The sequence below is a fragment of the Neovison vison genome, chromosome 2 (assembly GCF_020171115.1).
Source record: "Neovison vison isolate M4711 chromosome 2, ASM_NN_V1, whole genome shotgun sequence".
NCBI classification, from domain to species: Eukaryota; Metazoa; Chordata; class Mammalia; order Carnivora; family Mustelidae; genus Neogale; species Neogale vison.
In genome coordinates this window covers 182,348,044-182,417,500 of record NC_058092.1, presented here as the reverse complement: position 1 = coordinate 182,417,500, position 69,457 = coordinate 182,348,044, and the positions used below count along the sequence as shown (strand labels likewise).

Sequence of the window (69,457 nt, the reverse complement as noted above, 5' to 3'; positions counted from 1 at the left end):
ATTTTTTTTTTTTAATATTTTATTTATTTATTTGACAGAGAGAGATCACAAGTAGGCAGAGCAGCCGGCAGAGAGAGGCGGAAGCAGGCTCTCTGCCGAGCAGAGAGCCCGATGTGGAGCGCGATCCCAGGGCCCTGAGATCATGGCCCGAGGTGAAGGCAGAGGCTTAACCCACTGAGCCACCCAGGCGCTCCGAGAATAAGACTCTTGATATTGATATTGATATTGATATTGAGAGATTGTGAGGTCAAGGCCAGATTGGGCATAGAGAGATTGTTTTAAAAAAAAGGAAAGACAGGGGCGCCTGGGTGGCTCAGTGGGTTAAAGCCTCTGCCTTCGGCTCAGGTTGTGATCCCAGAGTCCTGGGATTGAGCCCCGCATCAGGCTCTCTGCTCCTTGGGGAGCCTGCTTCCCTCTCTCTCTCTGCCTACCTCTCTGCCTACTTGTGATCTCTGTCTGCCAAATAAATAAATAAAATTAAAAAAAAAAAAAAAAAAGGAAAGACAATCTGGACCCCCCACTTAGTGAACTCCCCCAACTGTCCTGCCACTCCTCTGGGCCTGCTGCTCTTCCATCTCCAGAGTGCACCTTCCTTTAAACTGCTATTAAACGCTTGCTTAAGAGTTTGGCTCTGAATTCTTTCTTGGTTGAATTCAAGAACCGAGGCCAGGGAAGGGACTTGGCCTTGACCCAACTGCTTCACTTAAGCAACTGCAACCAGAATGATCTTTATTTTTATAATCAAGGTAAAATGTACATGCAGTGAAATACACAAATACTAACACTCTGGTGAGTTTTGATAAATGAATACACCCGTGCAGCCACAACCCCAGAAGTTTCTTTATGCCCCTCACAGTCCTACTACTCTCCCCATAAGGAACGGCCCTTCTGACTTTTATTATCCTAGATCAGTTTCCCCTGTTCTTGAACTTCACTGAAATGGAATCTCACATCATGTACCCTTTCACAGTGATCTTTTAAATTTTATTTGTTTTTAAATTTATTTATTTATTTATTTATTTAAGTATTCACTACAGGCAATGTGGGGCTAGAACAGATGACCCTGAGATCAAGAGCCGCATGCTCTTCTAACTGAGCCATCTAGGCACCCCTGATTTTGAAAAATTTTAAAATTGATTGATTGATGAGAGAGAGCGTGCGCGTGTGCATGTCACACACACACATACACGCAAGCAGGGGGAGGGACAGCAGGAGAGGGAGAGAGAATTCTCAAGCAGACTCCCCCTTGATTTCTGAGCTAGAGCAGAGCCTATCTCAGGACCCTGAGATCATGACCTGAATTGAAACTCGGAGTCGGCTGCTTAACTGACAGAGCCACCCAGGTGCCCCGAACTTTAAAAATTTAAAACACAGAGGCACCTGGGTGGCTCAGTGGGTTGAGACCTCTGCCTTCGGCTCAGGTCATGATCCCAGGGTCCTGGGATCGAGCCCCGAGTCGGGTTCTCTGCTCCGCAGGGAGCCTGCTTCCTCCTCTCTCTCTGCCTGCTTGTGATCTCTGTCTGTCAAATAAATAAATAAAATCTTTAAAAAAAAATTTAAAACACAAATTAGATCATGTTAATTCTCTGCTCAAAATCTTTCGTGGTTCCCTATTACTTTTGGAATAAAATCCAGACTCCTTCCTGTGGCCAGCAAGACCTTGTATCCCTCTCAGTCATCAAGCATTGTCTCTAAACTACTCTGTGCTCGTTATTATGTGATGGTATTCTCTCCACACAGGTCTTTCCCAGAGCTTCCTACTTCGGGTCTTTGTTCAGCTGTATTCCTCTTCACTCTTAGTGGCCTTTAGGCACCATCTTAAATGTTACTCCCTCTCAGAGGTATTCCCTGGTGCCCCAATTCTAAATCATGTTCTCCTTTGTTCTTTTCATTTCTGCCACTGTTACAGTTAGTAATTACCTGTATGTGTGTATTCTACTTTAAAACTGTTCATCTCCCTCACCCATGAGGGTGGCGGCCCTGCCTATTTTGTTCATCACTGTGCTTCTAGACCCTAGCCCAGACCCTAGGTGTCCAATGAATACGTGTTAAAATAAATGGATGAAATTGTTTCATTGGACTCTTGAGCCTCTTGTTTTGCAAAATGAGAAAAAAAGGGATAGAAAAGAAAGGCAGGAAAGATGTGGGCAAGTAAGGGTAGGATTCCAAGGGAGACCAGCTCCTCTTTTAACCTTGACTAGTGAGAGTGAGGAGCAACAATGGAGAGAGAACACTTGGGAAGAAGTCAGATCACCTGGCTCAGATCACCTGCCCCACCCCCTTCACGAAGTGAAACACCCCTGCCCAGTGTGATGGTATTTGGAGGTGGGGCCTTTGGGAAGTAATTAGATTTAGATGAGGTCTTTTTTTGTTTTGTTTTGTTTTTGTTTTTTAATCTTTCTTTTTTTAAATTTTTTTTTAATTTTTAATTTTTTATAAACATATAATATGTTTTTATCCCCAGGGGTACAGGTCTGTGAATCGCCAGGTTTACACACTTCACAGTAGATGAGGTCTTAAGGGCAAAGCCCACATGGTGGAAATAGCATCCTCAGAGGAAGCCTTCTAAGAGACAAGAGACCAGAGCTCCCTCTCACCACCACGTGAGGACCATGAGTAGGTGGCCATCTGCAAGGCAACGAGAAGCTTTTCACCAAGGAACCAGATTGGCCATCCCTTTGATCTGAGACTAATTTTAGCCTCCAGAACCGAGAAGTAAATTCCTGTTGTTTAAGCCACTCAGTGTATGGTAGTTTGTTAGTGTAGCCTGAGCTAAGACACAAACTAAGGCTCGAAGAAGAGAAACATTAAAATTACATAGAGAACTCTCCTGTGGCAAAGTTGCTATTTTTAGTGTTGTGTTTCCTAGAGTAGCATTTTACCCACCAGAGATGACTCTTCAGTATAGTAATTAAGGAGGCTATTTGCTAAATGTAGTCTCATCTTCACAATTCTAAGGTCCTTGACTGCTCTAAAATTCTATGTTGCTAAAAAAAAAAAAAATGTAGTGGAAACAACACAAATGTCCATCAATGACAACTGGATTAAAAAAATGTATATCCATACACGGGAATATTATTTGACCACAAAAAGAAATGAAATACTATGCATGCCACAACATGGAGGAGTCTTAAAAACATTACGCTAGGTGGAAGAAGCCAGTCACAAAAAAGCAAATATGCTATCATTTATATGCAATATCCAGAAAAGGCAAATGTATAGAGACAGAAAAGAGATTAGTGGTTTCTTAGAACTGGGGGCAATAGGAAGAAAAGGAAGGGATAGCTAAAGGGTATAGGTTTTGGGGCTGGCTTAGTCAGTGGAGCATGCGACTCTTGATCTCAGGGTCATGAATTTGAGCCCTACAGTGGGCATAGAGCTTACTTAAAAAAAAAAAAAATATATATATATATATATATATATATACATATACACACACATACACACACATATATATATAGGTTTCTAGTTGAGGTGATGCAAATGCTCTAAAATTGACTATGGTGATGGTTGTGAATATGCTAAATACATACTTTTTAAATAAGATTTTATTTATTTAAGATATAAATAGTGAGAGAAGAGAGTGCATGCACACAAATGGGGGTGGGGAGGTAAGGGCAGGGGGAGAGAGAGAAACGGCTCCCCACCGAGCAGGGAACCTAATATGAATATGCTAAATATACTTTAGATAAGTGAAGTATATGATATGTGAAATGTACATCAATAAAGCTCTTTTTAAAACATGAAAAGGTATTCAACTTCATTCATAATTAAAGAAATGAGAATCAAAACAATGGTGAGTAACCATTTTTCATTCATCAGACTGGCAAACATTTTGAAGTCAATAGGTATCATGGGCGAGAGTGGGAGGTTAGGGCTCCTGCACATTGTTGGTGGGAGTATAAATTGAGGCAATCTTCCTAGAAGGAGGTTGGATAAGATCATTCATGATTCAGTATACACACACCTTTTGATTCAGTCATCCCACTTCCAGGGATTTATTCTGCAATACATATATTGAGCATGAAAATAATTATCACAATACTGATTACAACTGAAAAAATTATTAAAAATTGAAAGTCCAGGGGCGCCTGGGTGGCTCAGTGGATTAAGCCGCTGCCTTCGGCTCAGGTCGTGATCTCAGTGTCCTGGGATCGAGCCCCGCATCGGGCTCTTTGCTTGGCGGGAGCCTGCTTCTCTCTCTCTCTCTCTCTGCCTGACTCTCCGCCTGCTTGTGATATCTCTCTCTGTCAAATAAATAAATAAAATCTTTAAAAAAAAATTGAAAGTCCATCCATAGAATACTAAGTAAATTATATTATAAATTCATATAAATTACGGGTTTATGCATGGTTAAATGAATGAAGGTATAGAATATACTATTTTATGTGAAAAGGGAAGAAAATAAGAATAAGAATATATATGTATTTGCATAAAGAAGGATACACAGTACATGAATATAAATTATTATCTGGTTAAATGGGAACTAAGTAGATGGTAGCTAGATTACCATCTACTTAGTGAGACTAAGAATACCTTTTTATATTGTTCTATTTTTGAGCCATATGAATATCTAACCTAAAAAATAATTAAAATTGGGGGCGCCTGGGTGGCTCAGTGGGTTAAGCCGCTGCCTTCGGCTCGGGTCATGATCTTGGGGTCCTGGGATCAAGTCCCGCATCCGGCTCTCTGCTCCGCAGGGAGCCTGCTTCCTCATCTCTCTCTCTCTCTCTCTCTGCCTGCCTCTCTGCCTACTTGTGATCTCTCTCTCTGTCAAATAAATAAATAAAATCTTTAAAAAAAAATAATTAAAATTGGGGCGCCTGGGTGGCTCAGTGGGTTAAGCCGCTGCCTTCGGCTCAGGTCATGATCTCAGGGTTCTGGGATCGAGCCCCGCATCAGGCTCTCTGCTCAGCAGGGAGCCTGCTTCTCTCTCTCTCTCTCTCTCTCTGCCTGCTTCTCCAACTACTTGTGATTTCTTTCTGTCAAATAAATAAATAAAATCTTAAAAAAAAATTAAAATTAATAATATAACTGAAAGAATAAAGTAAAAAATAAAAGTAAACAAACAAAAAGTAAAATACAACTTATACAAGATACACTAAGTGAAAAAACAAGTTGCAGAATAGTATGGATAACACTTTCTTATTTATTCATCTAACAAATACTTTTAAGTCCCTAATATATGTCCTAGAATCTAAGGATATAGAAATAAACAGGCAGCCAAGGCTCTGGCTATCATAAAGTTTACATTTTAGTAGGAAGTACTAAATAAACAAAATAAACAAAGGTAAAAGATACTGACATGGGTTGGGATATAGTTGTTTGTTGGATGACACAAAAAGCCCGAGGAAGTGACAAATGAGCTGACACATGAATGAGGAGGATGTGGGAAAAGAGTGGTGTAGGAAAATAATGTAGTGAGTGCAAAGGTCCTGAGGCTGGAACAATTCAATGAGTTTGAAGATCTGGAATACAGGCTGCATTACAGGGAAAGTGATAGGAGATGAAATCAGAGTAGTAGTCAGGGGACAAATAATGGGTTTAAATAAAAGAATAATACATGTGTTTACACATAAACTGCAAATATTTGAAGAACACACAAGAACCTTAACATTATTAAGTAGCTGTTTTGTAGATGGGTATTGGGGACTCTTTAAACTTTCTACCTTCAAGAGAAGTCTGGATTTCTTAAAGTATTTAAACATGCATAAAATAAGAAAATATGCTTCACACACAAAAAAGGGTTGTTGTTGTTTTTTAATGTAGAATATTGAGTAGGAATCTAGGAAAGTGAATATGGTTCCTAGAAGCTCGATGATTCCTTTGGTTCTGGTCCCTCTAGTGGCCATTATGGGGTAGTGCTGGTGGCTGTGTCCAAGAACAAGCAACCCATGGTGAGAGCTTAAAAAAAAAAAAACTTTATTTATTTTTCATTCATTTTTTAAAAAGAACTTTAAAAAAAAAAAGGTTTTATTTATTTATTTGACAGAGACACAGCTAGAGAGGGAAGACAAGCAGAGGGAGTATGAGAGGGAGAAGCAGGCTTCCCACTGAGCACGGATCCTGATGTGGGGCTCGATCCCAGGACTCTGGGACCATGACCTGAATCGAAGGCCCATCCTTAATGACTGAGCCACCCAGGTGCCCCAAGAGAGCTAAAAAATCTTTAATGGAACTCTGACACACTCAGAAGTTTAAATTCTTGAAATTGTTTAATCCTTGCCAAATGGTGGGTGAAGAAGACCCTCAAATTGCTACAGTGATTGTTACAATCACCTATTTACATCATGAAGCAGGGGGCAGCAAAATCTTCAGATTTTAAAATTAAAACATTAGGAAAATGTTGCAGTTCAGGAAGCTGCCCTGCAATTTTATGGCTTAACTACCCAGGCCCTGGTCACTATCTCTTCTGAACCTTTGCTCAGACCTATACTGTCTTGTCTTCTCTCCATCTGGATAAGTTACGTCTCTCTCCCATCTTGGACAACTCACCCCTTCTGCACAACTTCCCCAACAACTCTCTTTGTCCATTTCTTATCCCAGCCCTAAGTTCTTCCTGACCAGGATAAAAATAGCTGACATTTAGGGAGCTGTCACTGGGTACCAGACACCATGTTAAATCATGTTACCTTGTTCAGTCCTCAAATCAACCCAGTAAGGTACTTGCTATTATCGCTACTCTTATACAGATGGAGAAGGGCAACCTAAGGCATAGGCCCCTACAGTAGGATCAAGGCTGGTAAATGGTACCTTGGAATTGAATCCCTAACTAGACCACACACATTTAACCAGTTACCTGTACTTGAATATATGTCTTTTTTTTTTTGAATATATGACTTTTTAAAAATTTATTTATTTATTTATTTGTGGGTGCAAGGCAGGATTTATTAAATGCACTCTCCTGCGAAGTTTCAGGGCTCAGAAGAAGAGGAGGCAGGAAAGTTGCGCCCGGAGGAGGTGGGCACCCTCGGGCAAGGTTCCTCGACTCCGGAAAGGGGAGTGGGGGAAGTTGCACTGGGAGGGATATGGCTTCTTTTTTAAAAAATCTTTTTATTTGTTTATTTTTTTGAATATATGGCTTCTTATCTAGATAGATATTGCATATATATTTTAATCAGTGTAGATCATGGATCATAAACTCAAGTGTGTATAGGGACTAGGATGTGAGTGCAGAGAACTTGATATTACATTCTGTATTTTCTTAAAGGAATATGTCCTCTTGTTTTTCTTGAAACATAGGGCCTTTTTGCTCTGTCTTTGGATAAAACTAGGGATCAAGAAATATTTCACTTTTAACTCTATGATAAAAATGTAAGTGATAATGCCTGACAACTGATACTTGGCCTCAGTGTCAGAGAACAGCAGGGAATCAGGAGACCGTGACATGACTGTGACATGACAGCACAGACCCCACCTAAATGGTTCCACTTTGGTTCCAGGCAAATGTTGCCACTAGGAATGGCAAGTGAACCCCAACAGATATTCCAATGTTTCAAAAGGAAATAGAAGCCTGGAATATTATGTAAGTTTTCCCAACTTTAAAATGTTGGCAACTAATCCATATCTAGGAACATGGCTTGGTAGGCCTGATTTGATCTGTGCATCACAAGTTCAATCTTATCTCTTATTGCCATGCAAGTTCCTTGTGAGGAACCACTAAACAGATTCCTGTAGCTCTCTCACAGTGCTGGGTGCATACCACTTACTCAGAGAATTTTGTGCTGAGCCACGAAGCTGCTCATGAGTATTTCTCTATATTTAGATTTCAGTTCCTTTTGGCAAATGTTCATTTGGCAGCTTGGGCTTTCACAGAATCATATGGTATCTGTCAATTTACCACAAAATCAAATGGATTCTCTGAATTTGCCAAAGAGGATGGGGACCAAGACATAGAAAATATTAATGAAAATTTCTTGTTTTGGGGGGATGCCTGGGGGTTTCAGTTGGTGAAGTGTCTGTATCATCCCGCATTGGGTTCCCTGCTCAGAGTGGAGTCAGCTTCTCCCCCCGCCCCACATCACATCCTCTCTCACTTTCTCACCCTTAAGTAAATAAAATCTTAAAAATAAATAAATAAATAAATAAAATGTCTTGTTTTTGAGATACTGGTCTGGCTCAGTCAGTAGAACATGCAACTCTTAAACTTGGAAGTTGTGAGTTAGACCCCACTTTGGGTTAGAGATTACTTTAAAAAATAAATAAAAATATAAAAAACCAGTAAGTTTCTTGTTTTTATTCCATTAATTTGCCTGAATGATAATAATCAAATCAATGTCCTCAGTCTCAGTTATACCTTGATGCACATTAGAATTGCTGGGAAAAACTTTTTTACAAAATACTCATGCCACATCCATAGAGACTCTTTTTTTTTTTTTTTTTTTAAGATTTTATTTATTTGACAGAGAGACAGCTAGAGAGGGAATACAAGTAGGGGGAGTGGGAGAGGGAGAAGCAGGCTTCCTGCTAAGCAGAGAGCCCTACACAGGACTTGGTCCTAGGACCCCAGGATCATGACCTGAACCCAAGGCGGACACTTAACTGACTGAGCCACTCAGGCACCCTGAGACTCCTTTTTTTTTTTTAAAGAGTTTATTTATTTATTTGACAGACAGAGATCACAAGCAGGCAGAGAGGCAGGCAGAGAGAGAGGAGGAAGCAGGCTCCCTGCTGAGCAGAGAGTCCGATGTGGGGCTCAATCCCAGGACCCTGAGATCATGACCTGAGCCGAAGGCAGCAGTTTAACCCACTGAGCCACCCAGGTGCCCCCTGAGACTCCTTTTTAATTAGTCTACAGGATGGGCCTTGCATTGGTATGTGTGTGTGTGTGTGTGTGTGTGTGTGTATTCACCAAGTGATTTTAATATGTAGCTGCACTAGAGATCACTTGTCTAGGTTCTGGGAATCAGGACTCATAGGACCAGAGAATCACTGATCTTACTGCCAGGAGTTATCTCATGAATGATTTGGTCCAGTTTTACACCCTCAAGTCATTATTTTCTTAAAATTACCATCATATCTGATTTGATTACCGTATTACTGATATACTCCACTGCAATTCTATTTGAGAAGGGAGTAGGAAGCTGAAATGTCAGGGACTTATTTATTTAAAAGATTTTTTATTTGTTTTTTAACTTTTAAAGTTTTTTTTTGTTTTGTTTTGTATGTTTGTTTGTTTGTTTTTTTGATAGAGCACGAGCAGGGGGAGCAGCAGGCAGAGGGAGAGGGAGAAGCAGACTTCCCACTAAGCAGGGAGCCCAATGTTGGGTTCAATCCCAGGACCCTGGGATCATGACCTGAGCTAGGCCAACACTTAACCAACTATGCCACCCAGGTGCCCCAAAATATTTTTAATTTTTAAGTAATCTCTATACCCAATGCAGGGCTAAAATTCACAACCCCGAGATCGAAAGTTACATGCTCCACTGACTGAGCCGGCCAGGCACCCCCTGTCAGGAACATATTTAATATTTGCTTCCCAAACATAATCAAGTGACTATTTAAGGAATTTCATTGTTTAAAATAAATGTTATAGTAGTAGACACAAACAAGTAAGTTGGTGGCTTCTTTGTTTACCAACAAATGGCATATTAACCGCTTTTTTATGATCATTAAAATGTGTAATTTTTTAAAAATTAAAAATACACACACACTCCACACACTTAGTAAAAGTTCCAAAGGTATAAAAGTATAACGTTTACCTACCATTCCTATACTTGGGCCTTCTAGTCTCCTTCTCTGAAGGCAAGTACTCATGGGTTTTTTGTGTATCTTGCCAGAGACATTATTACTATACTTCAAATAGCTATTTTTTATTTTTTTGCCTTGAGATAGGAATTTTTAGTCACTGTTCTTTTTGACAAATCCTTTAATTAAATTGCTTGAGAGTAAAGGTGCTAAGGTATCAACAGCCTTTAAAGAATCTTTCATGGGGCATCTGGGAGGCTCAGTGGATTGGGCCTCTGCCTTCGGCTTGGGTCATGGTCTCAGGGTTCTGGGATCGAGCCCCAGGGAGCCTGCTTCCCTTCCTCTCTCTCTCTCTGCCTACTTGTGATCTCTGTCTGTCAAATAAATAAATAAAAATTCTAAAAAAAAAAAAAAAAATAAAGACTCTTTCACAAATTCTTCTCTATGTCTGACTTAGCAGCAAGACTCCTTTTTGACACCCTGTGTGGGTCTCAAAATGCTGTTCTGCTCTTGCAGCCAGGGAGGGATTTTATTAGCTTGTTTTACAAACTGATGACAGTGACACACGTGGAGACTAAGGTCCTGGCAGGCTCCGTTTTCTTTGCATGGGTCTCATGCTGGAACAGAGCAGTAGCGTCTGAGGAGCAGGCGTTGGGAGCTAGGAACTAGGTCAGAGATGGAGGCCTTTTCATCACAGCGCGCAAGTGGTGTCCGCACGATCCCAGTCAGAGCAGGGGGCGGGGGCCCGCGTTGCGGGAAATCAGGACGATCGGTTGAAGGCAGTTTCTGCAACTATTGGGTTTAGCGCCTTGAAAGCTCGGGATGCGAAAAGCTGCAAGGGAAAAGTGCCGATTTTGTCTATCACGACAGAAATTTAGCGCCAGACTGGAAGGAAAAGAGAGGGGAGGACAGCAGTCAGTCTGAGAACGACCCTGGGGGCAGCGCAGAGCCCACCTGTAGGCTGCCTAATTTCTTTTCTCGCTAGGCGCTTCTGAGGCTTGTTAGTCTTCAACGTCTACCTTGTCTCCTTTTTGTTTCCACCGACCTTGAGCTGTTTTTCTCCTTCCCACTTAAAGATTACCGCACTTGATGAGAAGGGGGGGCGGATTTTAAAAAGTGAAACCCAATAACACCTAAACCAAAAACACTTCCGGAGGGTGGTTCCTGCAGACGCGACGTAATTGGGACTTCCCTCCATGCCCCTTTCATGCTAATCTCGCGATGCCTGGTGGGAGTTGTAGTCCCGGGGTGGGAACTAGCTCCCTGGCCAGGGGCGACTGGGCCTTTTTTTTTTTTTTTTTAAAGATTTTATTTATTTATTTATTTGACAGGCTGAAATCACAAGTAGGCAGAGAGGCAGGCAGAGAGAGAGGAGGAAGCAGGTTCCCCGCTGAGCAAAGAGTCTGATGTGGGGCTCGATCCTAAGACCCTGAGATCTTGACCTGAGCCGAGGCAGAGGATTTAACCATTGACCCACCCAGGCGCCCCTGGGTCTTTTTTTCTGATCTGGATTGGCCTGGGCTTGGGTATCTGACTCCTCGACTCTTGAGGTGCAAAGAATTTTAACTCTTAAAAAGTTCTACAAGATTCCTATTCTATATATATTTTGCAGTATGTATTTTTTCAAAGGTTTTTTTTTTTTCCAACGATCATATGTGAGTAAAACGAAATGGTAGTTGCTCCTTGACTTGATACGAACAGTTCAGAAAGGCATATATTGAAACTAAAAGCCTCTCTTCTGTGCCTGCCCAGCTCCCTCCCTAAGAAGAAAAACACCAGCCTTTTAAAGAAATAATTATAGGCGCAAATGTACATATTATTTAAAAAGTACACAAAAGTGATAGTGCTAGGGCGCCTGGGTGGCTCAGTGGGTTAAGTCTCTGCCTTTGGCTTAGGTCATGACGTCAGGGTCCTGGGATTGAGCCCCACATCAGGCTCTCTGCTCAGCGAGGAGCCTGCTTCATCCATGCCCCCGCCCCGCCTCCTTGTGATGTCTGTCTGTCAAATAAATAAATAAAATCTTTTAAAAAGTGTTAGTGCGGGGCACCTGGGTGGCTCAGTGGGTTAAAGCCTCTGCCTTCGGCTCAGGTCGTGATCCCAGTGTCCTGGGATCGAGCCCCGCATCGGGCTCTCTGTTCAGCGGGGAGCCTGCTTCCCCCTCACTCTCTCTGCCTGCCTCTCTGCCTACTTGTGATCTCGGTCTGTCAAATAAATAAAGAATGTATTAAAAAAAAAAGTGGTAGTGCTATAATACTTTTTTTTTTATAGTGCTATAATACTCTTTTTTAAAGATTTTATTTATTTGTTTGACAGAGATCACATGTAGGCAGAGAGGCAGGCAGAGAAAGAGGTGGAAGCAGGTTCCCGGCTGAGCAGAGAGCCCGATTTGGGGCTCCATCCCAGGACCCAGGAATCATGACCTGAGCCAAAGGCAGAGGCTTAACCCACTGAGCCACCCAGGTGCCCCAGTGCTATAATACTCTTATCAAACTACCTTTTTCATTTGATAATCCGTCTTAGAGATCTTTTCATACTTGCAGAGAAAGAGCTATCTTACTCTCTTTTTAATGGCTGTATAGTAGTTTCTTCCACAAATATCATAATTTAGTCATCTGCTATCTTCTCTGTTGCAGTGAGGGACATTTTGGTTGTTTCTGATTTTTTTTTCTGTTGCAGAGAATGTTGAAATGATCGTTTTGAACATATTTTGGTGTAAATCCACAAGGTAAACTCACAGAGACAAAACTGCCCAGTTAAGGAGATAATAACTTTATAAAAATTAATGAATACTACCAAATTGTGCCAATTTACACTCTTATCCAAAAATGTATAAAGGTGTTTATTTCCCCACTTCTGCTCTAGTGTTGGTATTATCAAACTTAAGAAATTCCACTTCTCTGAAAGATGAACAATTTGTTTTCTTTTGATTAGCAGTTTCATAGTAAAAAATGAGGTTGCACGCCTATGTGTTTTGACTATCTATATTTCTGAAAGTAGCCATGTTGTCCGCCTAATTTTCTACAGGGTTGTTCTACTTTCTAACAAGTACTGATTTGTCTGTACTTTTTGTAAATTAAAGAAGTTAGTCTTTTGTCTATTATGGGAATTGTGAAAATGTTCTCTTTGTACATTATGCCTTCTGATTTTGATTTTTTTTTTTTTGCCACACAAATGCACTTAATATTGATATACTCATGGGGGGCCTGGGTGGCTCAGTTGGTGAAAGTCCTCAGACTCTTGATCTCAGCTTGGGTCTTGATCTCATGGTCTAAGGACAAGCCCCACATTGAACTCCATGCTGGTTGTGGAGCCTATTTAAAAAGAAAATTATATACTCATGATTATTAATTTTTTCTATGGCTTCTGAGTAATTTGGTTATATGTAATTTATTTTGGCACAAGGAGGAATGGTTCTAACTTTATCATTTCTATAAATAGTAGCCAGAGGACCCAACGTGATTTTTGTTACATTTATTGGGGAAAAAAGCCCCAATGAAGATTAAAAATATACCTTTCAAATAGATGCCACAGCAGGTTTGGAAGTTTATTTTGGGGGAAGAATAGAAATAAATAAGTGGCACACCAACTTTTCTCAAAGCATCTGTTTGTCTTGTATTATTGCCTTTTCTGAACAATACCCCTTAAAGGCTGCATCTATTTATTAAAATATGTAATGAGGGGTGCCTGGGTGGCTCAGTGGGTTAAAGCCTCTGCCTTCGGCTCAGGTCCTGATCTCCGGGTCCTGGGATCGAGCCCCGAGTAGGGCTCTCTGCTCAGCGGGGAGTCTGCTTCCCCCTCTCTCTGCCTGCATGTGATCTCCCTCTGTGAAATAAATAAAATCTTAAAAAAAAAGAATAAAAGGTAGATGCCTTATTCTTATAAACTCACAATACATTTTTCATAATGTATGATTTGAAACATGTAGGTTAAAGTAAATCTTAAAAGTTAAATATTGTGAAGTCGTTTGATCATTTTGTATATTAGCAAATAATGAAAGTGTTACATTTAGGCATTTGATTAATTTATATATAATATATATACTCTAATTGCATGTTATATATACATATATGGACCCAAACTTATTTTATCATTTTGGATTGTCATTTGGTGAAATTTAAAGTTGGTTTTTGTTCAGGTCTATGGTATATGATATATTCTATACAGTATATGGCATATTCTTGCCATTTTTCTATTTTTGATCACAACTTTAGTGTAGATAAAGCAATGCAATACTTTACCCTTAAAAGAAGTTCTGAAGTATTAAAAAAAAAAAGAAGAAGTTCTGAAGTGTAAACATCATTTAGGAACAAGGAACAGGGTTTGGCGTTGTTTACCTTGCATTATGATTCTTATAACTTACCAATCAGAAAAGATAGTAGCTGAGACACCTGTGAGAGGGGAAGCCCCGTGATGGGTGCATTCATTTTATTCTTCTTTGTCAACTGTACAGCACAATGTTAGCTTCCCAGGATGAGTAAACTGGTTAATTACACAGCCGCACTAGGATGTACAACAAACCAAACTAAACCAAACAAAGAATAAACCTTCCGAGTTATCATCTCTATTAAGGCCATAAATAGCTGTGTGCTGTTTGTCATTTTGCAGTTTTTACTGACTTGTTTTTTATTGCTCCTTTTTTATTGCAAGAATAATACATGTTTATCTTAGCAAATGTAGATGAGTAAAAAGAATAAAATGTAAACCACTTGTGACCCTATTATCTAGTGATAATTGGTCTGTTTTGGTATATATGCATTTTCATATTTTGTAAATACACATAACATATATTTATAAAACTGGCATTGTACCATATATATTTTAAAAAATTTACATGTTTTTAGGTTTTAAATTGAGATATAACTTTGACCCAGTGACATGTACAGTCTTCATGGTCAGTGAATTTTGACATAGTACATACTGGTTTCTAACCGTTTTTTCACGAAAAATTAGATGGTGAACATCACTCAGGCATTATTGATGTTTCTACATAATTTGGTTTTTTATTTTATTTTATTTTTTTAAGATCTTATATATTTATTTGACAGACAGAGATCACAAGTAGGCAAAGAGGCAGGAAGAGAGAGGACTTGCCACCCTATTTTCCATAGCAGCAACTTCCCATCATTTTAAGGCCATTTGTCAGTTCTTCTGGTCAGTATTTTGTGATACCCAAGTAGGCCTCCGAATACCCCAAGGGATGTAAATTCCCCAGAACAAAAATAACTACACTTTTTAAAAACAAATTCCACACAGAAACGTAGTAAGAGAGGATATATAACGAAGACTTTGTAAAAATGGTGCTTCGGCATTTTATTTATTTTCCAAAATAAACCTTAAAGAAGATGTATATAGGTGAGCTCAAAGAAACCATTTCTTTTTTCAAGGTGATAATGTTTAAAGGGGTAAGGTGGTTAAAATGTTGCATCTGTAACCACTCACCTTCTTCTCTAAATCCTAGAGATCTGATCTACAAATCATCCTAGGGCCAGATCGAGCTGAAACATGTTCCCTAAACCCACCTTGGGCCAGACGCATGAGCCTGGAGAGAGCTCAGGAGGAAGGCTACAGCGAAACAAACCTCGTCAGCATACAGTTCTCCTCTCCCTGTCCTGTTTTATTTCCTGCAGAGTATAAATCACTATTTTATTTTTTTTAAGATTTTATTTATTTATTTGACAGAGAGAAATCACAAGTAGATGGAGAGGCAGGCAGAGAGAGAGAGAGGGAAGCAGGCTCCCCACTGAGCAGAGAGCCCGATGCGGGTCTCGATCCCAGGACCCTGAGATTATGACCCGAGCTGAAGGCAGCGGCTTAACCCACTGAGCCACCCAGGCGCCCTAAATCACTATTTTAATTGATCTTGTTTGTCTGCATGTTTCTTGTCTGTCTCCCTCCATCAGAATGTAAGCTCCTGAAGAAGTGACTGGTGCGTCTGAGTGGCTCAGTTGGTTAAGCATCTGCCTTCAGACCCTGATGTCAGGGTCCTGGGATCGAGACTCTCAGTGAGGAGCCTGCTTCTCCCTCACCCTCTGCCCGATGCTCTCCCTGTCTGTGCTCTTTCTCTGTCAAATAAATAAAATCTTTAAATAAAGTAAAAGAACTGACTGACTGACTTACCACACCTTTTCCCATAGTCACACTGGGCACAAATCACATTCTCAATAAATCCTTGCTGAATGAATAAATTACCAAGTGATTGAAAATTTGCTCTCCTAGTCTATTTTCCTTTTACTCCCAAACTATTTAAAAGATTATGAAATATTTTAAACACTCAAAAAATGCCCCCTACTCAGATTTAACAATTCTGGGAGTTTGATTATATTGCTTCAAATTTTCTTCTATCTCTTAAAACAAAAGGAAAAAAGATAAAAATACATAGGGAATGGAGAAATGGGTAATTTGGGGAGTATGTAAAAATAGTTAGTCTTTGTCAACCCATAAAATGAATGGTTCAAGTGCATTACTTACTGTAAACTCAAACTACAGATCCCAGGCAGCTTTGCAACAGCTCGGCACGTGGCCTATTCTTTTCTCTTCCACAAACAGCCAATGAAAGGTAGAGTTTACAAAGGTCTATGGTGACATCTGGTGTACTGACTGTGACCAGCCTCAGATCTCATTATTGCCATTTGGAACGTGCGGCTGAAAACAAGATCTAAAAAGGCTTTTCCAATTAATTCACAGCTTATTCTGTCTCTTGTTTCAGAGGGAAAAGAAGCTGATTTAGTAATTGAAATGGATGCAATACTAAATTACAGTTCAGAAGACACTGAAGATTTCTACATGCTGCTGGGATGTGATGAACTGTCTTCGGTAAGACTGTGGATAATGCTCTTCTTTTTCAAGTTTTTATTTAAGGTGGTAACTTTGAACTTTTAGTCAAATTGCCTAAAAACCTAATCTTATATTCTTTTAAAGCACATTTGACTTAGAGAAAGTTGAGGATTTAAATCTTGGGTCTTTAGTGGGGTAGTGTCCTTTTGTGATTTTTAGAGGTTTCTGACTGACTGAATTTGTGTATTCTGGCACATGGCCATAGACTCTATTTCAAATACACTAAAAATATGTATTTGAAATTTTATTGTAATGCTCTTGGCAGTGTTTAACAGAATACCTAAGTTGTATCTTCATTATGGTAATTTATACTAAAATTTAGATGAAATGTAATTTTCTAGTAATTAGTGTTTTTAAAATGTTTTATTAAAATATGTACTTTTACACGAGCAGTTAAATTATATAAACCAAGAAACATCCTTTTATATTAACATTGTAAATCATGTCCAAGAAATTACTTAAAAGGGTGGCTTCTGAAACAAAATATGTGAAAAGCTCTGTAGTTATTCACTGGATCTACAATAAAATAATATTTTTAAAGGACATAAAAAATGTTTTGAAGGCAGTAAAAGTTTTTTAAATTATGGAAAACTCATTTATAATTCTACTTCCCAGGAATAATGCTATTAATATGTGATTTATTAATCTTTAGTCTTTTTCTTATGTATATTTTTTGGAGATATGTTTGGGAAGATACTATATATTTACTTGTTGATTCCTGCTTTTTACCCACTCAGGGATTTCTCCATATTATTAAACACTCTTCATACATATTTTAATGTTGCGCATTTCATTTTATTGTTGTATCACAATTGATTGTTCCCTTATTGTTAAATACTTCATTTATTCCTAGTTTTTCAATGTTTTAAATACCATTGAGATGAATAGGAAGTACCTTTCAACATATTATTAAATATATTATATTTTATATAATAATTATTAAGATTTTTTTGCTAAAATATAGCTATTAATATCAAAATATTTTAAAGCAAAATTCTTTTCTATTTATCTTTGTTTCATAAGGCTGGAGTTTAGTAATAAAATATGCTTAATTTTGTTTGGAAGATAAAATGTGATGTTGGACTAAAGGATTAAAATCTCTATCTTCATCACACTGAGGGAGTTACCTTATGTATCTTGTAGTTACACACACACACACACACACACACACTTCACACACGCATGCACACACCAGGTTATAATACTCCTTTAGCTGTATATTTCTCCTTTAGGGTAATATGTCACTCTTGTTTACTTTAGTGGTGGTTTACTTAATAGCAATTGAGAAAGCTTATTGACATTTTTACCACCTTTGTTATGAATTATGCTATTGCCAAATAGTTTTTGAAGGAGCTTTTTAAAATCAAAGGAACATAATTTAACTTGATAAGCTTCACAAATTGGATTTAAAGAAATATTGTTATTCTAAGTTATGAAGTGAAGGTGATTATATCCCCATAATAAATATCTACACCCTTTTAGTCAGTCTTTTGTAGTTATGTTATTGTTTCCTCAGTCTACAAAGAAGGAAAAGGAGGATAAGTTTTGAATAGACTGAAAAAAATAATCCTATTATTTATAATGTTGATGACAGTCTCTTTCATTATAGCTAGCAAGTTTGTTACCAGTTATAGTCAAACTTCCCTGTATGTACTGTAGCATATATTAAAAGGAGAATAAAAGCATTGTCTTGCCATTCCTTCTTTACTGATTCTGCAAATGACATACCATGATTAGATTACAATCATTTATTTAAAATGATCTGTCGGGGCGTCTGGGTGGCTCAGTGGGTTAAGCCGCTGCCTTCGGCTCAGGTCATGATCTCAGGGTCCTGGGATGGAGCCCGTGTCAGGCTCTCTGCTCAGCGGGGAGCCTGTTTCCCTTCCTCTCTCTCTCTGCCTGCCTCTCTGCCTACTTGTGATCTCTGTCTGTCAAATAAATAAATAAAATCTTTAAAGACAGTTCCTTTAAAAAAATAATAAAAATAAAATGATCTGTCACAATTTTGTCAATTCTTTTTATATGTATCTTTCCCCTTGTTTTCATATATATCTTTCCCATTTAAAAATATTTAATTTTTCTTATTTGTAAGTAATCTCCACACCCAGTGTGGGGCTTGAACTCACAACCCCAAGATCAAGACTCACATGCTCTACTGACTGAGCCAGCCAGGCACCTCTGAAAATATTTTAATTCCATTTTTTGAGTATTAAGTGTGACATTTCTTTTAGTTGATTTGTAGTGGATGGATTTCTTTTACTTTAAATATTCCTTGATATGATACTTTAAAAAGTTGACCAGAACTATTCATACTCAAAAGCAATTTACCAATTATCATTTCAAAGCAACTTATGCAACTTATATTTTGATTCTATTTATAACAACTGTGTTGACACACACACATATAATTCTTTTGCTTTAGTATATAATTCTTAAAATTTAAAGCTTCCATTGAAAATTAATGAAATGACATATATAAACCCTGGGACGATTTCCACAGTGTTGAGTGGAAAACAACATACCCTCATTTCAAAAACATTTACTGAAGGTTGATTCCAAGTTAGTCAGCTTTTTTGCCTTGAATCAGATTTTACACAAAAGACACATGTTATGAAATCTTCTAAAGTCCTTATTAATATACACACCACTAGTGTGTAAGGCATCCTCTGTGGTTTATACCTTACTTGATTTTTTGATATTTGGTTACCATTTCAGTAGTATTGATAAGAAGACATCCTGATTTCAAGATTTCACAGACTTGAAAATTGAGCATAAACTTGATAGATAAATGGAAACACCTATTTTTTTCTTACCATTTACTAGCTATGTGATCTTGGGAAATGGTTTAGCTTTTCTCTGCCTTTGTTTCCTAATCTGCAAATGGGGATAATAATAGTACCCACCTCATAGAGTTGTTGTGGAGATTAAATGAGACATGATAAATAAAGTCCTTAGAATAGTGCCTGGCACATTGTGGGCGTGGGCGTGGGTATGAGCATTGCTTTGGCCTCATAGTAATACTATACACTTGGAACTTTGTAAGTTAGACTACTCCATAATTGACATTTTTTAAAATGTTTTATTTTATTTTTTAATTTTTTTAAAATTTATTTATTTGACAGACAGAGATCACAAGTAGACAAAGAGGCAGGCAGAGAGAGAGGAAGGGAAGCAGGCTCCCTGCTGAGCAGACAGCCTGATGTGGGGCTCGATCCCAGGACCCTGGGATCATGACCCGAGTTGAAGGCAGAGGCTTTCACCCACTGAGCCACCCAGGCGCCCCTTAAATGTTTTATTTTGAAAAAGTTTTTCCTTTTTAAAAAAAATTTTTGAGTAAGTTCTATGTTTAATCTGGGACTTGAACTTAGGACCCCAAGATCAAGAGTCATATGCTCTACCAACTGAGCTAGTCAGGTGCCCCAAAATGATATCTTTTTAAAAAAATTTTTTATTTTTAAGTAATATTTACACACAATGTGGGAGAGTCCGACATTCCACTAACTGAACCAGCCAGGCACCCTCCAAAATGATTTTTTCTTTTTTAAAAAATTTTTAAAAAAGATTTTATTTATTTATTTGTCAGGGAGAGAGAGAGAGAGACCACAACCAGGGGGGAACAGCAGACAGAGGGAGAAGCAGGCTCCCTGCCGAGCAGGGAAGCAGATGTGGGCTTTAATCCCAGGGTATGGGGTTTGATCCCAGGACTGTGGGATCATGACCAGAGCCAAAAGTAGATGCTTAACTGACTGAGCCACCCAGTCATGCCCTAAAGATATTATTTCTTTATTTGAGATAGAGAGAGAGAGAAGGAGAGAACACAAGGAGGAGTAGGGGAAAGGCAGTGGAAGAGTGAAAAGCAGACTCCCCACTGAGCAGGGAGCTGGATATGGGGCTCCCTCCCAGGACCCCAAGATCACCACCTGAGCTGAAGGCACTTAACCAACTGAGACACCCAGGCACCCCCCAACCCCAAATGATTGTTAATACTTTTTTTTTTTTTAATATTTTATTTATTTATTTGACAGAGAGAGATTACAAGTAGGCAGAGAAGCAGGCAGAGAGAGAGAGAGAGGAGGAAGCAGGCTCCCTGCTGAGCAGAGAGCCCGATGCGGGACTCGATCCCAGGACCCTGAAATCATGACCTGAGCCGAAGGCAGCGGCTTAACCCACTGAGCCACCCAGGCGCCCGATTATTAATACTTTTTAAGAACAGTTTTAGATTTATAGCAAAATTGAGGGGAAGGTATAGAGCTTTCCCCTATACTTCCTTCCCTCCCTTCATGCATAGACGCCCATCTCCACTTGTTATCAATATCTCCACTAGAATAGTTCACTTGTTACAATGATGAACCTACATTGACACGTTAGTTTGAATTATGGTCCACCCTTGGGTTTGTACATTCTATAGGTTTGGACAACGTATAATACCATTTATCTTACAGAGTAGTTTCACTGCTCTAACAGTCCTCTGTGCTCCACATATTTGAATAATTTTTGATTTACAGAAAAGTTGCAAAAATAACACAGAATTTCTATATACACTGAATCTGGTTTCCCTTGGTGTAAACATTATATTTACAATTATTGTGCACAGTAAAATTATGCAAATCAGAAAATTAACATTGGTACAAAAGTATTAACTTAACCAGGGACCAACAGGCTTTTTTTTTTTTTTTTTTTAAAGAATGGATAGACAGTCAGGACTGGAGTGAAGCAAGAAGGGCACTTAGGACACAAACTTTTTTTTCAAGTTCTTTTTTTAAGTTTTTTTTTTTTCCCCAAAGATTTTATTTATTTATTTGCCGGAGAAAGAGAAAGAAAGAGGGGGTGGGCAGCAAAAGCAGGGGGAGTGGCAGGCAGAGCAGGCAGAGGGAGAAGCAGGTTACCTGCTGAGCAGGAACCTGGGATCAGGACCTGAGCTGAAGGCAGCTCTTAACCAACTGAGCCACCCAAGATACAAAATTTAAGGATGCACTCTCACGGTCATGCAAGTGCAGAAACCTAAGAGAGGGAGAGAGAGAGAGAGAGAGAACCTCCTTAAACCTAAGCATCCTGCTTGTCTCACCCTGGTGCTGTCCCTGAGATAGCAAACATTTTACTTTATTTTATTTTATTTTATTATTATTATTATTTTTTTAAAAGATTTTATTTATTTATTTGACAGAGAGAGATGACAAGCAGGCAGAGAGGCAGGCACAGAGAGAGGAGGAAGCAGGCTCCCCGCTGAGCAGAGAGCCCGATGCGGGGCTTGATCCCAGGACCCTGAGATCATGACCTGAGCTGAAGGCAGTGGCCTAACCCACTGAGCCACCCAGGCGCCCCTTATTTTATTATTTTTGAAAAGTAGGCTCCATGCCCAGTGTGGAGCCCAATGTAGGGCTTGAACTCATGACCTCGAGATCAAGACTTGAGCAGAGATCAAGAGAATGATACTCAACTGACTGAGCCACCCAGACACCTCCCTCCTCTTTTGAGCTAGCAAATATTTTAAATTTTGCAGGACTTATGGTCTCTGTCACAGCTACTCAGCTCTGCCAGTGCAAGAAAGTAGCCACGGGTAATATGTGAAATGAATGACTATGGCTATCTTCCAATAAAACTGTATTTAACAGGTGACAGGCCAGATTTGGCCTTTGGGCCAGAGTTAGTTAACTGCTAATCTAAGGATAGTTTCCATTCTAATTTCATCAGTTTTTCTACTAATGGCTTTTTTTCTTCCAAGATCCAAGCCAAAATTCTTTATTACAGTCAGTTGTCTTGTTCCCTTGGTTTCCTCCACTGTGACAGTTTCTCATCCCTTTCTTATCTTTCATGACCTCGACACTTTGAAAAGTAATGTTATTTTGTAGAATGTCTCTCAATTTTGTTTTGTTTTAGATTTTCTCTTGATTAGACTGAGGTTATGTGTTTTTGGAAAGAACACTGCTGAAGCCATGTTATACTTTTTTCAGTGTATCACATCAGGGCTACATGATGCTGTTATGTCTTATTGACCTGAACACATGGTTAAGGTGATATCTGTCAGTTTTTTTCTACCAGGATCTTGCATTGTAGAGGCACTGGTTCCCCTTTTGTAATTAACAAATATTTTTGGTGGTGATTTTTTGAGACTATAGTGTGTCTCTCAGGCTTTTAGCATTGTTTGCTGGATTTTTAAAAAAAGATTTTATTTATTTATTTGAGAAAAAGAGAACAAGAGAGCACAAGCAGGGGGAACAGCAGACAGAGAGGGAACAGGGAGCCCAATGTGGGATTCGATCCCAGAACCCCAGGATCATGACTCAAGCAGAAGGCAGACGCCCAGCTATGTGAGCCACTCAGGTGCCCCTTGTGGATCTTCCCTGTAACAATTACTTACCACTATAGTGTTTGCCCATGGTGACTTTCTATTTTCCTCATTCATTTTACATTTATTACTAAGAATTCTTCCATAAAGAAAAGTTATCCTTTTTCCCATATTTATTTATTCAGCTGTTTTTGTCCCTATGAATTAATAGTTATTGAATTTTTCTGTATTATAACACAATACTACCATTATATATTTTGTGGCTCAAATTGTTTCTCTGGCTTACGTTTTAATTATCATTTGATTAGAATGATGTAGGATCATCTCATAGGATTTATTTCAGGGATATCATTAATATTTGGAGTTTTATGGGAAAAATCCAGTGTCACATAAGTGAACTGAAATGATGGATACTAATTACCTCACTTATTAAAATGAGCCTTCTCTTTTCTATAGCATATCAATTCCCATCACTAGAATCAATTCATTCTTTTAATGACTAAATCACAATTTCCAGAAGCTCCTCTTATGCTATAATCATGTTATTTAAAGAACTTCTGTCAGTCAATAATCAAGTATTTATTGAACACTTGGCATCTTGCCAGTACTGGAAGCAATGGGGGTAAAACAAAACAGAATGAAAAGGTGAGAAATAGTGCACGTGTGTAAGACACTTGCAGTCAGCCGAGGAGGCAAAGCTAATACAAAGGAAACAATTTAAGAAAAAATAAATACTGTGCTGTGTGGTACTATTTATAAGTGCAACAGGAATTAAAGGAAGTCTACCTGAAAAAATTTCGGAGAAGAGATGAAGGTTGAAGTGATCTTCCTAGGTCAAAATTTAGACACATGGTGGGAGAGACAGAGGGCATTTGTGTGGCCAGGGAAATGTGGAGAAGATCCATCCAAGCGGGAATCAGATTAGTGCCTATTGCACAATAGAGTATTTCCTGACACAGATCCACAGATTGTGCTAATACGCTATAGAAAAGGTACATTTTTAAAGTTTCGAAACTTCATTTCTAAAACTAATCTATTTTCTTCTTTTTTAAAAATTTTTTATTTTTTTAAAGATTTTATTTATTTATTTGACAGAGAGATCACATGCAGGCAGAGAGACAGGCGGGGGGGGGGGGGAGCAAGCTCCCTGCTGAGCAGAGAGCCCGACGAGGGACTCCATCCCAGGACCCTTGGGATCATGACCTGAGCCGAAGGCAGCGGCTTAACCCACTGAGCCACCCAGGCGCCCCAAAACTAATCTATTTTCAATAAAGAAATGTGAAGTAGAAAGACACAATGGAGAAAAATGTTAACCTAATGCTTAAAATCTGGGAGTATGCCATATGCATGTGTGCACATGCGCTGTATTTATGTTTTTTAAAAAGATCTATTTATTTATTTTAGAGAGAGAGGAAGGGAGGAGGGGCAGAGGGAGAAGGAGAGAGAAAAACTCAAGCAGACTACATGCTGCACATGGACCCCGAGGTGGGGCTTGATCTCATCACCCCGAGATCATGACCTGAGCAGAAACCAAGAGTCATACACTTAACTGACTGAACCACCCAGGTGTCCCTATTTATGTGTTATGTAAGTTCACGCACATATGTGTAAATATATTTTAAAAGATTTATTTACTTGAGAGAGAGAGAGGAAGAGGGAGAGAGAGTGAGAGAACATGCACATGAGTTGGGGGAGGAGCACAGGGAGAGTGGGGGAGACGTAGACTTCTTGCTGAGCATGGGGTCAAAACAATGACCCTGAGATCCGGACCTGAGCTGAAATCAAGGGTTGGATGCTTAACTGACCCCGCCGCCTAGGTTTCCCATGTGTACATATTTGTAAGTGCATTTCCATACATATTTAGTGTCAGACTACCTTCATTCAAATACTGGCTGTGCTACTATGTGTGTGGCCTTGGGACAGTTACTTAACTTTTCTATTTCTTGGTTTTCTAATCTGTAAAATGGGAAAAATAAAATAAAATATAATAATATGGGTTAAGCCTCTGCCTTCAGCCCAAGTCATGATCTCAGGGTCCTGGGATCGAGTCCCACATTGGGCTCTCTGCTCTGCAGGGAGCCTGCTTCCTCCTCTCTCTCTCTCTCTCTCCTTGCCTCTTTGCCCACTTGTGATCTCTCTCTGTCAAATAAATAAAATCTTAAAAAAAAATAAAAATATATAATATAATAAATAAATAAAATAAAAAATAGTACTCCCTTCATTGAGTAATTGTGGGAATTAAATAAGATATTATATGCATAGTGCTTAGAGTAGTGTCTGGCATATAGTAAGTCTCAGTAAATCTTAGCTTGGGGTACTTGGGTGGCTCAGTCAGTTAAGCTTCTGCCTTCAGCTTAGGTCACAATCCCAGCCTCCTGGAATTAAGCCCTGTATTGAGCCCCTTGCTCAGCAGGGAGCTGCTTCTCCCTCTGTCTGCTGCTCCCCCTGCTTGTGCTCTCTCTCTCTTTCTCTCTCTGTCATATAAATGTATCTACACACACACACACACACACACACACACACACATAACATAATCCCTTTTAAGGTAAAACACTATGGTTTTATGCTGCATATAATGCTTTGTAGTTTACATTTCCTCATAGAAATACGTTACATAATTTTTCTCAGATTATTGAAAGTCTTCTACTACAAGATGATTTTTTAATGACTGCAACATATTTTAGCCTATAACAATATTTTAATTAATTTTAACCTTTTACTACTGGACACATAAGGTTTTGTTTGAAATTTATAATATTTTATTCATTGAACCTTCTTATAACTAAATAATTTTCCCACCTCTATCTCCTTAGACAAATTCCTAGAATTGGAATTGTTATAGCAAACAGTGAAAAAATTATAGGCTTTTCATATACAGATATACATATATATGTATATATTTTTATTATACATGTATTAAATATATATATATTTATTTATTTCTAGGAAATTTGCATCCTTACTGGGAGAGCAGGAAAGTGTTCATTTCTTTGCAGCCTGAGTGACACAGGTCATTATTATGCCCTGGATGTTTTGATTTATTTGATTTTGAGTAAAGTTGAACATTGTTTATACGTTTTTTGGCCAGCATAACCAGCAGTTTTCCAGACCATTGAGCATTGGGTCAGGAAGGCAGGACTCAGTGGACCTTGAAATGAGAGCCTCAGTGGTCCAGAGGCTGTGGTTGGCACATGGGGTGGGGATGCTAGGAGATAAATAGAACATTCTCAAGACAAACTGACACACTGTACTCATTAGTTTACTCAGAACCAGCCCTACATAGGTGGCTTTGATAAATTTTGTGACACTAAAACTATAAAGAGTAACGAAAGACAGATATAGAGTATTCTTAATTTTTTAAAATATAAAATTGGCAAAGTAAAGAAAATATAAAGAAGAAACTAATAATCACGTACATTAGCACTTTTGAGAATTAACCGTTTTTATTCATTTGCTTCCATGGACTGTTACTAGGATGTTTTCTAATGGGATAGGAAGGAAAAAATAAAACAATAACAACAACACCCCCCACCCCAATTTTCTACCTTTGATACATAGGTATAATTTATCTATTTAGCTTATTAAAATCCTCCAATATATATACATAAATATGTGTATAAGTATGTAAAAAAAAGTCTTGAAGGAGGAATGTTATCCTGGGGGGATGAAGAGTAAAGGGACTTTTACTTTTTGTTCTGTATTGATATAAATTTTTTCAAAGAGAGATTGTGAATATTCATAAGTAACCTAAAGGGTGGCTCAGTGGGTTGAGCCGCTGCCTTCGGCTCAGGTCATGATCTCAGGGTCCTGGGATCGAGTCCCACATCGGGCTCTCTGCTCAGCAGGGAGCCTGCTTCCTCCTCTCTCTCTCTGCCTGCCTCTCTGCCTACTTGTAATCTCTCTCTGTCAAATAAATAAATAAGATCTTTAAAAAAAAATGCTTACTATCTTAGAATCTTTTGAATTTTTAATATTTTAAAATTTAAAAACAAACATCATTCTCACTTTTCTTTGTTACACGAGCAGTTTATGGTAACTGCTTTATGGTTAAAGGGAGTACCCAAAGAGAGGAAACACAATTAATTAATTAAGAGATAATTTACTTTCATTGATTAGTGGATAGTAAATATGGAACTTATAATAGGTCCCTAAGTCTGAAGAATTCGACTATATAAAACAGTAGTTAAGATTATTGGATTTGAGGGGTGCCTGGGTGGCTCAGTGGGTTAAAGCCTCTGCCTTCAGCTCAGGTCATGATCCGAGGGTCCTGGAATCAAGCCCCACATGTGGCTCTCTGCCCAGCGGGGAGCCCGCTTCCCTTCCTCTCTCTGTCTGCCTCTCTGTCTACTTGTAATCTCTGTCTGTCAAATAAATACACAAAATCTTTTTTTTTTTTTAAATATTTTATTTATTTATTTGACAGAGAGCACAAGCAGGCAGGGAGGCAGGCAGAGAGAGAGAGGAGGAAGCAGGCTCCCTGCTGAGCAGAGAGCCCGATGCGGGGCTCAATCCCAGGACCCTGAGATCATGACCTGAGCTGAAGGCAGAGGCTTTAACCCACTGAGCCACCCAGGCGCCCCCACAAAATCTTTATTAAAAAAAAAAAAAGATTATTGGATTTGAATCCAATAAGTCCAACTAAGTCCAGCTGCTTAGTTAACAAAAAATTCAGCTTTTTTAGCAACTAGCTAAATGATTTCAGGCTAGTTACCTATCCACTGACCTTTGGTTTTAGGTATCATTGAGCTCTTACTATGATAAGGCTTTGTGTTAAAGGCCCTAATTTAATCCACCGTGTAATGTAAAGATGAGGAAACTGAGGCACATGGAAGTTACAAACTTGAGGCAAGTTTGTAACTTCCAATGGGCAGAAATGAGATTTAAAAGAAAGCGATCAGGGGCGCCTGGGTGGCTCAGTCAGTTAAGCTTCTGTCTTCCACTGGGGCCATGATCACAGGGTCCTGGGATGGAGCCTGCATCAAGCCCTGTATGAAAGCCCCTCATGGAGCCCTTCATCGAGCCCCTCACCTGGTCCTGTATTGGGCTCCCTGCTTAGTGGGGGGTCTGCTTCTCCCTCTCCCTCTGCCCCTCTCCACCTCTTGTGTTCTTTCTCTCATTCTTTCTCTCTCAAATAAATAAATAAAATCTTTTAAAAAAAGAATAAAACGAAGCAATCAGATTGCTGAGCCATATGACCACTGTTGTCTCCTGCCACTGTCACTGGAATTACAATGAACAAAGACAAGTCTTGCTGATTCATGATAACAAGGATTAGAGGGCTGAGTGAAAGCAAATCAAATAAAAACGCCTCTCCAGCCTCATGTTAGTTTGGGATGAAGTTTCTCTTTTCCCAAGGCTTCTAGCCACACTGTTACTTGGTAACAAAATTAACAGGTTTGAATTCTGTCCTTTTTTAAAAATTGCAAAATCCTCTCTCTCTCTCTCTCTTTTTTTTTTTTTTTGCAAAATTTTTAATAAAGAAAAAAGAGGGGCAAAGGCAGAAAGAGGGAACTTTATAATGGATAATTTATAAACTAGACAGTCATCCTTGAGTAATGAATGATGGCTAAGCGTATTCTAAAGAGCTCAGATGATGAAAAAAAAAAGAACTCAGATGAGTGAACACATCTAAATTTATGTATTCTTAGGATAGACATATCTGACCATTTTTGACATTTAAGTATATATTAGAGTCACAGGTGCCTTGGGCCATCATCTAAATGCAGTAGAAAGTTCAATTGTTATCATGGACTACTATTTGGATAGAAGTTTTCATTGGATGCTTTCTGAGTTTCATTATAGAGGAAATTACTTCTTAGAGTAAAAAGTCAGAATATAAATATTAAGATCAAAAGAAAAATTTGGGTTGAATATGGCTGTTTTGAGAAGGAATGATGCCCAGCTTCTTCCTTTATGCCATTTAAGTTGGATACCTTATTTTAAACATCGATTTTTATTTTAGGTTGAACAAATCATGGCAGAATTTAAAGTCAGAGCCTTAGAATGTCACCCTGACAAGCATCCTGAAAACTCCAAAGCTGGTAAGTATTTATTAATGCCTATTTCCCATGAAAATGAATAGCATCTAGAACTAAAAAGCTATTGAATAATAATTTAATTTCTTCTTGTATGTTATGCTCACACTTACTCTTTCATTCAATGCCCAAGAATGTTTTTGCACCATTGGATGGTAGGAGGGGAGCAACCGTGTAGGGTTTTTTTTAATTCCCCCAATAATATGGAACTTCCATCTTTCTTTAGCTATAATGTGCTGCTTCCTGGTTTAAAATTTGCCTATTTTATGCTTTATTTACTAGCTCTTGAGTGTTAACATGTCTTAAATATGTTTGTAACCAGGTGATTTCCTTGATGAGAACCTGGCTGTATTTCCTTCATTTGGGGGAACTGAATATGTCTCTATACAACATATGATAATACATTTATACTTTTGTTTTTTCTTTATCATAATTTAAATTCCATCATCATAAATTTTGACATAAATGCTTATGTGTATTTCAGCTTGAAAAAATACAAACCAATTATCTTTCCTTGACCCATCTCTCTCCTGTTCCTCTTCTGTTTCTCTCCATCCTTTTAGAGCCAAACTTCCTGAAAAAGTTCACAGTTGATACTTCTACTTTCCCTCACCAATTTTCAATTTATCCCAATCTGACTTTCCCCCCATCTTTCTTGGGAATGACTCTTGGAATAGCCGCCAAGTCCTCTGGGCTGCCAATTCAACAGTTACTTTTTAGCTCTTATCTTCCTTGTGTTTGCATCAGAAATTGACACTGTTAACCCTGTGTCCTGGGAACATTCTTTTCTCTTAGATACCAAAATACACACTCCTGCTTTTCCTCCAACCTCTTGGGCTGATCTTTCTGTCTCTGTTGTGACTCCTTCCCTCGTCCCTAAGGTTCCCTCTAAACTCTATTCTAGGCTTACTCCCAACTTTCTCTCTGCAGTCTTGTCCTGTTGGGTCCGTGATCAAAGGAGCGAGACTGATACAAAGCGAAGGTCAAGCAAAGCTTTATTTCACTCCAAGCATTGAGAATCAAACCGACCATTTGGGGCTGCTGCTGACAGAGAGGGCGACCCCTCCCTGCCTTGCCAACTAACTTTTAAAGGGCAAGGGCCATGTGGTTGAGCCTGGCCACATACAGGTGGCAAATGAGATTGCAACACACAGAGAAAGCTGCACAGTCGTGCTAGGTCACACACAAGTGACCAATTGAATCACAATTTACTGTATAGTAGATATTTGAACTAGCCTATCACCTTGGTCAGAATTGGCCCCCAAAAGGCGGGGCCCACACTCCTTGGTAGCTAGGGAGACAGTATGTACGCCCCACTGATCGGATGTCTCCACCTGGCCTGACCCACCGTTGTATTTGGGCTTTGTTACCTGGGACTGATTTCCCCGACTTGCTTTTAAGTAAGTCGCCTTGAGTGGGGCAGGGTTAGTTTAAGTTTTACTACAAAAACAACAAAATCACTGTTTAACTGGATGGAATTGCTCTGGCTAAATAGACCCTTACAGTCCAAATCTGTGATTTCAATCATCAGCTCTTTGTTGATGGCTCCCAAGTCAATCCTTAACTCGCTTCTCATTCCTGTATTTGGACTCTAGTTTTGACTGCTTCTGAGAATTCATTTGGAGACATTTCAGTCACCCTGTCAGAAACTGAACTCGTTTTCCTCTCACCCTCTCTAAAATCTTGCTCATTTTTCTGTGTTTCCCCATCTTAATAAATGGCACCACCATCCATTTAGTTGGTCAAGCAGACACCTATCACCCTCCTCTTCCCTATGTCTACCACTGGTTAATTACTCAATCCTAGTGATTTACCTTCCACATTTCTCTCCTGGAGGTCCTCTTCCCTCCACCTTCACAGACCTTAGAGTAATAAGTCACCATCATTTCATGCCTGGATCCCCATAGCACTCCTTTAATTGCTTCACACCACAGGTAGTGGATTTCTTTTATTTATTTATTTATTTATTTTTTTTTTTTTTAAAGATTTTATTTATTTATTTGAGAGAGAGAGACAGTGAGAGAGAGCATGAGCGAGGAGAAGGTCAGAGAGCAAAGCAGACTCCCCATGGAGCTGGGAGCCTGATGTGGGACTCGATCCCGGGACTCCAGGATCACGCCCTGAGCCGAAGGCAGTCGTCCAACCAACTGCGCCACCCAGGCGTCCCTGGATTTCTTTTTAATTATGAAAAAAATATATAATATGTACAAAAAGGTCTAAGAATACTATAGCAAATACTCATATATGTATACCTAGCTTAAAACTTGGCCAAAAAGCAGGGGTGCCTGGGTGGCTCAGTTGCTTAAATGTCTGACTCTTGGCTTCAGGTCATGATCCCAGGGTCATGATCTAAATGTCATGGGGCTGAACCTTGTTCTGGGCTCTGTGCTGAGTGTGGAGCCTGCTTGGGATTCTACTTCTCCCTCTGTACCTCCCCACTTGTGTGCCCTCACTTTCATTCTCTCTCTAAAAAAACAAAGAAACAAAAACTTTACTAATGCTCTTGAAGTCTTTTGCGTTTTTCTACCCTGATTTTATCCTCAGGGTAGGTAATACTATCTTAAATTAGGTGATTATATTTACTATATGTGCATACTACAGATTTGTGTGTAGTATGCATATGTATATGACTTTTCTATAAGGAAAATATTATGATTAATCCACATGCCGGTCTTAATCCACATTACACAATGATAAAACTCAAATCCCTCTCCATTAAAAACATTTTCCCTTATATTATAGCTCTTTATTAATTTTCTCTAGAAGTTGTTGACCTGTATAACCAGGTCATTTTACAATATATGAAGTCATTTCTTTGTTAGATTTAACTATTATTTTCAGTCATTTGATTTTTACCCTATTTATTAAGGCATTATTTGCTTAAGGGACTGTGAATGAATCATAAGTATAAACTTGATAAATTCATCTATGCATAACCAGTTTAACCACTGCTCAGAGGAAGATGTAGAACATTTCTGGTACCCCAGAAGTCCCTTTTCACATCCTGTTTGTTTATTTATTTATTTAAAAGATTTTATTTATTTATTTGACACAGAGAGAGAGATCACAGGTAGGCAGAGAGGCAGGCAGAGGGGGAGGGGGAAGCAGGCTCCCTGCTGTTTAAAGTCAGCATCCTCTCCCATTTTTAGCTCTCTATTATCATTGATTAGTTCTTCATGGCTTTGAATTTCACATAAAGGAATCAGAGTCCTCTTTTGTGTGCGGTTTCTTTGCTTTGCATTAAGTTTGATATTTGCCCATTTTGTATAGGTAGCAATAGTTCATTTTTTGTGATTGCCGGGCCTTTATGTACAAGCCCCTTCATGTGCGCCCCGTCTCTCCATTTTCATCTTCTCTCCACCACCATGCCCACTATTCCATGTTTCTGCCACACAGGACTACCTTGGCTCCTTAATGTGCCCTGTTTTCAGCTCTTCTTCTTTTTTTTTTTTTTTTTTTAAGAGCGAGAGGAGCAGGCAGGGGTAGGGGAGGGACAGAGAGGGAGAGCAGGACTTCATCCCACGACCTAGATCATGACCTAAGCTGAAATCAAGAGTTGGATGCTTAACCAACCAACTGTACCACCCAGTTGCCCGTCCACTTCAGACCTTTATGCCTGCTGCTTCCTCTGTCTGGCTCCCTATGATGTCTGTACACTTCTCTGCTTTGCTTTGATTGGTTAGGTCACTCCTGTGTCAGGTTTCAGTTTAGCCATCTCTCCCTCTGTTAAGTCATGTGTGCCCTACCTACTCAGAGCACTTATATATCATGCAGAAAACTGTATCACACTGTCTCCTTGTTGCCTATTTGCTTGTCAGTCATACTGAAAGCTCAGTGAGGCAGGTTTCCTGTCATCTTGTTCACAGTACTGTGTCCTATACCTCACATTGTACCTACCATGGAAGACACTTTGTGCAAATCATTTATTGAATGACTGAATGAATAAATTCATGAGCATTTCTTTAGGAGACATATTAATTACCTCTTTGAACTGGAGTTACTATTAAAATAGATGTCCTAGGACTCCTGGGTGGCTCAAATCTTGATTTTGGCTCAGGTCATGATCTCAGAGTCCTGCGATTGAGTCCTCATGGGGTTCTGAGCTCAGGTAGGGAATCTGCTTAAGGATTCTCTCTCTTCCTCGCCCTCAGCCTCCCCCACCCCCAGCTTGCACTCAATCTCCCAGTTAAATAAATAAATCTTTTTAAAAAAAGTTAGATCTCCTAACATAAAAGTATAAAAATTTAATAAACACTTAAAAACAACCACAACCCCAGGTTATTCTGTAACTGGGTTCTTTTCCAATAAAGCGTGGCTTTGAGTTCTTTCTTTGTCCCTGGCAAGCAATTTCTATTTGGGATACATGATGAATCACTGTGCAATCATTGCCATTTTTGGTTGCCATAGTGATGGGTGTTTTCACGTATGGGCTATCTCAAGGCTTCTTGTTCAGAGGAACACTGAACTGTAAATATTGTTTAAAATGAAAGGTACACAGACATCAATATCTTCCCCTGTCAGGCTTGCACTTGATAGATGAGTCAACCTGTGGTAGAAATTGTTTTCAAATCTGTTTAAGCATCTATTTACTCAATTTGGATTGATACGACTTTCTGAAAATTTAAGTGGGTCTTTATACACTTGGAGAATGATTACAGGTACTGATAAAAGTATTTTAAAATATTAAATGGGGCGTGCCTGGGTGGCTTAGTGGGTTAAGCCGCTGCCTTCAGCTCAGGGTCCTGGAATCGAGTCCCACATTGGGCTCTCTGCTCAGCAGGGAGCCTGCTTCCCTCTCTCTCTCTCTACCTGCCTCTCCGTCTACTTGTGATCTGTCTCTGTCAAATAAATAAATAAAATCTTAAAAAAATATTAAATGGGCACTTGGTTGGTTAAGTGTCCAACTCTTGGTTTTGGCTCAGGTCGTGATCTCAGGGTTAAGAGATTAAGCCCCACATTGGGCTCTGCTCAGTGGGGAGTCTGCTTGAAATTGTCTCCCTTTCCCTCTGCCCCACCCCTACTCCCATGCATGCATATACTGTCTCTTTAATAAATAAATAAATCTTAAAAAAATAAATAAAATATTGGGACACCTGGGTGGCTCAGTGTTTGAGCATCTGCCTTCAGCTCAGGTCATGATCCCAGATCTGGGATCGATCGGGCTTCCTGTTCAGCAGGGAGCCTGCTGCTCCCTCTCCCACTCTCCCTGCTTGTGTTCCCTCTCTCGCTGTGTCTCTCTGTCAAATAAATAAATAAACTCTTTAAATAAATAAATAAATAAAATACTAAAAATATTTATATATATATATATTTTTAAAAGATTTTATTTATTTATTTGACAGAGAGAAATCACAAATAGATGGAGAGGCAGGCAGAGAGAGAGAGAGGGAAGCAGGCTCCCTGCTGAGCAGAGAGCCCGATGCGGGACTCGATCCCAGGACCCTGAGATCATGACCTGAGCCGAAGGCAGCGGCTTAACCCACTGAGCCACCCAGGCGCCCAATATTTATATATTTTTTAAAGAATTCACCCAGATGTCAAATTTTAGTTTGGCAGAAATCCAGAATACATTATGTAGATTTTGAAATCATTTCATCAAGGTGAAAGCTTATAGAGCAACTGCCGTAGGAGAAATTAAACTTGTATATATACCTTTTTGGTTCATTAAGTGTAGTCTCAACCATTTCCACTGAAATTACTAATCTGTTAGCATGATGGAATAGTAGATATGGAGAACAATCTTGTCTGTCCAGATTGCTCCTCAATCCCACTGATGAGCTAGTTGACCTTGGACAATCTCTTGAGTGTCAGCATTCTCATAGGAAACCTGGGTAGACTAGTAGTATATTGCTTCATGCATCTCCTGTGAAGACTAAATGAGGTAGCTTGTATGCAGGAATAGCTCAATGAATGTTGGCAATTATGATTCAGTGGACTTTCTTTTCTTGTTTTTATGCAGCATTCCAAGATAATTTTTTTTTAATTTTAGAAAGAAAGTGTGCGTGCATTTGTGCATGAGAGTGGGTTAGGAGGTGAGGTAGAGAGAGAATCTTAAGCAGGTTCCACACCCAGTGTGCTGCAGAAATTGTGCCACAGAGCACAAGAGCTCCTGGCTGGTTCTCATACCAGTCCTGTGTATCTGCATGGCAGGAGCTATTTCAGACCAATGCTTCGTATGTTTCTCTCTGACCCTGAAGAAAGGGATTTCAGACTAAATTAAAGATCTGTGAAATGGCATTTTTGTTATTGATATGTAGGCTGCAAAAACATTTGGATATTTGAAGGAGAGCTCCTTGTCCTTGCTAACATATCTTTCCAAGTCTCCATGCTTTCTCACTTTAAAAACCCTTTATTGCTTTTCCCCCTTTGAATAAAAATAACATAGAGTAATAAATAATGTTGAAAGTGAAAGTCTGCTCTTATCACTTCCTGCCAGAGACCACTATTAACAGTGGTATATTTTCCTCCAGATTTTTTTCGAAGTAGGGTCTGACATCATATTTTTATAATTATTTTTAAAGTAAGTGTAAGTAGCCTACATTAAAAAGGTGACTATAACAATACAAATTCAGTTGTAAAATATGAATTTAAAAGAACCTCTGTATTTTCAGAGTAGATCTAGGAGTTAAAATGGAATGTCTCTCAAAGGTCCCAGCATCATTTACTCTTATAAGCCTGTAAAATGAGATCTCTCTTCCCAGAACAGGTAAATGTTTATCTTGTTGTGACTCATTTGATTAGCTGGTATATTAAAGGACAAATATAAACCCAAACTCATTTTTAATAAAAGTGGCGGAGAGGATGGAACAAGGAAAGGCCAGCTATCAGGAAAGATAAGGTATCTTTAGCTTTCTGCTTATCAGTTGTCGAGGGATTGAGAGCAGAATAGTCCCAGGCAGGCTTCTTTCATTTTGCAGACTTTGGAAACAGGCTAACAGTAATGTGCAAAGAGCAGGTGACTCATAGATAAATATGTAAATCTTTATAAACACTGCTGTAGTAGTAACTGGAATGTGCATCTGTGGTGATAATTTAATGAGCTTTTTATTCCCTTTAGAAAAAGTGACATCTTATTTGTACAGTGGGATATTTAAGTTGTCGTCAGCAGTAGGAAGGATTACTCACTACAGCGAGCTGCTATGGCAAGATGCTTTTTATTAGCTTGTTTATTCTCCTGTAATTTCCAATAGCCCCAACTTTAGGGTCTTCCCTTTAACCCACTAGTTGCTATACCTCCAGCGGCGATATTAGTTAATGGCTTATTAGGTATTGTGCTGTCCAGCTTTGGAACAGGTCTTGGAGGGACCCTGCCATGGCAGGGAGCATCTCTGATTGTTGGGGGAACACTTAAAGTGGTGGTGTTTGGAGGAGGGGGGGCTCAGGAATAGCAATTCTTTACCACCTGGGTACAGAAGCGTTTCAGTATTTTCAATACTGTCAGTATAATTTTTTTAAGATTTTATTTATTTATTTGACAGAGAGAGAGATCACAAGTAGCCAGAGAGGCAGGCATAGAGGGGGGAAGCAGGCTCCCCGCCAATCAGAGAGCCTGATGCGGGGCTGGATCCCAGGACCCTGAGACCATGACCTGAGCCAAAGGCGGAGGCTTAACCCACTGAGCCACCCAGGCACCCCAATACTGTCAGTATTGATTGTACATTTGCCTCAACGCCTGTTTGAGAGACTCTTGATTACGTCCCATGTTTTCTTTTTTTTTTTAATATTTTACTTATCTATTTATTTTTAGAGAGAGAGAGAGAGAGTGCATGTGAGTAGGGGGAGGAACTAAGGGAGAGGGAGAGAGAGAATCACAAGCAGATTTGCACTGAGAATGTAGTGCAGTGTAGGGCTAGACCCCATGACCATGCAATCATGACCTGAGTGGAAATCAAGAGTCAAAAGTTTAACCGACTGAGTCACCCAGGCAACCCCCCACCATGAGGTATTTTTAAACACTATCAGGGCAATTTAGTTTCCCCACTGACAGTATTAAAATATTCCTAATTCACAAAATGTTTTATGATATTTGTCATTTTTTTGGTGGTTGGAGCTCAGGGAATAGCACTATATATTATCTTTCTCACACTCAAAATAGGAAGCATTCACTCATTGGTTCATTGAACAGACACCTCTTGAGCACCTGCTATGCTGTTTCAGTGCAAAGGATATAGCAGAGACCAAAAATGATAAAGTCTCTGTTTTCACAGAGTTTATACTGTGGTAGAGGAGACAGATCATAAACAAAAAACTACATAATGGCTGATAAAGGCGTGGTGCTGGTGGGCAGTCATTTTATACAGCATAGTCAGGGAACACCCCCTCTACAAGACAGGATCTGATATGACATATGAATGCCTGGTGTAAAAGTATTCTTTGTAGAAAGGATAGTAAGTGCCAAGGTCCTGGGGCTGGAGTGTGCTTGGTGTACTCAAGATGCATCAGGGAAGCTCCTATGGCTGTAGCAAGGGGAGATGGGGAGAATAGAAGAAAATGAGGTCAGAGAAGGAAGAGAGGGTAAAAGGCAGGCAGAACATATCAGACCTACTAGCCATGCCACTGGTGGTAAGAAGTTGCAGTTTTACTGTAAGACAACTGGGAAGTCATTAAAAGTCATTTTGAGCAGAGGAGTGATACTATGTCACTTATTTTTTAAAAGATCTCTCTAACTGTTTTGTAGAAAACGGACTGAGACAAAGGCAGGGAGACCAGCTGAGAAGCTAGTATAATACTCCAACCAAGAGAAGACCGTGGCTTGAACCAGAGTGGGGGTAGTGGAAGTGGCAACAAGGAGTCAGATCTTAGATATATTTTAAAAGTAGAGCCAGTAGGGTTTGCTAAGGGATTAGAAGTGAGACGTAAGAGAAAAAGTCGAGGATGATCGAAGTATAGAGAAAACTAATGAAATATTTTCTGACTCCCCAAGTGGAGAAGTCTTGCTTCTATATTTCTATCCCATTAAATTTGAAATAATCTGCTTATATGTCTGCTTCCTTACTAGACTCTGAGGTTCTCAAGGGCACAATTAGGATCTTACTGGTGAATGATGACATTTTATGTTCTCTGGAGGTGGAGGAGAAGCTGTGGATTGGAGGGTAACATCCATTGCAAGAAAATGGAAGAAGCAGAAAGGCAGTCAGTGGAGTGCGGCAGCTGGGAAGCCTAGCAGGCTTGGGTTTGATTTGTAGCTCCATCACTTGAAGTTTTGGGACTTTGGATAAGTTACAATGACTCCTTTAGGCTTAGGTTCTGTAAAATGGGAATAATAATAATTATAATGATAATAATATCCACATCATAAGTTTGTTGTGAAGAAGAAAGAAACCCTGTACTCATTAGCAATCATTTCCCATTTCCCCATGCCCAGCCCCTGGTAACCATGAATCTACTTACTCTCGCTACAGATTTTTATACTTTTTAAAAAATATTTTATTTATTTTTTAAAAAATTTTATTTAATGGAGAGAGAAAAGCGGAGACTGTGAGAGCGGACAGGAGGAGGGAGGAGAGGGAGAAGCAGACTACCCACTGAGCAGGGTGTCTGATGAGGGACTTGATGATAGGACCCCGGGATCATGACCTGAGCTGAAGGCAGTCGCTTAACCTACTGAGCCACCCAGGTGCCCAGATTTTATTTATTTATTTATTTGAGAGAGAGAAAGAGAGCATGAGCTGGGCGTTGAGGGGTAGAGGGAGAGGGAGAAACAGACTCCCCACTTATGAGGAAGCCTGATGTGGGCTCAATCCCAGGACCCTGAGATCATGACCTGAGACGAAGGCAGATGGCTAATCGACTGAGCCACCCAGGCACCCCTCATCCACTTTTTAAAAATATTTAATTTATTTATTTGACAGAGAGAGACACAGTGAGAAAGGGATCACAAGCCGGGGGAGTGGGAGAAGGAGAAGCCGGCTTTCCGCTGAGCAGGGAGCCCAGTGTGGGGCTGGATCCCAGGACCCTGGAATCATGACCTGAGCCGAAGGCAGACACTAAACGCCTGAGACACCGAGGCGCCCCTAAAAGAAAGAAAACCAATTGACTGCAAATTTTGAGGGTTTATTTTTAGACTCATAATATCCCATTTATTTATGTTTACTCTAATGCTAATACCACACTGTTTCATTACTGTAGCTTTGTAGAAAGTTTTAAATTGGAAAGTGTGAGTTCTTCCAACTTTGTTTTTGTTTTTCAAGATTGTTTTGGCTATTCTGAGTCCCTTACATGTACATACGGATTTTTAGGATCAACTTGTCAATTTCTGCTAAAAAAGGCACCTGGGATTTTGATAGAGATCGCATTAAATCTGAAGAGCAGTTTGGAGAATATTGCCATCTTAGCAATGTTAAGGTCTTCTGATCCTTGAACATGCATATTTTTTTATTTAGATATTTAATTTCTTCCAACAGTGTTTTATAGTTTTCAATATATAAATCTTGCATTTCTTTTGTTCAGCATTTTTTTTCTAATATTTTATTCTTTTTGATGCTATTGTAAATGGGATTCCTTCCCGGATTTCATTTTCAGATTGCTCATTGCTACCGTATAAAAACACAATTGATTTTTGCGTATTGTTCTATAGAAAGTTTGAACTTCATTGAGGAGCAGAAGGGACATTGGAAGTGTTTACAAAAGGGACAGGGATGGTTTCTATTGTATGCCATTTGGTCAAATAGATCAGTGACAAAGTTACCATTTATCAACTGCCCACCATGTTACTTCCTGTGCTTAAACCCTCCCACTAGCTTCTTACTATTCTTAGAACAAAAAACAGACCAGAATCCTTAGGCCTCTAGGTTCCTGGATGACTGGGTGCTTGTCTACTCGACAGCCCCGTTCCTCATTTCCTCGTCATCCTTTCCCAGCCCTGTGTCCTCCAGCCACATGGGCCTTTTTTATTTTTTTAGATATATATATATATATATATATATATATATATATATATATATATTTTAAGATTCATTTACTTGACAGAGATCACAAGTAGGCAGAGAGGCAGGCAGAGAGAGAGGAAGGGAAGCAGGCTCCCTGCTGAGCAGAGAGCCCAATGGGGGGCTCGATCCTAGGACCCTGGGATCATGACCTGAGCTGAAGGCAGAGGCTTTAACCTACTGAGCCATCCGGGCGCTCCCACTAGGGCCTTTTCTATTTTCTCTAAATTACTGTGCTCCTTCCTGCCTAGGGTCTTCCTTTCCACTGTTCCTCTAGCCCGATCTCTACCCTTCCTCACAACTACCAGTAGCAAAGGTAGTCGTCTTCCGAGTAGACAAAACTGTAATTTTTTTTGATGTTTCTAAATGTCAATCCCACTAAATAGTTTGTGTCTATGGTTCACACCTGTGTCATCAACACCCGGAATAGCACTGGCACTCAGTAAAGAGAGTGGATAAACTGTGAGCCAGGAGCTGTACATACATGACCTCACTTGTCCTTGTGATTCATTCTACACATGAGGAAATGAAAGCTTGAAGAGGTGAACTGGCCCAAGGTCACATAGCCGGTAAATAACAGACCTGTTCCAGTGAGATCCCTTTGCTTGGGAGTTTAAAATAACTCCTTCAAGAGAGAAGTGCTCAACTTTTGATCTGTTTTCCAGTGGAGACTTTTCAGAAACTGCAGAAGGCAAAGGATGTTCTGACAAATACGGAGAGTCGTGCCCGTTATGACCACTGGCGCAGGAGCCAGATGTCGATGCCATTCCAGCAGTGGGAAGCTTTGAGTGACTCGGTGAAAACGGTGGGTTTCTCTTTGAGCCTGAAGCTCAGGCTGCCCATGGATTAGACTCACGTAGTCGCTTAAAAAGTCAATAGGCAGTAGGAGGGAGAAGACCAAGAAGCTGGTAGAATACGGATATGACTCCGTGTCCACAAACCCTATGGAGGGGAATTCAATGGATCAATGCCAGAAGAGCTGATGACTGTGATTGTCACTCTGCTTGGCTGTTTGATTCCGTATCTATACTCCTCACTGGTATTTATTGTTTTATACATTCTTTTTTTTTTTTTTTAAGAATTTATTTATTTGACAGAGAGAGAGACAGAGACCACAAGTAGGCAGAAAGACAGGCAGAGAGAGAGGGGGAAGCAGACTCCCCACCAAGCAGAGAGCCCGATGTAGGGCTCGATCCCAGGACCCCGAGATCATGACCTGGGCTGAAGGCAGAGGCTTAACCCACTGAGCCACCCAGGTGCCCTGTTTTATACATTCTGACAACTGTGCTTCTCAAGTGGTTCATATAATACTCCTGAATTTTGAACTAGTGCAAATTCATCTTTTCCATCCTTTTAGTTCTTTTCGTAAGGCTTATAAATTCTATAAAAAACAGAGCCTGATTAATTAAAGAAAGCTGTAAATTATTTTGAATTTATTCTTGTTACAAATTCTGGTGAAAGAGTCATTGTATTGATGTAGAGAGACTTTAAATCATTGCGTTCTCTTTCTTCATGCTATTAAAAATCTAAATATAAAAGTCATCACCATAATTGCTGAGTTAGACACTTACTTTGTTCTTACATTTGCATTTATATATATATTTCAATATATAAAAATTATATTTATTTACATATATGTTTAGGAGGGGAGGGGCAGAGGGAGAGAGAAAGAATCTTAAGCAGGCTCCATGCCTAGCATGGAGCTGAAGTGGGGCTTGATGTCACAACCATGAGATCATGACCTGAGCTGAAATCAAGTCACACACTGACTGAGCCACCCAGGAGCCCCAACAGAGAAACTATGACTTGGGCTTGCTGCATGATCTCAGAGTCCTGATGCTGAGCCTGGCCATGAACCCTGAGCCCTACGTGGAACCCTGGGTGGAGCCCCCACATCAGACTCAGCACTCAGTGGGGAGTCTGCTTCTCCCTTTCTTTCTGCTCGTCTTCCTGCTCATGCTCTCTCTCTCTCAAATAAACAAATAAAACCTTTAGAAAAAAGAGTTAATAGGCACACATTTTTGGTGAATTGATTCTTTGACAAATTGATCCCCTCTGGGAGGGCTCTTTGGGCTCTTTGAGTTACCCTCACGTGGATCTGTTTGTCCACTGATTGTTCTTGAGTTCCTGGGCTTGGTGAGGTGTCCTTGGGGTGAGTCCAGTTGGCTACAAATGACAGGGGAAGCTTCCTACTACGCCCGTTTGGTTACCCTTTCCCCAGGAAACAGCGTGTAATTCAGTACCTTCTGGGCCTGTTCAGAAAACAGTCTGTCCTAAATGAATATTATCCAAGAGCTTGTCAAAGATCACGCAGGCAAGTAAAAAATTTACTCATGTTGATCCAGAATAAAAACAGCTAGTCAATATTGAATAGTTATTTAGCTTATCCATGTCTCACGTAAATCAATTAATTTTTTTCTATTTGTCTATTTCTTTTCTTTTTTGAAGATTTTATTTATTTATTTTTTGTCAGAGAGAGAGAGCGAGAGAGAGAGCGAGAAAGCACAGGCAGACAGAGTGGCAGCCAGAGGCAGAGGGAGAAGCAGGCTCTCTGCTGAGCAAGAAGCCAGATGTGGGACTTGATCCTAGGATGCTGGGATCAAGACCTGAGCCGAAGGCAGCTGCTTAGCCACCTGAGCCATCCAGGCGTCCCTCTGTTTGTCTATTTAATATTTACTGGCATGTAGGCACAATTTTTTATTATTAAACAAGGTATAGAATTAAATGAAATTACTTACTTTATTTATTTTAAAGATTTTATTTATTTGAGAGAGAGAGAGAGAGAGACAGAGAGTGCACGAGCCAGGGGGAGGGGCAGAGGGAAGAGGAAGAAGCAGGCTCCCCGAGGAGCAGGGAGCCGGATTTGGGACTGGATAACAGGACCCTGGAATCAAGACTGGAGCTGAGGGCAGATGTTTAAGCCACCCTGGCACCCGAAGGTCCAGATTTTTTTTTTTTTTTTTAAAGATTGTATTTATTTATTTGACAGAGAGCGATCACAAGCAGGCAGAGAGGCAGGCAGAGAGAGAGGAGGAAGCAGGCTCCCTGCTGAGCAGAGAGCCCAATGCAGGCCTCGATCCCAGGACCCTGAGATCATGACCTGAGCCGAAGGCAGAGGCTTAACCCACTGAGCCACCCAGGCGCCCTGAAGGTCCAGAATTTTAAAAATGACTTCCTAGGGGAAAAAAACACATTAAAGAAAGTTGATAAACAAGTTAATGGAGAAGGTAAGAATAAACAACATACCAATTTCATAGACTATAGGACAGTGGCCTTTGCACCCAGGCTTGATATCTGTTTAGCATTGGTTCACCCACTGCACACAGTGAGTTTTTTGGTCTGGTGCAGTTCATTATTTTGCTGCACAGACTAATGTCCCTCTTAGTCTCTATCAACGGCTATCATTTGATATTTATGCTGATGATCCTTCTATTGAACTGAGTCATTCCACACTAGTTTCCTCGACGTTAAATGTTGTTCTGCCCAGTTAATATCTTAGGGGAGCTGAGAAATACGCTCTGTGAGCACAGAAATGAGGCCTAATTGTGTCCCAGCACACCAGGCTGCTTAGCATCGCTCTTACATTAGTCCTTTGATTGAAGTGCAAAATATGAGAGGCACCCGAATTTGAGGTTAGATACCATTTGGATTTTTCCCCTGTGTATTTCTTTAATTGGGATCAGCAGATACAGGGGCCTGATGTTAAAATATTTTATTCTTATAAAGTGGATGGATGAACAAAACGATTATCTCAGGATATCTTTGGCATCTATCAAAGCATTTACTGTAGGTAAGTCATTAATCCTCAATGCCATTTAAGGGAAATAGGAGACATTTTTATCTTGAGAAAGAAGTACTGAGGCCTGGAGTAAATTCACTGTACAGACAGGGACGCCTGGGTGGCTCAGTTGGTTGAGCAGCTGCCTTCGGCTCAGGTCATGGTCCCAGAGTCCTGGATCGAGTCCTGCATCGGGCTCCTTGCTCGGCAGGGAGCCTGCTTCTCCCTCTGCCTCTGCCTGCCATTCTGTCTGCCTGTGCTCTCTCTTTTTCTCTCTCTGACAAATAAATAAAATCTAAAAAATAAATTAAAAAAAAAAAAAAACCACTGGACAACCTCTTCCACTCTGTGCACCTGCAGAAAAAGGAAGAAACCAAACTAAACAACAACAGACCCAAACCAAAGGCAGATTTTTTGCACCAGCTAAGGCTGCTGTCCCTTTTAAAAATTAACATTGAAAAAATATTTTATTTATTTATTTGAGAGAAAGAGCATGAGCTGGGGGGAGGGACAGAAGAAGAGGGATGAGCAGGCTCCCCACTGAACAGAGCCGACTCAAGCAACTCAAGACTCAATCCCAGGACCCTGAGATCATGATCTGAGCTGAAGCCAGATGCTTAATGGACTGAGCCACCCAGGTGCCCCTAAAATTAATATTTTAAGAAAATATTTCTTTTTTTTTTTGAAGTTTATTTATTTATTTTATTTTACTTATTTATTTTTAAACGATTTTATTTATTTATTTAAGAGAAAGAGAGATCACAAGTAGGCAGAGAAGTAGACAGAGAGAGAGGAGGAAGCAGGCTCCATTCTGAGCAGAGAGCCCCATGCAGGGCTCGATCCCAGGATCCTGAGATCACAACCTGAGACGAAGGCAGAGGCTTAACCCACTGAGCCAACCAGGCGTCCCTATTTATTTTAGAGAGGGAGAGATGGAGTAGGGTCAGAGAGAGAGAGAATCCTAGGCAGGTTTCCACTAAGTGCAGAGCCCTATGCAGGACGCAATCTCAGGACCCTGAGATCTGAGATCATGACTTGAGCTGAAACCAGGAGTCAGACACCCAACCTACTGAGCCACCCAGATGCCTTTTAAAGATTTTTTATTTTTAGGTAATCTCTTCACCAGAGTGGGGCTCAAACTTATAACCCCTAGGTCAAGAGTTGCATGCTCTACTGTCTGAGCCAGCCAAGTGTCCTATCTTTTTCCATTCCTCCCTTCTTTCGTTCCTTCCTTCCCTCCTTTCTTCTACCTTTCTCCCTTTCTCCCTCTCTCTCTCTCTCTTTCTCTTTAAGTAAGCTCTAGGCCAGCCTGGGGCTCAAATCCACCACCCTGAGATAGTCACCTGTTCTACTGACTGAACCAGTCAGGCACCCCAAAATTTACATTTTTATTTTGAAATAAAACCTACAGAAAAATTCTTTTTTTTTTTTTTAAGATTTTATTTATTTATTTGACAGAGAGAAATCACAAGTAGATGGAGAGGCAGGCAGAGAGAGAGAGAGGGAAGCGGGCTCCCTGCTGAGCAGAGGGCCCGATGCGGGACTCGATCCCAGGACCCTGAGATCATGACCTGAGCCGAAGGCAGCGGTTTAACCCACTGAGCCACCCAGGCGCCCCCTACAGAAAAATTCTTAATAGTAGGTCAGGTTTTACCACACCTCGAACTTTAAAGAATACTATATAATACTGATTTTATGTTTTGTGTCTACTTTTAATTAATGTAGTCAATGCACTGGGCTGTCAGAGGTAAAAAAGATCTGATGCTGGAAGAATCTGACCAGCCTCATACCGACAAGATTGAAAATGAGGAATGGAACAAGCAAAGAGAAATAAAGAAAGAGGAACTGGGTTCAACCACAGAGAAAATGGAGCAAAAAGAATCCAAGTCCTTGGAGAAGTCATTCTCGCCACAAAATCCCAATTCTCCAAGTAAGTCAAGTTATGTAACTTTGCAGAACAAAGAAAATCTGAAACTAAAGGCCTTGGTTTGGGACATCTGGCTGGCTTAGTGGGTTAAAGCCTCTGCCTTTGCTCAGGTCCTGATCTCGGGGTCCTGGGATCGAGCCCTGCATCAGGCTCCCTGCTCATCAGGGCTCCGGCTCCCCACCCCCCTCTCTGCATGCCTGTCTGCCTACTTGTGATCTCTCTCTGTCAATAAGTAAATAAAATCTTTAAAGGGCTTGGTTTATACTGCATTTATTCTCAGCCTCTTCCAACTAAACAGTAGTGCCAAATTGAAGGATTACTTTATCACCTTAAAAGATACTTACTTAGCACTGACACAGACACTGGAAGACATTCCCCAATATATTCCTTGCAAGGGAAATTTGGGGCATTTCTGGGAGTGTCTTGTGCTAGACTGAAATGACACTGCCATTTACTGGGTGTTTACTGTGTACAAAAATGTTCTTTATGTGCATTCTTTACATGTATTATCTTGTCTTATGTTTAATTGATAGACAATTTATTTACTCCTCTCTACAAACTTGTGAGGTGGGCACCATATTGCTCATTTTACAGATGAGAAACCTGACGTCCAGGGAGGTTGAGTGATTTTCCCAAAGCTCTCCAGCTTGTGTGCATCAAGTGGGGGGCTGAACGAAGGCAACTTGGCTTCAGAGACTGTGTGTAAGGCAAGGCATTGCACTACCTTGAGAAGGTGCATCTGGAAGTAGCTCTGGAGACATTCTGGATGATAGACAGCTCCACTGAAGCAGGGCATTATAGAGATTAAGTCCCCAAGCTACACTACCTAGTTCTACCACTTGTGATCTGTATTACTTGGTAAATGTTACTTAACTTCTCTAGATTTCAGTTTCCTCCTCTATAAAATCAAGATCGTGACGGTACCTTCTCATAGAATTATCATGAGGATTAAATGAGATCCATGCAAAATGCTTATCACAGTGATTCACCTACCCAGCCGGTCTTGGGTTAATGTCAGCTATTGTGATCATTTCTTTGTGTTTCCAGCCATTCCACTGTGTTGATCTTGTATAGGTGTGTTTTGTACACACACCGTCATTGTCCTTCAGAGTCTTGCTAGGCTCTCAGGGTTGTGATTCAGTATCTCTTTAGAATTTAACCTTTAAACCAAAGGCTCCTGAAAGTCCTTGAATCCTTGAATATTTACTGAAGGAAAGAAGATAATTAGTTTGTGGTGAATTATAGTCTTTCTAGAAATAGTCACTTGAAATCTCCCTTTGGGGAGAACTTCTACATGCTCATTACCTGAAAGAATAAAGATTTTTAGGGTGCAATTCAGGTGTCTGTGCTGGTTACTCAAGATATCCTTTTGTGGAGTCCACACATCGATTGCATCAGCCTCATATCTGGGCATGGTTATAATGTAACAAGCTGATCAAAGCAGAAGACCCAATTTCAGAAAAAAACAGTGTTTTGGGTAAATACACACGTACCAATGGAGACCTACGCACAGGCACACACAGGTAAACATACAAATGTTTCTTTACTCAGCCCAGAATATTCAGATCTGTGCTTCCTGAACCCCTGGGTCCTCCCTCTGCCTCTCTGTTTAAGATTCAGACCTAGTCTGAATTCACTGGGGGCGGAGAATGGTGGGGGAGGGACATCTGATCACTTCAGAGCCTCAGGCCTGAGGCTGGAATTCCTTGCATCAGATTCTAGGAAATTTTCTCTTCCTTTAAAAAACTACTTATCTGGGGGGCGCCTGGGTGGCTCAGTGGGTTAAGCCGCTGCCTTCGGCTCAGGTCATGATCTCAGGGTCCTGGGATCGAGTCCCGCATCGGGCTCTCTGCTCAGCGTGGAGCCTGCTTCCTCCTCTCTCTCTCTGCCTGCCTCTCTGCCTACTTGTGATCTCTGTCGAATAAAAAAACAACAACAACAACAACAAAAAACCCTACTTATTTGGGGCGCCTCGGTGGCTCAGTGGGTTAGGCCGCTGCCTTCGGCTCAGGTCATGATCTTGGGATCCTGGGATCGAGTCCCGCATCGGGCTCTCTGCTCAGCAGGGAGCCTGCTTCCCTCTCTCTCTCTGCCTGCCTCTCCATCTACTTGTGATTTCTCTCTGTCAAATAAATAAATAAAATCTTAAAAAAAAAAAACAAAACCAAAAATACCTACTTATTTGTGGGGCACCTGGGTGGCTCAGAGGGTTAAGCCTCTGCCTTCCGCTCAGGTCATGATCTGGGGAGCCTGCTTTCCCCTCTCTCTCTGCCTGCTGCTCTGCCTTCTTGTGATCTCTCAAGAATAAATAAATAAAATCTTTGAAAAAAAATCACTTATTTAGATATTTTTTAAATACCCCAAATTAATCGGAGTTTTTTATTAGAGAATTCAAAGAAGCACATATAGATAGTGACTTGGTATCTTACCCCAGGTTCCCATCATTCTCTGCTTCTGTTTCCTGAAGTAACCAGTGCAGATGCCCATGTGTGTCTCCTTTCATATTGTCCTCTATGCTAATACAAGCCTGTCGAAATACATGTTCACTTGTGAGGGCTTTAAAAAAAGTGTTATACTGCTACACAGTGCCTAGAGCACAAAGTCTGGAATCAGATCCTTGCTTTTCCACAGAGGAGTTGCATGACCTTGTTCAAGCAAGTTAATAACCCCTCTGTATCTGTGTTTTCTTATTATATGGCCAGAACGTTAGTGTCTAAGTCATACGGTTTTCTTGAATAATAAATAAATTATGTAAAATATTTAGAGGTACCTGGTAGGTGCTTTTTTTGGTATTAGCTTTTATTATTGTGGGGCTTCTCCTTAGACTCTTACATTTAGAATTAACTCATCCTTTTACTTTTTTTTTATTATGTCCTTTTAAACAGCAGATAAGGATTCCACATGATAGATATATTGTAATTTACTCAGAATAAATTGTGATGTCAGGGTTTTTTTTGTAATCCTATTTTATTATTATTAATTTTCAAATTCCAGTGTAATTAACACACAGTGTTATGTTAGTCCCGGGTGTGTAATACAGTCTGATGTCAGTTTTGATGCCTTCCCATGGTAAAGTATATTCTCTTACGGTGATGGAGGGATGAAAGGTGGGGGGAGCAGTGAGAGGAGGGTCACTGTTCTGAGAAGCTGTTGTTAGAGAATAAGAATTACGAAATTTTACCAAAGGCCATATTTACCATTTCTTAATGCTTTTTAAGAGATTATTGGCTTTAGGGGTGCCTGGGTGGCTCAGTGGGTTAAGCCTCTGCCTTCGGCTCAGGTCATGATCTCAGGGTCTTGGGATCAAGCCCCACAGCGAGCTCTCTGCTCAGCAGGGAGCCTGCTTCTGCCTCTCTTTCTGCCTGCCTCTCTGTCTACTTGTGATCTCCCCATCAGAGAAATAAATTAAAAAAAAAAAAAAGAGAGAGAGAGAGAGAGAGAGAGAGAGATTATTGGCTGTAAAGAGTAGCACCGTAAAGTTGGAGTTTGATATACCAAAGTGCAGTTGTATGATTATTTGTACCTTTATTTTACTGCAGCGTAAATTTCTGTAACATCCACACTTAAGAAATATTATTCATGTCTGCTTTACCGAGTCCAGAGTCGCTTCTCACCTACTTTTTCAGCATATTCATTAATTCCTTCAAGCAGTGGTTCATATTTACTTCGGAGTTTGCCTTTTGATGCCTCTTCTGTGATGGCCATCTGTCAAATAGTCCCCATCCTGTTCTGACTCTTCACTGCAACCAGGAAAATATGGAGCCCAGCCCCCGAAAACTGGTGTGTGAGACAGTCTCACTTTTCCTTTCTTCCACTTAAATATGCAATAAATATGGCTTCTGATCAATGCCATTCTAGAATAAAATGGTTTATGTAATGTTCTGGAATTAAAGAAAAAACATCTTATGTAGCCGATGTGTGCTGTTCTGGACATCTCTGGACATCTGCCTGCCCACTGCTCACTCTGTGGTTTCTACCAGAGGGTGTTCTCTGGCAGTTGAGCCAGTGTGGCAATAAGTGCCAGGGAATAAACACCTTTGGATTAACCATGGATATTGATGCATGTGAGTGGGAGGCTCCTTTACTTCTCAAACTGAGAGAACTCTGTAGGGGTTTTTATACTGTCTTCCAGGGCTCTCTAGTGCAATCAAGCCCTGGTTGCCCAGGGTAGCAATCTGCCTGATAATGTACCTGATAACTTGGTTCCTTTCCCTATTTTCTTACCAGGACCTCCCTGAATCAGCCTTCAGATTAACCACTTATTGACCCTGGCGCAATCAGGAGAGCATGCAACTCTTTTTTTTTAAAAGATTTTATTTATTTATTTGAGAGAGCGAGAGCTAGAACATGTGAATGTGAGCAGGGGGGAAGGGCAGAGAGAGAGAAGCAGACTCCCCACTGAGCAGGGAGCCTAACTTGATCCCAGAACCCTGACCTGAGCCAAAGGCAGATGCTTAACCAACTGAGCCACCCAGGCGCCCCAGCATGCAGCTCTTAATCTTGGGGTCATGAGTTCAGACCCCATGTAGGGTGTGGAGCCTACTCAAAAACAAACAACAAATGAGCTACTTACATTGGAATTCTTGTTTGGGGCTCTATTTCTATTGGAACCCAAGCTAGAAAACACCTTTTTCAAACTGTAAAATAACAAGTATATTTATAGTAGAAATGTGAGAAATGTGGTCAAGCAAAAGGTAGAAAACACAACTTGCAATCTTAGCACCTAGAAACATATCTATTATTGATCTTTTGGTGTATTTTTATGTATGTTAGTATACCTAAAATTAAGAGGACCATACTGTACATGTTGTGTGTGTGTGTGTGTGTGTGTGTACTTCAATCACAGGTTGTCAGAAATTTCCTTTCGCTTTTTCCTGAAAAGAAAATTCTTAAATTTGTTTTCTCTGATAATTCTAAAGAGAGTACAAACAGATAGTTTTCTTAAACAACCACTGTCAACTGTTCTGTGTGTATTTTTCTGATTATATATTTAGATAATATTTTAAGATATCAATGGAAGCATATTTTGTATATTATTCTGTAAGCTTTTTTTTTTTTTTAAGATTTTATTTGTCAGAGAGAGAGAGAGAGAGGGAGCAGCAGGCAGAGGGAGAAGCAGACTCCCCACTGAACAAGGACCCCTATGTGGGACTCCATCCCAGGGCCTGAGCTGAAGGCAGACATTTATTGATTGAGTCACCCAGGCGTCCCTATAAACTGTTCTTTTTTTTTTAATTGTTTTTAATTTATTTAACAGAGAGAGATCACATGTAGGCAGGGAAGCAGGCAGAGAGAGAGGGGAAGCAGGCTCCCTGATGAGCAAAGAGCCCGATGCAGGGCTCGATCCCAGGACCCTGAGACCATGACCTGAGCTGAAGGCAGAGGCTTAACCCACTGAGCCACCCAGGTGCCCCTATAAACTGTTTTCTAACTATCTGTCAGTGATATGTTATGAGAATTTTTCTATGACCATAAATATTAAAAAATTGTTAATGACTATATCAAACACTTTTTAAAAGATTTTATTTATTTATCTGACAGACAAAGATCACAAGTAGGCGGAGAGGCAGGCAGAGAGCGAGGGAAGCAGGCTCCCCACTGAGCAGAGAGCCCGATGCAGGGCTTGATCCCAGGACCCTGGGATCATGACCTGAGCCAAAGGCAGAGGCTTTAACCCACTGAGTCAGGCGCCCCAATATATCAAACACTTTTAACCAACTTTCCATTGCTGAAGATTTAGATTGTTTCTTGATTTTTTTTTTTTTGTTTTTTTTTTGTTTTTGTTTTAGAGGCATTTTATTTAGACAACTAAAACAATTAGATGTTCAGAAGCAGTGTACAATGAAAGAGAAATCAAACCAATTACTTTATCACGTATTCCCTCTTCTTTACAACTAAAGCAAAAAAAAAAAAAAGGGGGGGGGCTTTCTGTTTTAAGGGAAAAGTCAGAAAAATAGGCCAATATATTTTTCTTCTCCATAATAACATAAACAGCTACAAGAACTCTAACTGTAAGAAGAGAAATTGATGTTGGCTCGCACATATTCATTAAAAAGACAACAGGCCATCATCATACCACAAGAGCCTAATTCCACCTTCCTTCATCTGATACTCTTGCCTTTTCATGTACAGGTAACACCAAGTTAGTTCCAGCACTGGAGCTAATTCATATTCCCCATTATTTACTGCTCATGTTTGCCTTAAGCAGAGAGTAACTCTGGGAGGCTGATGCTTTTCTCTGCTTGTTTGTTTTAGTCCATAACTTGTACATTAACTGTGGCATATGCCCAATGCTCAGGCCTTCACTTCAGGAGTTGAACTATAGATGGAATCTGAATTCTCTGAAGCAATTTCTTCTAGCTCTTCTTCTGTTGTCTCTGGAAAACTGATCTTTGGCTTTGCCAGCTCACCACTATCTTCTTCAGGAAGTACACATTTCCAAAGGCCGTATGTTTTTCCTACCACAGTTTGCCATAGTCTCAATGTTCCATCTTCAGAACCACTGGCATAGAGTTCTCCATCAGGACTAAATCTCACACAGTGAATAGGACCAAAGTGTCCTTTGTAGGATTCTAATTCTTCTCCACTATTATAATCATACTTATAAAGTTTAAAGTCTTCACCACCTGCAACAAGAAATTCTTTCTCAGGGTGAAGAGATGCAGAATTGATGGTTGCAGGAGCTTCAAAGGACTTAATTGGGTCCAAACTTATTGCACTATGAAAAGCAATAGATCGTCCATAAGTTATTACCAAGATCTCTCCCTCAGGAATATATTCTGTACTGCTAACAGACATATTAAAATTTAGAGATTTCACTTCTGTCATGGTAGCATGATCCCAAAGGCGGACAGTTTTATCATCAGCTGAAAGAATCTGTTTATCCTCACTGCACCACAAAGCTTTTTTAATACCAGAGGTGTGTCCGCTGATTTCCTTAGGTTCTGCTTCAGGCTTGTTCAAATCATATATGCGTAACAGTTTATCCTGTCCCCCAGTTAACAAGTAATTACTATCCTGCGTAAAATCCACAGTCTTGACAATGTGTTTATGAGCCAGGGTCATCAATTCATCTCCTGAGACAGCATCCCACACTTTGGCAGTGAAATCTGCAGCTGCTGTAGCTGCTTTAGTGGCATCCTTATTCAATGTTGCGCAAACAGCACCCTTATGACCCAAAAATGTTCCAATCCAGTCTCCTGTATCTCCCTGGCGGAGCATAGGTTTCCCATCTTTGCAAGCGCTGATTAAGAAATAGCCATAGGGCGTGATGCCACTGAAGGCCAAATCAACCACAGGCCGCGTGTGGCCCGAGCAGGTGAGCGGCGTCTGCCTCATTGCCATGGCGGCAGCGAACCGAGCGATCCCGCTGCGGAGTCGAGGGTCGTCTTGTCTTTTTTTTCCTCCGCCGCAGCCTCTGGCTCAAGGCCCCCGCCCTGACACTGGCGGCAGGGACTGAGCCAAAAAAAACCCCAAAAAACAAAAACAGGAAAAAAGAGGCCAATCGGATAGGACCGAGGTCAGGAAAGGGTTGGGGATGGGTCAGGGAGTCTGCGACGGGCGACCGACAGCCGCCACGGGAGGGAGAGGGAAGGAGGGAGGAAAGTAGGGGAGGGGGAGAACCGGAGAACCGGCGGCCACGACCCGCACGGTCCACACCGGTACTGGCAGGGTGTTTCTTGATTTTTAAAAACATTTATAAATCATGATAAATATCCTTATGGTTAAATCCTTGAGAACATCTGTGGTTATTTCCTTAGGATAAATTTCTAGAAGTAGAATTATTGGGTTAAAATTTACACATTTTATTTTATTTTTTTTTAAAAGATTTTATTTATTTATTTGACAGAGAGAGATCACAAGTAGGCAGCGAGGCAGGCAGAGAGAGAGAGAGAGGAGGAAGCAGGCACCCTGCTGAGCAGAGAGCCCGATGCGGGACTCGATCCTAGGACCCTGAGATCATGACCCGAGCCGAAGGCAGCGGCTTAACCCACTGAGCCACCCAGGCACCCAAATTTACACATTTTAACGAGTTTGATAAATTTTGCCAAATTGCCTGTGGCAGATTTTTTGCCAATTTACCTTCCTTCTAGTAGAGAAGGAAAATGACCTTTTATTTAATTTTTAACAAAGTTGTTTAGAATTAAAGAAATCTTATTATTGTCGAATAAATTATTTGTTTTTCCAGAGATCCTTTACCATTGACCTTTTACTTTGGCAGCTGTTTGAAAGTTGTTTCCAATTTCTTTGCAAATGAACTCCCAAATTCCCACCACTGGAGATATCTATAAATATCCTTTTATTGTTAATCATTTAAGTACAGAATGTTCTTTCATCCATGTAAACTAATTCTTGTTGATAAGAAGTTAAAAGTTGGCTCTACAAATCAAGAAGAGAAAGATCAATATTCCAAAAATAAAAGGGTGGGAAACTTTATAAATAGGCAGTTTAAGACAGAAAATATAGCAGCTTTTAAACATATAAAAATATTTCATCTCATTGTAATTAGTGAAATGATAACTTCTCTTAATGTATGCTTCTGTGAATCAGTGAGACATAGGATCAACCACTCGGTTAAAAAAAAAAAAATGAGCAGATAATTCATAGAACCGAAAATAGACAAATAGCCTTGGAACATATGAAGAGATGCTTTAACTCATTCATACCAAGAGAAAGGCAAATTAAAACTGCACCGTTTGGTACTCATCTGCCTGGCAAAGTTTACTAAGTTTGTTAACGTGGTGTTAATGATGGTGTAGGAAAATCAGCTGCTGCTGGGTCAAGCTTTATGGAGAACTGTCTGGCAGTGTCTGTTAATAACAAACTGCAGGGTGCCTGGGTGGCTCAGTGGGTTAAGCCGCTGCCTTCGGCTCAGGTCATGATCTCAGGGTCCTGGGATCGAGTCCCGCATCGGGCTCTCTGCTCAGCAGGGAGCCTGCTTCCTCCTCTCTCTCTCTCTGCCTGTCTCTCTGCCTACTTGTGATCTCTCTCTGTCAAATAAATAAATAAAATCTTTAAAAAAAAAAAATAACAAACTGCAAATGCTCAATGACTTTGACCCAGCCATCCCACTTCCACAAATTTTATCCTACAGATCACCCATGTGCAAAATGACATGTGTGCCATGTTATTCACTGCAGAATAGCAAATAAATGCATTGTGTTTTTGTTTATCATACAATAGAATACTCATCCACTGTAAGAGAGAACGGGAAAGCTCTTCATATATAAAGAGCAACCATACATGGCTCAGTGGGTTAAACCGCTGCCTTCGGCTCAGGTCATGATCCCAGGGTCCTGGGATTGAGAAAGGAAGGGTTCCTTGCTCACCAGGGAGCCTGCTTCTCTCTCTGCCTCTGCCTGCCACTCCCCTTGCTTGTGCTCTCTTTCTGATAAATTAAAAAAAAAAAGAAGAAGAGCAACCATCAAGGTATATTAGAAACAGAAAGTCAAAAGGAGACTAGTGGACCATCTGTTAGCATTTAGGATAAAGAAGGGGTGGGAAGGTGGTGTTGGAGGATGTATTCATGTATTTGCTTGTATATACCTGGACTATCTCTGGAAGGATAGGCAGGCAGCTGGTAACAAATTTGTCTACTGGGAACATCAGAGGAGAGGAAGGAGAAGACTTTTGGAGTAAATCTTTGTGCCTTTTGAATTTTAGCCATGTGAATATACTGCCTACTTGAAAAATAAATAACAATTTTAAATAGACAAAAATCAAAATAGATAAAGAGAAAAAGAAATTTGGGATCTATACCTCATTTTACTGTTTTGTGACCACACAGAAGTCCCCCCTTTTCTTTCAGAGTGGGGTCTCCCCATATATAATATATAAATAAATGAATATTTAATATCAAATATTCGCAAGGGCTTTATAGAAAAATTAGCTGGGTAAGGAGACAGGGAGGGACGGAGGTTGGGGCTGGGTACTATTTGCATCAAGTGGTCAGGTAATGAAGCTGCTTAGAAATCCAGAATCGGGGTGCCTAGGTTTCTCAGTCGTTAACGGTTTGCCTTAAGCTCAGGTCATGATCCCAGGGTGCTGGGATCCAATCCTGCATCAGGCTCCCTGCTCAGTGGGAAGTCTGCTTTTCCCTCTCCCACTACCCTTGGCTTGTGTTCCCTTTCTCCTGTGTCTCTCTCTGTCAAATAAATAAATAAAATCTTAAAAAAAAAAAAATCCAGAATCTCAGTCTCTACTCCAGACATCCAGAATCAGAATCTCCAGTATAACAAGATCTCTAGATAATGACTATGGATATGGAAGTTTGAGACACCCTGGTCTAGCTAATTCCCACTCATGGTCACTTTGGATGTGACTTCCTTCTAGAAGTCTTTTCTCACTTTGCCTCCTTTATTCTGCCAAGTCCACACTGAATGACTTTCTCTGGTCTCCCATTCTCCTATGTGTTTCCCTCCATATATATATATATATATACTCATATATATATTTGTATATATATATACTTGTATATTGTATATATATATATATACATATATATATGTATATATATATATACAAATATATATAATTTTTTTTTTGCCACATTAATAGTTTTCTGGATTCTTATGTGACCCCCATCAGGAGACAGGAACTGCTGTCTCATGGTACTCAGCACAGAGACTGGCAATATGTAATAGTTGCTCAAAAAATGTTTCTTTACAAATGAATAAATGAATGGGTGCACCAGGCCAAATCAAAGTGTGTGTGTATGGAAAAAAGTACTCGAACGTCTACTTAAGATAATCACTTTCTATAAGATATTGGTAATCCATATTAAAGACTTACTTACATTTCATTTATTGCAGTGAAATCTTATCAGCAAGCCATTTTGCCATGGCACTGTGAGTTTTCTTTTGCTACCTCTCTGATTTTAAAAACTCTTCTGTGCTTTAAAGGTTTTTCAGATGGGAACTCTTGGCACCTTCGTTTCCGTTGGTCTGGGGATGCTCCGTCAGAACTCCTGAGGAAATTCAGAAACTACGAAATATGAAAAGTTCCTGCTCCATTGGAGAGAGAGAAAGCAAGACCATTTCCTGTGCTGCCAACAAGGCTTTGTTTAAATCTTATAAATGTTATGTTTCTCCGTCATTTTTGTGAATCGCTCAGTACTGATTGGTTCCTCCATCCTTAAACCCATTCAATCACAATGTGTTTTTTAAATGAGAAAAGTTTCAGACTAGTTTCTTTCAATATTTGAATACATTAAAGCTCTTAGATCCAAAGTTAGCTTGTATGGTGTGTATTTTCTTGTTAATGTTACTTGTAGAACTCTGTTTTAAAAAGCTATCTCTGTATTTAAATAATTCATTGAAATACCATAATCTCTCTTAGTGCTGGTTGTACAAGAAATGTTTTCTGACTCTTGACTTAAAATGAAATGTGAAATTACTTGTCTAAACCCCATAGAGTGAAATAAATCACTTCCCAAAATTCACAATGAATTTGTAATTTAATTGTATTTTGAAAATAATTTGATTATCTATTTCTTTTTTTTTTTTTTGAGATTTTGTTTATTTATTTTAAAGAGAGAGAAATCATAAATAGGCAGAGAGGCTCCCCGTTGAGCATAGAGCCCGATGCGGGGCTCAATCCCAGGACCCTGAGACCATAACCTGCACCAAAGGCAGAGGCTTAACCCACTGAGCCACCCAGGTGCCCCTGATTAGCTATTTCTATTTTAATGTTTATAAAATTAAAATGTTATTTATTTGAGAGATATGTTTTGGGAGGAGAGGCAAGATGGCAGAGAAGTAGGAGACCCTGTTTCAGCCGGTACTCTAAAGTGAGCTAATTTGCTACCAGAACACTCTGAACACCCATGAAACCAGCCTGAGATGTAGGATTATACACTTCTGGATCTCTATGGGAGCAGAAGACGCCAGTGGAGAGGTAAAGCAGATTGGGAACAATTGGACTGATATCCGAGGATAAATGGAAGGGGGAGGGAGCCACCAGAAGCAACCCACTTGAAAGTAATACCCCAACACGAAAGTGCCCTGTGGTTGGGAACCAGCATTAAAATGGAGTCTGGGGGCTCCTTCGTGGCTCAGTTGGTTAAGTGGCTGCCTTCGGCTCAGGTCATGATCCCAGTCTCCTGGGATCTAGCCCCACATGGGGCTCCTTGCTCAGCAGGGAGCCTGCTTCTCCTTCTGCCTCTTCCTACCACTCTGTCTCTATCTCTTTTTAACAAACAAATAAATAAATAAATAAAATCTTTAAAACAAAGTGGAGTCTGGTTAAAAGCACTCAAAAAAAGCAAAAGATCTTCACGGGCAACTGGTGGAATGAGGCAGTCACAGGCACGGGCCTAAGCCCACGGACCTAGGTTGGCAACTACAAGCGACCACCCATGCCAGAGAGAGTGCGGCAGTGGAGCCTCTAGTTCCTGGTTCCAGACCCCTCAGCGTTGTGTGGCTTGCACCACCACTCGGCTGGGGTGCACTCTTGCCCCTGTGAGGGAGTCTGGTGGGTGCTCTCTAGAACCACAGCCTTTTTGCACTCTGTGCTCGCTGCGAGACTGGGGTCTAAACTGTGCTCCCCACCCGCACCCGAGAGTGCTCTGGGTGCTAGTCAGCGGTCTCTAGGATCTGCGGAGAGTTTGAACACTCCTAGCCCAGACTTGAAGGAACTACCCCAGACAGCAGTCCTGGCAAAGGCAGCCACCTGAAGTGGGGCTCCCTGAACCAATATCGCTAGTGGTTTTAGTGGCATGAGGGTGCGGAGACAAGTGGGCGCTTTGGGCAACCCCTGAGACTGTGGCTGGGAAGGGGCCCTGCCTGTGGGAGATTGCAGGGCTCAGCAGAGTTTGTAGAGGAGGAGCTAGTATGTTCTGGACCACCCAGAGGGGAGCAGACTGAAGCTACTCTCTGAGCCAGAGGTCTAGGTGCAGTTTGCTTTCCACTAAACCTCCAATAAGCCTCAAAAAGTCACCAAAGAACAAAAACTTCCAGAGAACAAAAGCCTAAAAAACTGGTTTCCACAGAGCCCAGCCCCTTGATAGGGAAGGGGCTGGGAGAAGGACTCACCCCAAGCAAGACGGAAAAACAATGACTGAAAAACAATGCGGCAGGCCCCTCCCCCAGAAGCCAGTCAAAAGAATGAGAGGACACCACCACAGGGTCCCCATAAAACGGTAAAAAAAAACCAACCAACCAAACAAACAAAAAAAAAACGGTAAAATCCCAATATCAGAGGAAAACAATATATTAAGCTCCCGGTATTGCCCTAAAACCCATATATTTCATAGATACAACTTTTATTTTTCATTTTTTCTCACTATTCTTGTTCTTTTTTTTTTTTTTGCCATTTTTTTATTTTATTTTTTTTCCAATTTATTTATTTTCAGAAAAACATTATTCATTATTTTTTTCACCACACCCAGTGCTCCATGCAAGCCGTGCCCTCTATAATACCCACCACCTGGTACCCCAACCTCCCACCCCCCCGCCACTTCAAACCCCTCAGATTGTTTTTCAGAGTCCATAGTCTCTCATGGTTCACCTCCCCTTCCAATTTACCCAAATTCCCTTCTCCTCTCTAACGCCCCTTATCCTCCATGCTATTTGTTATGCTCCACAAATAAGTGAAACCATATGATAATTGACTCTCTCTGCTTGACTTATTTCACTCAGCAAAATCTCTTCCAGTCCCGTCCATGTTGCTACAAAAGTTGGGTATTCATCCTTTCTGATGGAGGCATAATACTCCATAGTGTATATGGACCACATCTTCCTTATCCATTCATCCGTTGAAGGGCATCTTGGTTCTTTCCATAGTTTGGCGACCGTGGCCATTGCTGCTATAAACATTGGGGTACAGATGGCCCTTCTTTTCACGACATCTGTGTCTTTGGGGTAAATACCCAGGAGTGCAATTGCAGGGTCATAGGGAAGCTCTATTTTTAATTTCTTGAGGAATCTCCACACTGTTCTCCAAAGAGGCTGCACCAACCTGCATTCCCACCAACAGTGTAAGAGGGTTCCCCTTTCTCCACATCCTCTCCAACACATGTTGTTTCCTGTTTTGTTAATTTTGGCCATTCTAACTGGTGTAAGGTGATATCTCAATGTGGTTTTAATTTGAATCTCCCTGAGGGCTAATGATGATGAGCATTTTTTCATGTGTCTGATAGCCATTTGTATGTCTTGATTGGAGAAGTGTCTGTTCATATCTTCTGCCCATTTTTTGATGTGTTTGCCTGTTTCGTGTGTGTTGAGTTTGAGGAGTTCATTATAGATCCTGGATATCAACCTTTTGTCTGTACTGTCATTTGCAAATATCTTCTCCCATTCCGTGGGTTGCCTCTTTGTTTTTTTGACTGTTCTTGTTCTTTTTAAAATTTTTTAACCTATTTACCATTACAACTAGAAGTTAACACAACATATTCCATAATAACTTTTTAAGTTAATTTTTTTATACATATACCTGTATTTTTCTTTTTCTTTTCTTTTTTTTTAAATATACATATAGATACAAGTTTCAAGGCAATCTTCCTTTCCTAAACAATACTACCCCTATATATTAACCAGTTTTAATCTCCCTTTATCTCTGGAAATTTGAGTCCTTTAACAAAGATATCAACATACATCTAGGAAGAATTAAATGTCCTTGCCCACATTGAGGATTTATAACCACCCTCCCATCTTTTTCTTCTGTCCATGTTTCTGTGTATTTGTTTTTATTCTGGTATTATATAAATCTCATCCTTGAGGTCCATTTTGGCTGAGTTCTTTTTTTTTTCTTGTCATTTACTTTTGTCAGTCTTTTTGTTTGCCCATTTGTGTTTGTATACCTTATAAATCTTACCTTGGGGGGCTATTCTGGCTGGGTCTTCTCTTTTTTTTCTGTCTAACTTTTTTTCTTTTTAAAGATTTTATTTATTTATTTGACAGAGAGAGATCACAAGTAGGCAGAGAGGCAGGCAGAGAGAGAGAGAGAGAGGAAAGCAGGCTCTCCACTCAGCGGAGAGCCCGATGCGGGACTCGATCCCAGGACCCTGGGATCATGACCTGAGCCGAAGGCAGCGGCTTAACCCACTGAGCCACCCAGGCGCCCCTTTTTCTGTCTCTCTTTTTCTCTATCTCTCTTTTTCTTTTTTCTTTCTTTTTGGTGGTGACTTCCAATTGCTCAGAAGTGTTTCAGGGTGCACCTTGCCTGGATTGCAGCTGATATATTCAGCTACACATCCCCTCAATGACTTCTTACCAAAATGACTAGAAGGAGGAACACCCAACGAGGAAAAATTCAGAGATTGTGCCGTCTCCATCAGAGCTATTGGGTATGGACATAAACTATGTTAGAAAGGGAATTCAGGGGCACCTGGGTTGCTCAGTGGGTTAAGCCTCTGCCTTTGGCTCAGGTCATGGTCTCAGGGTCCTGGGATTGAGCCCCACATCAGACTATCTGCTCAGCAGGAAGCCTGCTTCCTCCTCTCTCTCTCTGCCTACTTGTGATCTGTCAAATAAATAAATAAATAAAGTCTTATAAAAAAAAAAGGAAAGGGAATTCAGGGTAACAATTATCCAGGCAATGACTAGGTTGGAGAAAACCATTAGTGACAACATGGAATTGATTAGGATAGAAGTGAAAGCTGCCTGGGAAGATGTTAAAAATGCTATCAATGAGATTGAGTCTAATCTAAATACTCTAACATCTAGGGCAACTGAGGCAGAAGATAGAATTAGTGATCTAGAGGACAAACTGATGGAGAAAAAGGATCAAGAGGGGGTCTGGAACAAACAGCTTAGAAGCCATAAAAACAGAATTAGGGAAATAAATGATGCCATGAAATGTTCCAACACCAGAATTCTTGGGATCCCTGAGGAGGAGAAAGAAAGAAGACTAGAAAATATAGTTGAACAAATTCTCCATGAAAATTTTCCCAATCTGGGGAATGGAACCAGTGTTCAGGTCCTAGATGTAGAAAGAACAGCCCCTAAGATTAACAAATCTAGAAAGACATCAAGGCACTTGATTGCAAGACTGACAAATCATAATTTTAGGCAAGAGCTTTTGAGAGCAGCTGGGGGAAGAGATTCCTTATGTACAATGGAAGGTCCATCAGAATAATGTCAGACCTGTTCACAGAAACCTGGCAGCCCAGAAAGGGCTGGCAAGACATATTCAGGGCACTAAATGAGAAGAACATGCAGCCAAGAATACTTTATCCAACAAGGGTGACATTCAAAATGGATGGAGAGAGAAAGAGCTTCCAAGACTGGCAAGGTTTAAAAGAGTATGTGACCACCAAGTCGACACTACAAAAAATATTAAGGGGTGTTCTATAAAAGAAGAAAAAACCCAAGAGTGTCAAAACAGAAATTTACAGAGACAATCTATAGAGACAAGGACTTCACAGGTAACATGATGTCAATAAAAACGTATCTTTCAGTAATCACTCTCAACATGAATGGCCTAAGCACTCCCATAAAATTGCACAGGGTCGCAGATTGGATAAAGCACAGGACCTGACCATATATTGTCTACAAGAGACCCATTTGGAACCCAAGGATACATCCAGACTGAAAGTGAAGGGATGGAGAAGCATCTTTCATGCCAATGGGCCTCAAAAGAAAGCTGGGGTAGCAATTCGCGTATCAGATAAATTAGATTTTAAACTGAAGACTGTAGTCAGAGATAAAGAAAGACACTACATCACTCTTAAAGGATCTATCCATCAAGAAGATCTAACAATTGTAAATATTTATGCCCTCAATATGGGAGCAGCCAACTACATAAGACAACTGTTAATCAAGATACAGAGTCATACTGATATGAATACATTAATAGTAGGGAATCTTAACGTGGCACTCTCAGTAACAGACAGATCATCCAAGCAGAAAATCAATAAAGAAACAAGAGCATTGAGTGACACATTGGACCAGACGGACCTCATAGATATATATAGAACCTTCCACCCTAAAGCAACAGAATACTCATTCTTCTTGAGCACACATGGAACTTTCTCCAGAATAGACAACTATTGGGTCACAAATCAGGGCTCAACTGATACGAAAAGATTGAGATTATTCCCTGCATATTCTCAGACCACAATGCTTTGAAACTGGAACTCAACCACAAGGAAAAGTTTGGAAGGAATTCAAACACTTGGAAGCTAAAGACCACCTTGCTTAAGAATGTTTGGATTAACCAGAAAATCAAAGAAGAACTTAAACAATTCATGGAAACCAATGAGAATGAAGACACTTTGGTTCAAAACCTATGGGATACAGCAAAGGTGGTCCTAAGGGGGACATACATAGCTATCCAAGCCTCACTCAAAAAAAAAAAAAAAAAAAAAAACACTGAAAAATCCAGAATACACCAGCTCTCTTTACACCTTAAAGAACTGGAGAATCAACAACAAATTAAGCCAACCCCAGACACAAGGAGGGAACTAATTAAGATTAGAGCAGAGATCAATGAGATAGAACTAGGGATGCAATAGAACACATCAAAAAAACTGGAAGCTGGTTTTTTGAAAGAATCAATAAGATTGATAAACTATTGGCCAAACTAATCCAAAAGAAAAGAGAGAGGACCCAAATTAATAAAATTATGAATGAAAAGGGAGAGATCACGACTATCACCAAGGAAATAGAAACAATCATCAGAAATTATTATCAACAGTTATATGCCAATAAGTTAAACAACCTAGATAAAATGGATGCATTCCTGGAAACCAAAAACTTCCAAAACTGAATCAGGAAGAAATTGACAACCTGAATGGACCAATATCTAGTAACAAGATTGAACCAATGGTCAAAAACCTTCCAAAAAACAAGAGCCCAGAACCTGATGGATTCTATCAAACATTCAAAGAAGAAATTCTATCAAACATTCAAAGAAGAAATTCTATCAAACATTCAAAGAAGAAATAATACCTATTATCCTGAAGCTTTTTCAAAAAATAGAAACAGAAGGAAAACTTCCAGACTCTTTTTATGAAGCCAGCATTACCCTGATCCCCAAATCAGGCAAAGGCCCCACCAAAAAGGAGAATTTCAGACCAATATCCCTGAGGAATATGGATGCCAAGATTCTCAACAAGATCCTAGCTAATAGGATCCACCAGTACATTAAAAAGATTATCCACCATGACCAGGTGGGATTTATCCATGGGATGCAAGGGTGGTTCAACATTCATAAATCAATCAATGTGATAGAACAAATCAATAAGAGAAGAGAGAAGAACCACATCGTTCTCTCATTTAAGCATTTGACAAGATACAGCATCTGTTCCTGATTAAAACCCTTCCAAGTACAGGGATAGAGGGAATATTCCTCAACTTCATAAAATCTATCTATGAAAGACCCACAGCAAATATCATCCTCAATGGGGAAAAGCTGACAGCCTTTCCTTTGAGATCAGGAACATGACAAGAATGTCCACTCTCACCACTGTTATTCAACATAGTACTAGAAGTCCTAACAACTGCAATCAAACAACAAAAAGAAATAAAAGGTATTCAAATTTGCAACGGAGAAGTCAAACTCTCTCTCTTCACAGATGATACGATACTTTATATGGAAAACCCAAAAAACTCCACCCCCAAACTACTAGAACTCATGCAGCAATTCAGGAATGTGACAGGATACAAAATCAATGTACGGAAATCAGTTGCTTTCTTATACACTAACAATGAAAATATAGAAAGGGAAATGGAAGAATTGATTCCATTTACTATAGCACCAAGAACCATAAGATACCTGGGAATAAACCTAACCAAAGAGGTAAAGGATATGTACTCGAAGAACTACAGAACACTCGTGAAAGAAATTGAAGAAGACACAGAAAGATGGAAGAGCATTCCATGCTCATGGATGGGAAGAATAAACATTGTTAAAATGTCTATACTGCCTAGGGCCATCAATAATTTCAATGCCATCCCGATCAAAATTCCACTGGCATTTTTCAAAGAGCTGGAACAAACAATCCTAAAATTTATATGGAAACAAAAGAGACCCCATATTGCTAAGGAAATGTTGAAAAAGAAAAACAAAACTCGGAGCATGACGTTGCTTGATTTCAAGCTTTACTACAAACAGTGATCACCAAGACAGCATGGTACTGGCACGAAAACAGACATATAGACTAGTGGAACAGAGTAGAGAGCCTAGATATGGACTCTCGACTCTATTGAGGACTCTATGGTCAAATAATCTTTGACAAAGCAGGAAAAAATATAAACAGTGGAAAAAGAAATTTCCTTCAATAAATGGTGCTGGGAAAATCGAACAGCTATGTGTAGAAGAATGAAACTCGACTATTCTACACAATACACAAAGATAAACTCAAAATGAATAGAAGATCTCAATGTGAAGCAGGAATCTATCAAAATCCTAAAGGAGAACTTAGGCAGTAACCACTTCAACATCGGCCACAGCAACTTCTTTCAAGATATGTCTCCAAAGGCAAAGAAAACAAAAACGAAAATGAACTTTTGCGACTTCATCAAGATCAAAAGCTTCTGCACAGCAAAGGAAACAGTCAACAAAACAAAGAGGCAACCCATGGAATGGGAGAAGATATTTGCAAATGACACTACAGACAAAGGGCTGATATCCAAGATCTATAAAGATATCCTCAAACTCAACACACACAAAACAGATAATCATGTCAAAAAATAGGCAGAAGACATGAACAGACACTTCCCCAAAGAAGACATACAAATGGCCAACAGAAACCTGAAAAAATGTTCATCATCATTAGCCATCAGAAAGATTCAAACCCAAACCACATTGAGATACCACCTTACACCAGTTAGAATGGCCAAAGTTAACAAGACAGTAAACAACAAGTGTTGGAGAGGATGTGGAGAAAATGGAACCCTCTTACACTATTGGTGGAAATCTAAGTTGGTGCAGCCACTTTGGTAAACAGTGTGGAGACTCCTTAAGAAATTAAAAATAGAGCTACTCTATGACCCTGAAATTGCACTATTGGGTATTTATCCCAAAGATACAGATCTAGTGAAAAGAAGGGCCATCTGTACCCCAATGTTCATAGCAACAATGACCACAGTTGCCAAACTGGAAAGAACCAAGATGCCCTTCAATAGATGAGTGGATAAAGAAGATATGGTCCATACATTTAACAGAAAGGATGAATACCCAACTTTTGTATCAACATGGACAGGACTGGAAGAGATTATGCTGAGTGAAATAAGTCAAGCAGAGAGAGTCAATTATCATATAGTTTCACTTACTTGTGGAGCATAAGGAATAACATGGAGGACATTGGGAGATGGAGAGGAGAAGTGAGTTGGGGGAAATCAGAGGGGGAGACAAACCATGAGAGACTGTGGACTCTGAGAAACAAACTGAGGGTTTTGGAGGGGGAGGGTGGGGTGAACCTGGTGGTGAGTATTATGGAGGGCACATATTGCAATGGAGCACTGGGTGTCGTGCATAGACAATGAATTTTGGAACACTGAAAAAAATAAAATGAAATTTAAAAAAAGGATGAAAAGAAAAAAAAAAGACATGTTTTTACAGGATTTATTTTGTTATATATAGTAAGTTATATATTTATAAACTATGTTCTCACAATGAGAATAGGCCTGTTAGGTTGGAGTTATTGATGATCATGTGTAGTCTGTGATTATTTTTTAGTTTGTAAACAAGTGAATGAAAAATTAAGAAGAAAAACATTCTACTTTATTTATTTTTAAAGATTTTATTTATTTATTTATTTGAGAGAGAGAGAGAAAGAGAATGCACTCACAAGCATGGGGAGGGTCAGGGGAAGAGGAAGAAGCAAGCTCCGTGAGGCAGGGTTTATCCCAAGACTCTAGGATCACAACCTGAATCAAAGGCAGACAACCAATTGAGCCACCAGGAGCCCAAAAGAAAAACAATTTTAGAGCAGGGGTTCCTTAGTCAATGACAGAGTTTTCACTAGTCAATTACAGAGTTTTCACTGGTGTTCATAGCAAAATGAGAGAAAAAAGAATATAGAAAGTTTTTCAATTTTAATTTATTTATTTTTAAAGATTTCATTTATTTATTTGAGAGAGAGAGAGACAGATAGCAAGAGAGAGCATGAGGGGGAGGTGGAGAGAGGGAGAGGGAGAAACAGACTCCCCACCGAGCAAGGAGCCCAAAGGGGGTATAATCCCAGGACCCTGGGATCATGACCTGAGCCAAAGGTAGACACTTAACTGGTTGAGCCATGCAGGCACGTTTTGTTTTTGTTTTTCAAGCTACATTATTTAGAAATTATGTCCTTTGTGGTTTAAAATGTGCTTCCTTTTATGAAATAGTATCATAGTAGATTGTGTTAGTTTGCAAGGGCTGCTATAACAAAATACTACAGACTGGGTGGTTTAAATAATGTTTCTCACCATTCTGGAGCTAAAAATCCAAGATCAAGTTATCTGCAGGTTTTTAAAAAATTTGTTTGTTTGCTTGTTTTTTGAGATTTTATTGTGGGAGAGCACAATTAGGGGAGTGGCATGCAGAGGGAGAGGGAGAAGCAGGCTACCTGCTCAACAGAGAGCTTGTTGCTGGACTCCATCCCAGGACCCTGGGATCATGACCTGAGCTGAAGGCAGAGGCTTTAACCCACTGAGCCACCCAAAGGTCCCTGCAGGCTTGTTCTTTTTACTGAGCCCTCTCTTCTTGGCTTGCTGCCTTCTCAGTGTGTCCTCACATGACCTTTCTGTGTGCACAAACACCCCTGGTATTTCTGCCTCCTCTTATGAGGATGGCAGTCATATGGGATTAGGGCCCCACTCTACAGCTTCCTTTCAACACATTCACTTCTTTAAAGAACTTATTTCCAAATAAGGTTACATTCTAAGGTGAGGAGGATTAGGACTTCAGCATATGAGTTTTGAGGTTATACAATTTAGTATAAAGGAAAACTTTGTTTTTCCTTTTTCTTGGATGAAACTTTTTTTTAAACAAATACAATTTTGTGTTTGTTACCTTAATTTTATTTGAATTTTTACCTTTTTGTCAAATAAAAAATCAAAGCCAGCTGTTTAGAGAATGATTTCTATTAAAATTTTACCACTTTAGTAAAATGTGATTTGGCATTGTTACCATACTGCAAATTTTTGCTTCAAAATAGAAACAGAGTAATTTTTTAAGGCATGTTTTAAATTTTATTAGAAAATAAAGTGTTTATTCAAAGAACATTAAAAGACTAAGGACCGGGGGCGCCTGGGTTGGCTCAGCTGTTTAAGCAACTGACTCTTGATTTTGGCTCAGGTCATTATCTCAGGGTTGTGGGATTGAGCCCTGCACTGGACTATTTGCTGGGGGGTGGAGACTGCTTACAATTTTCCCTCTTCCTCTGCCCTTCCCCACTCGTTAAAAAAAAAAAAATAAAAGACAAAGGACCTGTGTGGGAGTTGGCGTGAAGAGAAATAAATCTCAGGCTCAGCTGGGCTGGACATGGGGCTCTTCTCCTGAGATTGGTCGGTCTCAGGGGAGGCCTGGTTGGGGTGCCGCTGGGTCTGGTAGAAGGTCAGGAAGCAGTCAGAGAGCACCAGGCCGCAGTGTTTAACTGGGGCCAGCGGTGGAGGTCAGCCTTGGCAGCCTCAGCAGCTCACCAGATACATCCTTGGGGTGAAGAAATAGAACACGTTAAGTTAATAAAATGAACTTTTGGGCTACAGTTGCCCGTCATAAGGCTTGTGTGGCCCAGGTGAGCCCTCAAACAAATACTAGACTGAATAAGGGAATTTTTGAATCTAAGAATCAGGTTTTTAATTTTCCCCCCTGTTTTCCACCAGACTGATTTACAGCACAGATGACTTTGAGCGCCTGTCGAGGGGCAAACCGCCCCCACTCCTGCAGTCCACTTCGTTTTGATTACGGATGCACTTCCCAGTTGTTGACAAGATTGAGACTAGCTCTTGTTTACTCTTCTCTCCCATGATGGCCTGAAACCTCCAAGTGAGAAATGAGAAATAGCTCCACTAGATTGTGGGTTTATGATGGGTCACGCTCTATATAGCACTTCCTGTACTTGCTCCCTTGTAACTTAGCAGGACACCTTTTATTCTTAAATACTTACATACTTTCCTGAAACCAAAGTTTATAAAGGGAGGAAACTGTGCTTTGATAATGTAGTTTTTCTCTGTGAATGAAAAGTAAGGCGAAACCTGGACAAGTTTTCTTCAATAATTTGTTTGAATTCTCCAGTGTGTCTAGCAACTATGGTCACATGTATGTACAGCAGCACATTTTCAAAGCCATTTATTTTTGGGTTATGGCTTAACTTCATGACATAGCAAACTGATGATGAAAAGATAATTTTATTATTCGGTTCTTTTTTTAAAAAAAGATTTTATGCATTTATTTGACAGAGAGAGCATGAGCGGGGAGAAGGTCAGAGGGAGAAGCAGACTCCCCATGGAACTGGGAGCCCAATGCGGGACTCGATTTCGGGACTCCGGGATCATGACCTGAGCCAAAGGCAGTTGCTCAATCAAATGAGCCACCCAGGTGCCTTATTATTGAGTTCTTAAGTCAGATCTAAATGATGAAGATAATTTGATTCTCTCATATTTGATATCGAATGATATTGAATGAATGAGTGAATGATAATGAACAAGACACATTTCTTTAAATCATTATTATGTGATATTGTGCTAGCATTTGTATAAGATATAAAAATCCTTAAGTCATGTTTATGTTCTCAAGTAGCTAATAATCTAGTGAAATAAGACAGGCACATGAATGTTTTATAGTTAACAGAAGCATATCGAATTAGTTTAAAGAATGTAATGTGTTTAGAATATTCCTGGCACATAGTAATCCCTGTGTGTTAGTTACTATTCCTACTATATTATTAAGTAGGTATGCTCTAAGGAGTGAGCCAGCCAGCCACCCTGTTACTGTAACAAATAATAACAGAAATGTGGCCTCTGTTCCCTGGACCACTCCTCTATCTCAGAAGCATCATTTCTTGCATGTCTTTTCTTGGATATCTTGTGCATTTGCACACATACAAGTATTTCTTTTCTT

At 40.0% G+C, this 69,457-nt stretch overlaps 2 protein-coding genes across 2 annotated transcripts; one reads left to right on the top strand and one right to left on the bottom strand.

The window, feature by feature from the left end:
• The first annotated feature begins 16,260 nt into the window (after positions 1-16,260).
• On the top strand, positions 16,261-56,912 carry DNAJC12 (DnaJ heat shock protein family (Hsp40) member C12). Its single transcript, XM_044239624.1, has 5 exons — positions 16,261-16,500; positions 28,770-28,848; positions 40,433-40,572; positions 45,271-45,475; positions 56,374-56,912. The coding sequence occupies exons 1-5, from the start codon at positions 16,423-16,425 to the stop codon at positions 56,466-56,468; spliced, it is 597 nt and encodes a 198-aa protein (XP_044095559.1). The 5' UTR covers positions 16,261-16,422; the 3' UTR covers positions 56,469-56,912.
• LOC122900723 (serine-threonine kinase receptor-associated protein-like) lies at positions 51,250-52,924 on the bottom strand. Its single transcript, XM_044239623.1, has one exon. It carries the CDS (start codon positions 52,814-52,816, stop codon positions 51,767-51,769), a length of 1,050 nt encoding a protein of 349 aa, XP_044095558.1. The 5' UTR covers positions 52,817-52,924; the 3' UTR covers positions 51,250-51,766.
• Positions 56,913-69,457: the final 12,545 nt, after the last annotated feature.

Bases quoted from the DNA above. Each gene is read 5' to 3' on its own strand.
- DNAJC12 (XM_044239624.1), top strand. From the start codon at position 16,423: ATGGATGCAATACTAAATTACAGTTCAGAAGACACTGAAGATTTCTAC. The intron at 28,849-40,432 runs GTAAGTATTTAT...TCTGTTTTCCAG, and splicing joins TCCTGAAAACTCCAAAGCTG to TGGAGACTTTTCAGAAACTG. The intron at 40,573-45,270 runs GTGGGTTTCTCT...TAATTAATGTAG, and splicing joins TGAGTGACTCGGTGAAAACG to TCAATGCACTGGGCTGTCAG.
- LOC122900723 (XM_044239623.1), bottom strand. From the start codon at position 52,816: ATGGCAATGAGGCAGACGCCGCTCACCTGCTCGGGCCACACGCGGCCT.